Below are 64533 nucleotides of genomic sequence, written 5' to 3'. Positions count from 1 at the left end.
TTGCTGGACCTCCACCTTTCTCTCTATTCTCATTAATTACTTTTTTTCTTTCATTTTATTATAATAAATTATTTTCTTCCTTTACTCAATCTATCAACCTTTAACAATAAACTTCTGTTGATTATTCATGCTCGCACCGGATGGATTTACTAAACGATAAAATACTTTCAACGATTATTTATTCATACGTAAAGATCGAATTTGCGACTTCACTTAAAAGGAAAAATTATCGAACCAATTATCTCAACTCTCAAAATATATTATAAATTGATTGTTTAATCTTATTCTTGAACCTTATTTTAAGCTTCCCTCTCTTCCAAAAAACATTAGGTGCTAACTAGTAGATGACAGCTATTATTAGTTGATGTGTTTCTTATTTAGTAAAATTTTTTAATAATAATTATTGTTAAAATATAAAATGATGATTAGATATAATTATTTTTATAAATCATCGTGAATCATTTTTTTTATTTTCAAAGTAAATGCATTATTTTTTTGTTATATAAACAAAAGTAAATTTTTATAACTATATTTAATGTTATTTATCATTTTTAAATGACTAAATGAAATGTTAGATTGAAATATAATATTTTTATCGGTTATTATAGTCGAAATAAAATTAAATACAAATCAATTAACAACTAATAAGAAAATGTTTCAAAATAGAACCGAGAATCAACAGTTGATTAAATAGTCTGTTGACAGCTAATTGATGCTTGTATAAGTTATGAAGTGTTGAGTTAAAATTCTTCGATACATTTGGATAATTATTGCATATAAATCAACAGCTATAAAATACCAAACGTTGCTTGAGTTAGTCTTCTAAAAAAGAAAAGGAAAAGAAAAAGAAAACCTTGCTTGAATTATTACTATTTTCCAATTGATACCTTTACTTTTCTTAGTCAAAGAAACGTGTTCCAAATTCCAACTAAAGGACACAAGCCATTATTTTCGTGGCTTCTTACCTAATACAATTCCTTTTTTTTTTTTTTTTTAATTCGATATTATTTACCATGAATTACAAAGCCCATTAGAAGCAATACAACCTATTAAAAAAAAGAATACAAATTAAAATTAAATGTTATATTTAAATATAAACGCTTTGTATAGATTAATTTCAAAGAACATTTTGCATAAGATGAGTGGGAAGGAATCATAAATTCATAGCTTTAAAGTTTTACATTGGGATATGGTACCAACCCATGATTATGCTTCTTTACAATTCACAAAGTAAATCTATCAAAAAAGTATATTAACTTTATTCCCAAAAAAAAAAAGTTTAACAACTTGGGGTTTATTTATTTTCAAAAAAATAATTTATTTAGAAATTAGTTTGTAGATGTTTTGATATTTAAGGTGCTCAAAAAATTAAACTAACGAAAAATATTTATCTGGTCAAATGAAAAATAAAACTAATGAAGGAAAACTTTTTTTCCTTTGAAAAGGAAAAGCATTTTACAGACATTGAGAAACTTATTTATAATCTTATAAACACACATTTGTTAATCCACTAACTACCGACTAATAATCATCATTATTTATTATGCTAATCATCACCGGTTACTAACAATTTCTATTGATCACTAGCCACCACCATCGATCATCGTTGACAATCACAATTTATCATTTTTATACATTTTTATCGCATTTAATAATAAATTTTTAAAATATGAAATTTATATAAATTTAAATATTTCTATAGTCCTAAAACAAAAGGTTAATATTTTTGATTAATTTTTAATATTGTAATCTAACAACAGAAAAAGAAAAAATAAATTATTTTTCGGAACAATGGAGCTTTAACAGTAAAATATAATTGGTTGGAATGCAATTTTAGAAAATGTTAGGTTTAAAGTGTGGTAGAAAAACTCGAAATTCCACAACTACCTTGAAAATGTTAATTTATAGCAAATAGAAACTTTCAATCTTGCGGAAGTCAGCATGGCATGGAATTCTTGGTGCTGAAACCTCAATAATTTTCTAGAATAGAACTTTCAATGATCGAAAAGTATAATACATCAATAATTTAATTATGTTGTCTCCATTGGTGCTTCTGAGTTGCTCGAGATTTAGTGTAAAAAATATCTGATTTATTTCTTTTAATAAGCTTAATAAAGTAATAAACAAAGACCTACCAATGGTTTGAAATATCAAATCACTACCAGAAACTCTCTTTACATATCATTTTGATATTTAGACATGCTACCTTACTAGAAGGTCATACCGTAATATTTTTTTTCTCATTTTTTTTTATTTTTAATCCTTTATAAAAAAAAATTTACCCCTATGCAGTGAGCGTTTTTAAGATCATATACTTTTTTTTTTTTTTTTTTTGCATATCACTAAATTAATATGAAGCATTAATTCTTATTGATTGCATGTGAAAGTGGATGATTAAAAAATTATTTTAATACAAAATAGTAGGATGCTTGAAATTATTTTAAGTACAATAAGTAATATTTTAAGACAATTAGTTTCATAAAAGTTTATAAATGATCTGAATACATATTAAAAAAAATCATAGGTTTTCGATATAAAATTTTATAATTAATTTTGATATGAAACTAAGTTTTGAGATTATATTTTTTAAAAAAAATTAATTATGGCTTTTGTCAATTTTATAACAAAATTTTAAAAAAGCGCAAAAACTAAATTTTGAATTAAAAATTAAGGTAAACATTATAAATTCAATTCTTAATCATTATATTTTAAATTCATATTGAAATAAATGTAATTATTATTGATGTGTTCAATTAATTCTAATATTATTTTGAAATCTAATAAATGATAAACTTATTTTTTATAGAGCCAAACTTATAATAGCTAAATTCAAAAATTAAAAATAATAAATAATAAATGTGGAATCCACACCAATTAGCTAACCTAACAAGGATTAGCTTGGCCCAAAACGCACTGTTCAATTAACCTGACACAAACCTTCTATTGTTTTCAAGATGCCCATCCAACCTCCATTTTTTCTCCTTCCGGATCTAAACTTCTCTAAATTTGCATATTTGCAGTATAATACATCTAACGCTTTCGTTTTTTGCAAATCTGTAAATGACTTTTTATTTTTAAATGATTCATTGCCTGCGTTTCTATGATTTAAACATTACTTTCAACACGGAATAGACCGTAAAACTTACAATAAATATAAATTTTGAGAGAAAGGAGAGTAATAGAAAGAGGCTACGAAAACTTCTTGTTGAGAGCCATATAATGGATAGAGAGGTTTAACTTGGTTAGGAAGAATTTTATTTTTTTTATTATTTTTTTAATATAATATTTAATATGTTATATATGATATTGTTGGCCAAGTTAATTAGGAGATGTCATGACTTGTGACATATGATAGTGTTGTAATTGAAATGCTTGAAGGTTGATGTCATTTTCTTTCTAACAGCCCATGGTATTCCCTAAGCTGACTACAAAAGACACAATTAGTATATGTGTGACCATAATACTTATCTTTTAATAATAGTTTTTGCTAAGTTTTAATTTAATTATTGAGTGGTTGGAAATTAATAATATGAGATTTTTTAATTGAAGAAGATTGATTGGATGATGTCATAAAATGAAGTATATCCATAAATTTTATATCACTTTACCTTAAATTTTTCATATGCACCTTGCTTATAATTATTTGCTTAGTTTAGAGTTATTGGATTCATGAATGTAGTTGAAAATTCATTTCAAAGGGAATTCTAATTAGATTTTGATTCTATTAAATAGTGCTTAAAAATTATTGAAAACTTAGTAAGAAGATTTATTATCTATGTTTGTGAAGTGATTCGAAAACGACTCTGTCTAGAAATACTAAAATAAAAAATATGTATTGTTATAACATACGCAATTTTATATGTATGTGAAAGCATTGAATATATAATTTAATTAGGCGGTTTCCCGCGCTTTATGCAACTGTATAATATATTTAATTTTGAGTCGTAAAAATATGTGTATTGAATAAATTGTTAAAATTTAAAGTGTACACAATGCATAGACAGCATGATTCAAATGTATTATGTAAAATTGAAATTTTTTTATTCTAACTAATGAATGAGGTATTCATACAAAGGAAAAAGAATACTAATTTGACATTTATACGTGGCCAATTGAATAGAGAAAACATATTACTATATAAACATGAAATACTGATGGAAAATTAGTGAGAACTTATATCCCCTTAGAGTAATAACTTGAATCATAGACATGCATATATAAGTAAATTTGAAAAAATAGTGAATAATAAATAAGAAATATGAGTGAATAAATTTAGAAAAAAAATTATTGCAATTCACATCTGATATATTTTTTGTGTAATACATTTTTTGTCCATATTTATATTTATTTATTTTGATTTTTTTGTTTTATAAAACATTATTTTAGACTAATTTACAAACAAATCATCATTTAGAAGTGGAACCGGTTAGAATTGGAACCGATTTTAATTTTACGAAGTCATTTTTCTATTTTAAGACCAATATGATTATTTTAAACAAAAAAATAAATGTAATGAATACCAAATATATAGTAAGTAAATTTACAGGATTGATTAATGTTTAAGAAGTGGAAAACAATCAAATAGCTAAAAAAAATGTCAAAAAACTCATTTGCTATATTTGAAATACCTAGATTTCTAAATTGGAGACTCCAATGAACTGGCCAACAATATTTATGTCACGACCCGTTTCCGTGGGCCGGACCGGCACTAGGGCCTAGGTAAGCTTAAGGCCCCCGAGGCCCGTAGTAAGCCTAAATTATTCAATCTGTCTACATGATTCTCCTAATTCAACAAAACAGTAAGCCCATATGACTTGAGATATAAGTTTTATAAAATTTTCAAACATCTGGCCCAATATCAAATAATACATAAAATTTAACCAGGGCCTATTCACAATAACTCATAATCACAATAAGGGCTTACTAGTTTACCTACAGTTAATTACACAATAATTAATTTATAGCGTAGTGCTAACAATAAGGCCTAATTTAAATACACAACCCTATAACTGCGGAGTTCAATAATAATCTGATAAAAGAGTAACTTATACAACCAAAATTAAATAACAAAAATATAAAGTTTACATTTATAACTCTGCGGAGAAGATTGCAGAGCTTCAATCGAATCAGCTGCTTCCTAGTACCTGAGAGGTTTGGAGAGAAGGGGGTGAGTTTTGCAACTCAGTGAATAATAATAAATAATACACACCACATACAGGCAAGCAAAATGCACCCTAGTATACTGAATGAACACACAACAGTCACTCATATGTCATCATATCAGCACCCACAACAATATCACCTTCAAATAATCACATCACGTGGAAATTAGTCAGTGGAGTCACCGAACCCCCGATGAGTCGTCCTCCCACATGACTCATCCTCTCACATGTGCACCAGGGAGCCGATCCCCCATACTGGCCGACCGGTCTAATCCTCACTTGACCAGCCCTCTCATTGTTTTTACATTCTCTTTTCTTTTTTTTTTTTTTTTTTTTTTTTTTTTTTTTTTTTTATACCAACAGGAGGCAACCCGGTGGTCTCCATCCAATCTAGATCATCAAGCGCTCACAACAGGAGGCCACCCTGCGGGCTGCAATCAAATCTAGATTTTCAGGTGCGCAACAACAAGCGGCCATCCTGTGGTTTCAGAACAAACAGAATTATCAGGTGCACACGGGGGCGCCGATCTCCCATTTACCCGGCTAACAGAAACAGAATTCGGATCCATATAACAGAATCAGAATATAACAGAAATCAGAATCAGGATCCGTATAACAGAAACAGTCTCACAAACCCATGGTGACCCACTTCATCCTAATTCTACACAAACAAGGCACAGTATATGCACAGCACAAGTAATCAAACAATTCTTTCAACGTATTACACCAATTTCATCCAAATGCACAATTATATATAAGTATAATTATAATGATCGTAACTTAATATATATGATAAAATACTTGTAATATATTGTAAATATGTAAATAAAAACATAATGTTTATGAATAAATGTTATGCATATGCAGTGTTGATATGCATTATTTATTATTACTCACTGTGGTGGAGAACGAAGCTCTAGCGTTGATTCTATCCGGGAGGAGTACTAGATGGACCCGAGCGATCTAAGCAAAGTAAAAATGACATCGGAAAAAAAAAGAATAATATCAGATAAAATATTTATTCATCACACTACTATTCTTAACCTATTTAATTTCTATCAATAATTTACTCTCTATAATTAATTAAATTTCTATAATAAATTTTATTTGCTACCAAAATTCATTTTATTTTCTACCGAAATTTCGACAGCATCTCCCCTAAAAATTGGACTTTCCACCTGTTTAAAATATCAACAATTTTATCTAATAACTCCAAATCACACAGCCCATCCATCGGGCAATCAATCAATTCAATTTTCTCATCCTCCATCTGAATATCAATATCAACATTACCTTAAATTCTCAATTCCTCATTTCATTCCATTCATAATATTATTATCAAAATTCCTCAATAAATTATTTCATACTGAATTTAATTTTAACTAACTAAATAACGAAAATTGCTAACTAAATATTTTTATTAATCAATAAATTAATACTACTTAAATTAATTTCACTACATAAAATTAATTAACTACGCAAAATAACTAAAAATTAAATGAACTAAATTAATTAACTACAATAATAAAATTAATTCAAGTAACTAAAATTATTAAAATTAATTTTTACCCCAAAATATAATTTTTGTCGAATTTGCGCTAGATCAGGGATTCTTACGCGTGTTGGATCGAAGTATACACGCTGCGACTGTCAAGCGGTGGCCGGAGATGCACTGCAGCAGCAGCAGAGCTGCTGTGACGTCGGCGGATGCGTAATCTGTTGTGGCGGAGCAGCTGGCGACGCAACTTCAAGGGAGACGTGACAGGCTCGCCGGCGCGATGGAGGTAGTGGACTGTCGACCTCGCTGGAATCGAACGGAGAGAGAGACAGCGACGGCGGAGCTACTGCAGCGTGGACCAGCAGCGAGGTGGCGCTACGTGGCTGAGCTCGTGCTGGTGGCTTGCGTTTCTGCTGGAGCTGTTGGGACGCGACACAGACACAATCGCAGAGAAGAAGAAAGGGAAAGAAAGAAAAGAAAGGAAAGAAGAAGAAGAAGAAGAAGAAGAAGAAGAAGAAGAAGAAGAAAGGAGAGGAAGGCAGTGGTGCTGGGTGGGTGGTCGGGAGGCGCAAGACAGAGTGAGGGAGGGATATGAGCGTTGAAGATAAGAGGGGAGGAGATGTTTCTAGATGGTTTGGGCTGGTTTGGTTCGATTCAGGTTCGAATCAGCCCAAATCTTGGTTTTTGATCGATTCTAGATTTTTCCAATTGGTTTTTGGTTCGGTTTGTCACTGTACGAATTATTGATTTGCATTTAAATAATTAAATACATTTCCAGGCTGTCAGTTTATTAAATTTAATTGGAAAATATTTGAAAATAAAAATTCGGGTTGTTTCAATCTTCCCCCCTTATAAAAATTCGTCCTCGAATTTTAAAAGTAGCAAGAAACTAGGATGCAATAGTCGTTTACGATAACGGTGGTTGTACTTCTCACATAATGCTGCAACTACTAAAAGTTATTACATTCACATTCAGGAGAATACTTCTTCTTATGAACAGCTAGATATCTACCTTATCACCATAGTTAATTTAAACTTGAGTTGTACTATATCCACAAGTCAAATCAAGTAAACCATTCATAACCCAAGGCACAGATTCAACACTAATATTCACCTTTACACGTAAGAATTTTAAGCTCTTCATAACCTCTGCTTAAGTAAGGGATATTAATCTCATTAGCTATATATCATGTGTCCTGCATTGATGTATCGCCTCATTTTTCTCTCATTAGCTATTATAGGCAATGATCATCATTCCATAAGAAGCTCATACACAAATCAAGTATTTAATCTTACTGATACAAGAATCCTTATTATTATTATCAATTCTACCATTACCATTCAATCCTTTCCAATTAAAGAGAACAAATTCATGGCATTACTACAAGCTTATTTCAAACAAAATCATGACATTTCTCTAGCTAATTGCTATCAACTGATAGGAGATTTTGGCTTCTATCCCAAGCACATCACCTATTTATCAACTTAACAATTTTCCAACGAAAGATAGATATACAATCTCATTTCAAATCCTCAATTATGTTCTCTCTATATTCTTTACTCCAAACAAGGTTAATAGCTCATTGAATTCCTCAACATCTGAGTTTTAATGTACCAGTCCTCAAATGCACCTAACTAATTAAATATTCCCTTAAACCATTAGATATGTCGCAACTACCATTTATAACACAATTCTATTCATTCAATCATAATTGCTACCAATTGCTAAGGAATTCAGAGTAGGTTTACATTGATTCTACATTATGTATCAATAATTTTCACTCTAATTGGTACCTCAATAGTCTCATGAGCAATTTGAATTGATTAGTGATCTAATCGACACACATGAGTTGGCACTCCAATATAATCAAGATGTAGTCTTAAACCATCCTGTTATCACATCCAATAATCCTCTAGTTTATATCCTTAGTCTTCAAACACTAACATGTATTCTCTTCATTAATTTGTTAAAACTATCCCAAATTCACCTTTTCCTTCTTATACCAAGTTTCACTGTTCCATGCAAATAGTAAATTAAAACTCAGCTTGCTTACTAATGAATGAAAATACTCTAATTACCTTCATGTTCTACTAAGGTCATAAATATAACTTCCCTTCTTTATCTAATAAAACAAGTAACTTGCAAAAGTTGCACTAATTAATAGAAATTCCTTATTTTAATTGCTTTACGTCAAGAAATTTAAATTTATTTACATTCGTTGTCATCTCAAGCTAAGTCCCGTGATCCTTTATCAACTATTATTCCAACTAGATGCTATCAAATTACAGTAGTCAAAATTCTCTTCTCTCTTTCTCTCCAATAGAAAGTCTATCTTTCTTTCTGAATATAAGTACTAAATTCTTTTGTCATCGGGATTACAATCCTCGAATCATTTATCTATTTGTTTAACATAAGACATTCAATAACTTCCTACCTTTGATCTCTTTTTAGATTTAAATTTACTATTTATGAACCACTAAATTCTCGAAACTCACCTCGCAAAGACCCGATTAACTCAACTCAAAAGTTTGGTTATAACATTATCAATTATTTATTTAATATCCTATTAGAATTATCATCAACAGTGATAATTATTTTAAACCTCAAAGCCATTTTTCCTACCTTCAATAGTATACATGTTCCATCATTCTATCGTTAATAATATTTTGCTCCTTTTTGTTTAACTACATAGTCTTAACTACTTATTCTAAAACATCTTTAAACTTTCTAAATTTTCATAAATCTTAAATTTATTTACAGCATAAAATTACTATTCATGATCATTTAAATTCTTAATATCCACCTTATCTCTATTTTCCATCTGATATAACAAGAAACTTTACAATTATACAATATTGTTCTCCTTCAAATTATATTCTAATTATCATTTTTCTAATATAATTATCACCCAATATTATAGCGTTCCAATCCCAAAACCACTAATTTTCTTTATTATCCTTTACTTCCATTTTATTATACTAGTTCCGCAAACTTAGTTTGGTTTATTAAATATCCTACATGTACTAGGGTCACTAAATACTGCCTAATACACTCACTACATACTCAACTTTCACCATATTACTTCCTACATTATACTAACTATCCCTTAATTATATACACCACCTTTGTAATTCTATAGACAATTCAACACAATTACCCAACTTATCACTAAATACTCCATATTACTGCCTAATACTAACTACATACTCAACTTTTTTTTTTTTTTTTTTACACTCAGTGAAATCCCCAAAAATAAAAAAAAATCTTTGTCTTAGATCCTTTGATGTATCATTATTCCTATTTGCATCAAATCTTATAACAATTATTCTTAATTTGTCAAACCTCTAAATACTAATTATTCTCATTTAAATCACACTAATTCATACTCTTCACGTTTCTGTAATTGATTCTTTTCTTAATATCCATACAATAATAGGACTAGATCCATCCTTACTTATCTAATTCATTAGTATAACATCAATTCAATAATTGGACAATTATCTTTCCATGTCCAATGTCATTCATCAATACTTAATCATCATAGCCCACTATTTACATAACATAATTACTTTAATTCCCTCATAGAGTCGTTAACTCCTTAGATCATAGTATCTCCCATTAAACAAAAATCATTGTTTGTAATTCACATATCATCGAGTATGCAACAATTATTTTAAACATCAAAAGACTAAATACCATTAGATTTAATTCTTACTTATACCATATTAAACCATAAGATGTCACGATCCACACAATATCCACCACTAAATACATAAAGATTAGAGTAATTTATCTTTCACTAAGAATCACAATTTACTTTTCTTATAACCACAATAATTTATATTATTCCTTATATTCACACACCTAAAAAAGAATAGTTGATGACTACAACAATACACTACTCTACCAAGCAGTGATTACTCATAAATAAAACTCACTTAATACAATAATTCCACCAATATTATTCTTTATGAAAAATACTCATCACCAATTATTATACCAAATCGCACCAAATCCTTCAACATTCAGACCTTATAAAAATCATGTATATCCATTCCATCCAGAAAATATTTATCTCAATAAATATAAGAAATTCCACTAACCAACATCATGTAAATTTCATCAAATTCATATACTCATTCAATACTCTAAATAAATAGATTCTAATGTCCTCGAATACGAATCATTTAGTTCTCTTATTAAATAATTAGCAACTCATTCTCAATTCCGCAGGCACACATCTAAACACATTCATGCATTCTTATATATGTATTCCACATTCAACACGTATTAAATAAAAAAATAGCACACTTTCATCAACTAACCTCAACTTATTAATCCTATATAACTTATCTTCTTACATACTTAAATTATATATGAATATTATTTATTCCATAAAAGGGTTTTTTGTTTAAACCATCCCCTTAGCATCAGTAACTAAATCACATCTCTAAAGAACAAGGATACAAAATTTACTTATTAAACAACTTGACTCTAATCTGGTTGCGAACAACGCTGAAGAGGAAAGCAAGGAAGACTATGTCAAGACATGACAGGAATTACTCCGCAGTTACATCTAGACTTATGAACTTTTGCTCTGATACCACCTTTGTCACGACCCGTTTCCGTGGGCCGGACCGGCACTAGGGCCTAGGTAAGCTTAAGGCCCCCGAGGCCCGTAGTAAGCCTAAATTATTCAATCTGTCTACATGATTCTCCTAATTCAACAAAACAGTAAGCCCATATGACTTGAGATATAAGTTTTATAAAATTTTCAAACATCTGGCCCAATATCAAATAATACATAAAATTTAACCAGGGCCTATTCACAATAACTCATAATCACAATAAGGGCTTACTAGTTTACCTACAGTTAATTACACAATAATTAATTTATAGCGTAGTGCTAACAATAAGGCCTAATTTAAATACACAACCCTATAACTGCGGAGTTCAATAATAATCTGATAAAAGAGTAACTTATACAACCAAAATTAAATAACAAAAATATAAAGTTTACATTTATAACTCTGCGGAGAAGATTGCAGAGCTTCAATCGAATCAGCTGCTTCCTAGTACCTGAGAGGTTTGGAGAGAAGGGGGTGAGTTTTGCAACTCAGTGAATAATAATAAATAATACACACCACATACAGGCAAGCAAAATGCACCCTAGTATACTGAATGAACACACAACAGTCACTCATATGTCATCATATCAGCACCCACAACAATATCACCTTCAAATAATCACATCACGTGGAAATTAGTCAGTGGAGTCACCGAACCCCCGATGAGTCGTCCTCCCACATGACTCATCCTCTCACATGTGCACCAGGGAGCCGATCCCCCATACTGGCCGACCGGTCTAATCCTCACTTGACCAGCCCTCTCATTGTTTTTACATTCTCTTTTCTTTTTTTTTTTTTTTTTTTTTTTTTTTTTTTTTATACCAACAGGAGGCAACCCGGTGGTCTCCATCCAATCTAGATCATCAAGCGCTCACAACAGGAGGCCACCCTGCGGGCTGCAATCAAATCTAGATTTTCAGGTGCGCAACAACAAGCGGCCATCCTGTGGTTTCAGAACAAACAGAATTATCAGGTGCACACGGGGGCGCCGATCTCCCATTTACCCGGCTAACAGAAACAGAATTCGGATCCATATAACAGAATCAGAATATAACAGAAATCAGAATCAGGATCCGTATAACAGAAACAGTCTCACAAACCCATGGTGACCCACTTCATCCTAATTCCACACAAACAAGGCACAGTATATGCACAGCACAAGTAATCAAACAATTCTTTCAACGTATTACACCAATTTCATCCAAATGCACAATTATATATAAGTATAATTATAATGATCGTAACTTAATATATATGATAAAATACTTGTAATATATTGTAAATATGTAAATAAAAACATAATGTTTATGAATAAATGTTATGCATATGCAGTGTTGATATGCATTATTTATTATTACTCACTGTGGTGGAGAACGAAGCTCTAGCGTTGATTCTATCCGGGAGGAGCACTAGATGGACCCGAGCGATCTAAGCAAAGTAAAAATGACATCGGAAAAAAAAAGAATAATATCAGATAAAATATTTATTCATCACACTACTATTCTTAACCTATTTAATTTCTATCAATAATTTACTCTCTATAATTAATTAAATTTCTATAATAAATTTTATTTGCTACCAAAATTCATTTTATTTTCTACCGAAATTTCGACAGCATCTCCCCTAAAAATTGGACTTTCCACCTGTTTAAAATATCAACAATTTTATCTAATAACTCCAAATCACACAGCCCATCCATCGGGCAATCAATCAATTCAATTTTCTCATCCTCCATCTGAATATCAATATCAACATTACCTTAAATTCTCAATTCCTCATTTCATTCCATTCATAATATTATTATCAAAATTCCTCAATAAATTATTTCATACTGAATTTAATTTTAACTAACTAAATAACGAAAATTGCTAACTAAATATTTTTATTAATCAATAAATTAATACTACTTAAATTAATTTCACTACATAAAATTAATTAACTACGCAAAATAACTAAAAATTAAATGAACTAAATTAATTAACTACAATAATAAAATTAATTCAAGTAACTAAAATTATTAAAATTAATTTTTACCCCAAAATATAATTTTTGTCGAATTTGCGCTAGATCAGGGATTCTTACGCGTGTTGGATCGAAGTATACACGCTGCGACTGTCAAGCGGTGGCCGGAGATGCACTGCAGCAGCAGCAGAGCTGCTGTGACGTCGGCGGATGCGTAATCTGTTGTGGCGGAGCAGCTGGCGACGCAACTTCAAGGGAGACGTGACAGGCTCGCCGGCGCGATGGAGGTAGTGGACTGTCGACCTCGCTGGAATCGAACGGAGAGAGAGACAGCGACGGCGGAGCTACTGCAGCGTGGACCAGCAGCGAGGTGGCGCTACGTGGCTGAGCTCGTGCTGGTGGCTTGCGTTTCTGCTGGAGCTGTTGGGACGCGACACAGACACAATTGCAGAGAAGAAGAAAGGGAAAGAAAGAAAAGAAAGGAAAGAAGAAGAAGAAGAAGAAGAAGAAAGGAGAGGAAGGCAGTGGTGCTGGGTGGGTGGTCGGGAGGCGCAAGACAGAGTGAGGGAGGGATATGAGCGTTGAAGATAAGAGGGGAGGAGATGTTTCTAGATGGTTTGGGCTGGTTTGGTTCGATTCAGGTTCGAATCAGCCCAAATCTTGGTTTTTGATCGATTCTAGATTTTTCCAATTGGTTTTTGGTTCGGTTTGTCACTGTACGAATTATTGATTTGCATTTAAATAATTAAATACATTTCCAGGCTGTCAGTTTATTAAATTTAATTGAAAAATATTTGAAAATAAAAATTCGGGTTGTTTCAATTTAGCACTTTCCCAGCTAATCTATATATATTATTGAAAAATCATCTTGTCAAATTCAAAACATACATCATAAATTAATTGAAAGAAAACATTGTTTAACAAACTCATAAAAAATTAATAACAAAGGATATTAGAAGTCGTTGTATTTAAAATTCTCTCATAAATTAGAGAGAGAATTTTTAATGAAAAATATGTTTTTTCTTCAAAAATTTACAATTTTTTCTCCAATTCGTTAAATACAAATACTAAAATATTAGAGGCTCACTCTTCAAAGAAAGTGTCATGTTAACATCCGATAAAAATCCATGATTCTCATTTATTATATATAATGATATGATATTAAATTAATAAAATTAAGTTAGGGAAAAGGCAGGCTTAGACTAGTCAATCTTCTAACTAAATTATTCAGGAGATGTGATGACTTGTGACATATGATTGTGTTGTAATTGAATTTGATGTCATGCTATTTCTAGCATTCCATGGAATTTCCTAAGCTGACTACAGAAGACAAAAGTATGTGACCACTGACCATAGTGTGCTTATCCTGAACAATTAATAATAGTTTTTTTGCCAAGCTTTATTTTATTCATTACTTGGATATAAAGACTACATGCCGTTTCAATTGGAAATGGAATATGATTTTAATTAAATACCTCTTTAATTACCCATTTATTGGATTATGCCGCAAAAATAATCTATATATGAAAGTTAAAAATACTAAAAACTATTATTGATAGTATGGAGAAATGTTTATTTTACTAAAATTCATAATTTTAGTGGGCACAATTGATCCTTGTAAAATTTAGATGGCTTAATACATAAATTCATTTATGTACTTTTTACAAAATTTTGTAGCATCTCAACTTTTGTTTTGGCTCATTGAACACTTTAAATTATGAGATTGTGCTTTTTAAATACTTTATTTGATCCATTGAACACCTCAACTTATAAAATTAAATCAATTGAACACTTATTTGAAAATTAAAAAGAACAAAAAAAAGTCTAATGACAAAAAAGGCCTAAACTTTGACTTTTTTTTTATCAATTCTAACCGATTCTTTTAATTTTTATCGATCAATACCATGTACTTAGTTTTCTATATCAATTCTAGCCTTCGTTTGTCTTTCATCAATTTCATGTTAATATGGCAATTATCTCTCACGAGTGAGCCCTATAACATTCAATGCCAGTGCCAAGTTATATATCCACATATATTAAAAAAAAAAACCTGTACTTTAAGATTTTTATCAAACTTGGCCAGTTCTTTTAATTTTATCAATCAATACCATATACTAATTAATCTCAATCAAATGATTTTGTTATATTGATATTTATTCAATTAAATAGTTTATTAATTAACTATGTATATTAAGTGTATAATGGGATTAATTAATTAGAATTCAATTTTACTGAAGAGTTTTAAAAATGTTATTTTTAAATATACTAATTGATAATATTTTTAAATAGTTTAAAAATAACATTTTTAAAAAAGACTCTATAGTAAAATTGAATTATAATTGATTAATCCCATTATACACTTAATATACACAGTTAATTAATAAACTATTTAATTGAATAAATATCAATATAACCAAATCAGTTAATGGAGATTAATTAATATGCGATATTGATTGATAAAATTAAAAGAACTGGCCAAATTTGATAAAAACCTTAAAGTTTCGGCTTTTTTTTATATATATATGGATATATGACTTGACGCTGACATTAGATGTTGTAGAGCCTACTTGTGGAAGATAATTGCCATATTAGCATGAAATTGGTACAAACGGAGGTTAAAATTGATAAAAAAAACTAAATACGCGGTATTAATTGATAAAAAATAAAAAAAAAACTGGCTAGAATTGAAAAAAAAGTCAAAGTTCAGGTTGTTTTTGTCATTAAGCCTTAAAAAAAAATGTAAAATTATTATTCCAAAAGTTGTATTAACCACATATCACAACAATATTTTGCATAGAAAAGCTAAAAAGCCTTAAAATTTACTGTTTTTTAGTGTAAGGAGGTGTGAAATTATTAAAAAAAAGTGAAGTTCAGGTGCTACAAAATTTTTTTATCATTCCTTTTTGTCAAAATCCAGGGATTAAATGAGGTATTTGGCCAAATCTAAGCATTAGGCCTTTATATTTTAATGTATCTCGGGGGCTTCACCGTATCCGTTGTCCAATTTTATTAAAAGATTCTTTCATGTGTTTTTATCTATTTTTTTTTTTTTTTTGTCATTCAATATTATATATATAATAAAACTTCTATGCTCTGCATTATCGGCGGTAGTTACAATAGTTACAAGCCCATAAGGGGTGGTACAACCTTAAGGGGAAGAATACTAATTGAAATTACATTTTACATTATTAAGGATTTAACTGGAGATCCCAGGGCATCACCCTCCCCACTAAGACAGGGATCACTTGCTATCTATTAGTAATTGATAGAGTATAAAAATTGACAATTGATTTTTCTTTTTTATTTTTTTTTAAAAGAAAAGAAAAGAAAAGAAAAAGGATGTGGTGTCTTGATAATTTCATAGAACAGAGGACCCCTGATGCACAATCAAATATTTTCCATGACTAATCTATCCTTTCAATATCATTTTCTTCAATAATAAAATATTTGTATATTCCTAATTATCTTTTTTAATCAGTAGCAGCATAATCTGTCACATCAAGGATAATCTTTGTGTAAACAAGCATTACCCCATGATGATGAAGATTTTCTTTCAGTAGCAATTCAGTAATATGGATAATTTTTTTGCTGAGTTTTTGGTTCAGACAACTGAAAGCAGATCTATAACTCTAGGGATTATAATTCTATCTATTTTGCACGTGATAGCTTGTCGCTTTTCTTCGTTCCTAGTTCATTGTGGCATTTTGTCGAACAGTTTTGTACTGCTTGGAAAGAGATTATAATCTGTAATGAAACGATAAATAGCCTTTTTATCTAAGTTAATAATTATGTTTGAAGTGATTATCGATTGCTTGTCTACCTTCTTTTCCTTCTCTTTGCTTGTATAGGCTAACCAAGACAACATTTGCTCTTTTTTAATTCAGATTTTGACACAGCATTAACTGAAAAAAGAACTAGGTTACATTAATAACAATTGAAATGGAGCCACAAGATTGGAGAAAAAATAATTTTCTCCCTCCTCTATTCTTTGCCTGATACTGAATCCTTATTTTCTTCCAATTTAGCTTCTCCATTTGCTGTTGCTGTTGCTGTTGCTGCTTCCTCCGCCTTCTCTCTTGCTTCTTCCTCTTTTTTCAACTTCGCTTCCTCTTTCGCCATTTGAAGGCCTTCAACAAGACTCTCCAAGCAAACATCGGCATTGGAAGGAACAGTCTTAGGCATCAAATGCTCGGCGACATCAGCAGGTGTCATTTTAGTTTCCTCCAATAAGTCACTTATTTTATCAAACAGTTGGTGTGTATCAATCTGAAGGTAATTATTAGCCAACACCTTAAAAGCTTCAAAACTACAGTAAGACAGTTCTATGTGCTTATCCATTCTTCCCTTCCTAATAAGAGCTGGGTCAAGTTTCTCTATAAAATTTGTTGTAAAAACAATTATCCTTTCTCCTCCACAAGCTGACCATAACCCATCAACAGAATTCAATAAACCAGAAAGAGTAACTTGACTACTTCTGTCATCTCTTTCTTCTTTTACTGTTTTGGGTTTTTCTTCATTTCCATTATTATTACCCATTTCTTCTTTCTCCTTCTTTTTCTTTCTTTGACCAGTAAGATCAAGAGAACAATCAATATCCTCAATAACTACAATAGACTTATAAGGCACCTCTATCAATAACTTTCTTAATTCAGTATTATTTTTAACAGAAGTTAATTCAAGATCATAAACATCATAATTCAAAAGATTTGCCATAGCTGCAATCAAAGTAGACTTACCAGTTCCAGGCGGACCATAAAGAAGATAACCCCTTTTCCATGCCCTACCAATTCTTGCATAGAACTCTTCTGATTGACTAAAAGTAATCAAATCATCTATAATTTCCTTCTTCTTTGTCGCCTCTATGGCTAACGATTTAAAAGTTGCAGGATGCTCAAACACTACATGACTCCAATAGGACCCATTATTAGTATAAAGTTTGCGCTGTCGATTCTTAATCTTAATCGCCTTACCTTCTTTCAACACATGATTAAGGTAAGGTCCAATAATCAGTTCCCTATGCTTTTTATGAAATCTTAGCTTATAATACCTTTTTTCGTCTGTAATCTGATAAAAAGACAATGTTTGCGTCTTCAAAACATTTTTTCCAGACGCCCACCATAGCTTTACCCCATTGAAATGATCAGCTACTTCTTCATGATCATCCATGCTAAGAACAAGGGACTGGTTGTTTTTTACTACTTCTGCTTTGAGACGTTTCGCCTGCATCGAAGAACTGGAGCTCAGGTAAGTTTCAATGGAGGAATATGCTTCACTACGCATTAGGCGTTCACCTGTGAATTCATGGAAGGTAATTTGAATGTAAGGGTAAACAAAAGTGAAGGCTCTTTGAGTGTATTTTTCAAGACGGTCTCTGAGTTCATAAGGAAAGTATTGTTTGAACATAGCCCAAACAAACATAAAACTAGCAATTACTGATCCTACTTTAGTAAACATATCTCCTTCCTGCAAATGAATCATTCTTGGAATCTATCAGAACTGTCTTTTGATGGAGGTTTTATGGAGATGGGTTATAAGGAAAGAAGAGTGAAATTTGCTGGAAAATATCTCTTATAAAAAGTAGTAAAAAAGAATGTATATATTGTCACTAAACAGAAATTCCCTGTATGTGGAAGCAGTAAACATGTAAAATGATAAAAAAATGAACAAGTAGCTTTCAAGGACGAGAAAGTCGGCAAAGGCAGGCTGACAAAGCTAAGCAAATTAATCTTCTTGGCCAAGTTAATAGGTGATGTCACTTGTGACATATGATAGTGTTGCGACACAATTGCTCACCATTGATGGCATGACAAACAAGGATGAGCATTTAGTTAATAAGATCGAATTAGCTTAGGTTTCGATTTATTCAAATATATTTTTATGATACCTAAATTTAAAATTAAATAGTATAATAATCGATTCAAATTGAAATAAATTGATTTGGTTTATTTATTTCAAATGAAATTAACTATTTTAAATTTAAAAATAAATTTAATTAGTTATATTTAGTAACCAAATTAAAAATTAAAAACTAAATAATTTTATATACCTAAATCGATCGGTAACTAAATTTTTAAAATAATTATCTAAATCCGACTAACGAGTCAGTTTGATTCAATTTTTAAGTTTGAAATTGAGAATTGCTAACCCGAGGTGACAAAGACCCATCCATGGTCTTTCTAACATTTGCATGATATTTTCTAAGCTGACTGCAGGAAGACACATGCATGGGACCATATCACTTATCTCCAAGACTTGATAATAGTTTTGGCAAGTTTTATAATATATTAGTGAGTGGTTGGAAAAAAAAAGCATATACTACATATCAGACAAACCAAACCTGACATGTATCAGTTGCAAATGGCACAGCTAATTCGCATTTTAAATTCCTGCTTTACCTATTTCTTGAAGGTGATTGGATTATGGCATAAAAGTGAATTGGATCCATAGAATTTCTTGCTCTTCTTTATTTTTATTTTCTTAGCTTAATTTTAGTGTCATTTTCTGCTTCCCCTTTTGGTTGGCGACTATGAGCTGTCCTTTGCTTGGCTTCTTCCTTCCTTGACGGCTCCAGCAAATTGTATCAAGTTTTCCAAGTAATTATTTTACTTCAAATGTTAGCTCAGGTACAGTTAATTTAAGGAGACATGAAATGAACCAGGCTCGAGTTACCCACAGAGTACTTCTGTATCGATAGTGAATTTATCTATTCTCCATGATATTAAAAAATCAGAGATTTTTATCATAGGAAAAATGGTTTAGAAAAGAATATGTTACGTGTATTTGAGGGTGTTTTATAGTTAGAAATATAGTCGTTAGGCTTTAATTATCGACAATGAGGAACTATGTTAAAGGAAGCAATTTCCCCCTCCTATAAAAATTAAAAAAAAAAAAAAAAAAAAAAAAAAAAAAAAAAAAAAACTCTTTACTAACGTCCTACTTTGAACCTTGGCAAGCAGAATTTTAAATACAATTTTAACCATTTTGCCCACTTCATTTCTACACATATGCTATTAATAAAATCCTATAGTAGTTTACCTATTTCTTTTTAAATTTTAACTCTGCCACTGATTACTGAACGTAAAATGTTTATATAGCTAGAAATAGAGTCGTTAGACTTTAATTACCGAGCGAGAGATGAAAACTTATTGATAAATTTTTAGTCATATATAATTAGGTAATAGACTAATTACTGTTAATTTAATTGTTTTATTATATATTTTATGAAGACTATTTTTATATTATAGGATACGATCAAAATTTACAAATTTATTTTATGCAAGCAAGTGGTATAAATAACTTTTGGTTGAAAAAGTGTAGTTTCCAAACAAGATCCAGGTAGCTTCCTAACATTATCTCGTCATCCATGATCACGTTAGTTCGTTGAATAAACATCATAAAAAAAGTTTTAAGTCATTCAACATTATTTGATTTATTAAAGGAAAAAATTACATTTTGTCAAATCTGTTGTTATATTTTTTTTAAAATACATTATTTGTTTAATGTTTTGTGTAAATCAAATATTTCATTATTTTTTAATTATGTAAAATTTTCATTTTGGTAAAAATTAAGCTTTTCTTAAAGAATTAATTTTTTTTTCTTGTGCAAGTTTATGAGATAAATTGTATAAAAAATTAATTTTTTGATAAATTGTATATTGCTTCCAAATTCACGAAACAAATTACGCCTTATTCCAAAAACAAATTAGAATGTTATGAAATAGTAATTTTTTTTCCTTATTAAGTATCTCCCTTTATAAGTTAAATGTCAATTTAAATATTCAGTTCATCGAGAAAATTAGAATCCCTATACATATATACACATTTCTATGTTCAAGTAACAGTGATATTCAGACAAAATTTTACCAACAATAGCGAGTTCAAGTTTCAAATTGTTACCCAGTCTATATATTTTTTTATTTGATATCATTTTCACAATATTCATATATATTCTTATTTTATTTATGAGTCTATCGTGTTAAATTACTCAATTTAAAAACATAATTTTTAAATTTTATTTAGCTAAAGTGAAAGTTATACCATACCTGAATTTAATCAATTATATTTTTCGTTCATTTATATCTTGGCATTGATATAAAATTATATCATAGCATGGAATAGTCACGATTAATTGTTGTTATAGCTAGCAAAAGGGTATTGAATTGTTTCTCACTGATTTTATTTATATTTTTTTTATTAGCAAGAGACAAAGTTGTATATTTTTATAGCATGGTATAAAATTATTTATTAATTAATAATAAATTAAATACTTAAAAACGTACTGTAGCCTTTTTAAAAGAAGCCTGAGTCACAAAATTTGGAGACTGCTATACCTACCCATTCTCCATATTTTATTATCAAAATTGCATGCGTGTGGAAGTTGTCTCCTCGAGTCGTTAAAAGAAATATTTTTAGCTTTGGCCAACCAAAAACGACAAATGAAAGAAAAAACTGCAAGCTAGTTTTAGCTGGGCTACAACGACTTACTGTGACGTCCATAATTTTCATATCAAAATTTTAAAATTTTAGATGTCTATAATTTGATATATATTTTATAGTCAAATAAATTAAAATTTTTAACTAATTTTTAATATTTATACTAAATAGCAGAAAATAAATTATTTAGAAAAATAAGGTAAGTTATTTTCTTAAATAAGTTGAGGAGCAACGAAAAAGTGGCATTTCAGAAAATACACTTTATTAAGAGGGTAAAAAATATTTACTGCTTTACGTCTGGAAAGGGATCACACCTTTTGATTATAAAAAAAAAGGTATCTAGCTTTATTTTTTTTAAAAAAAAAATTATTTATACTCTGTGTGTGTATGCATATATATACACACACTAGCATTAAGAATGTGCTTTACACGTTAAAACTTGTCATACTTACCCTTTTTTTATGTTTTTCTAAATATAGTTTATTGATTTTTCCATAATATAATAAAAATAATAATAGATTATTGAATAAAAAAATAAGTATATTAATTAGGTGTTTTTTAATCAATGTTTTACTGTAAATATTATAATATGTACGTAGACATAATGAATGAATATTGTTAAAAAAAAATATCAAAATTGAATGAAAAATAAAATTTTATGATTGAAACGATATGGAAAGTAAAATTATTATATTCTAGTTATGAAACTTTAATTTTATTGGTTGAAAAATAAAAGTAGTTTAATTTTGATTGGTTATATTAATTTTTTATTTGAATCTAAATTCTATTAGGAGATTTAATCTAATCCTAAATAATTGATTAGATTAAATTTAATCAAATCCTATCAAGAATTTGTTGTTTTTAACTATCAAGAATTATTATATAAAACTTTTGTCAATTTTATATTATTAAGTTTGCAATCATGTCTGATTCTTGTGATAAGTACTTTTACAGATTTTTAATTTTAATAATTAATTAAAAATATTTTTAACGATAATTTAGTCATATTTTATTTAAGAAACTGTTAATTTTATTGATATTTTATTGGTTCATTAAAAATAGTTTAATCCTATTTTAATTAGAAAAATTTTAATTTTATGGATTGATTAAAATTATATAATAATTTTTAATTAGATTAGTTATATTAGTTTTCTTAATCAGATTATTCTAATTAATTAACAAATCGATTATTTTAATTAATTAACAAATCTCGTTGGTTCTACAAACAGGTTAGAAACGGAATACTTTTCCGTTTCTAGAGTTATAACCTTAATTGATTTGTATTAATTAATAGGATTTCGTTCTTCTTCCATTCTTCCGTTGCTAAGAGTTAGGAAATTGTTCCACAAATACTTTAGCAACGAAAGTTTTATCCGTTTCTAAAGTTATAACCGTAAATTGATAATCTATTTTGTATTTTTTTCGCTTTTCTTCCTCTTTTTTTATTTTATATTTTATTAGGACTGTAAAATTAATATTTGTCAAGATAATATCTTTTACATTTTATTTTTTATTTTTAAGTATTTCGTTGGAAGTAAGGTAAACACGAGAATTTCAATATTCAAATTATAATACAATAATAAATCATAATTTTTTTATATGTACGGAAATTCTAAATTTTGTTTGTATTTTATTTGTTGATTAACAATATCATTGACGATAATTTAGTCTCATCCTAATTAGAAAACTTTTAATTTTATTGGTTGATTAAAATTATATAATAATTTGTAATTAGATTTGTTAATACTATTTAATTAAATAAATAAAATTATGAAGTATAAAAAAAGAAAATCAAAAATTTTTTTATAACCTGACCCTATAATAAAAATCAACTATCTAATAAAGTTGAAGATTCAGTTAAGAAACACGAAATATATGTCAAAATATTTTAATTCAATTGATAGAAAATTATATAAATTTATTTTATATTAATTTAAATTACTAAAAAAATTTAAAAAAGGTCGAATAAAACTATTAATAAAATAATTAAATGATTAAATAATAAATGCTAAATTGATATCTATGATTAGCTAATTCTTATAATATACAATTCTAAAAATAATAATAAAAATAATTCGATTCAAAGAATTAAAAAATCGATATTTATTATTTAATTTATTATTGCATTTCCAATAATTGAATATAAAACGTATGAGTAATATCTTAATTATAAAAAATTTATGAATTATAATATAACTCAATTAGGAATCCTATTAAAATACCAATTTATTATCGATTACTAATATAAATATTTAATACTTATAGAAAAAATCACCATAACAATTTTGTTATATGTCGAAAACTTTTCTTCTCATCATTTTACTTCTTAATTTTAAAGATATTATTTTATTTGAATTATGATTATTTTTACTTTCCATATCGTTTCAATCATAAAATTTTATTTTTTCATTTAATTTTGATTTTTTTTTTACAATATTCATTCATTTCATCTACGAACATATTATAATATTTACAGCAAAACATTGATTAAAAAACACCTAATTAATATACTTATTTTTTTTATTCAATAATCCATTATTATTTTTATTATATTATCGAAAAATCAATAAACTATATTTAGAAAAAAATAAAAAAAGGGTAAGTACGGCCAGTTTTAATGTGTAAAGCATGTTCTTAATGCTAGTGTATATATATATACACACACGGAGTATAAATATTTTTTTTCAAAAGAAAAATTAAAGCTAGATACCTTTTTTTTGTATAATCAGGAGGTGTGATCCCTTTCCAGAAGTAAAGTAGTAAATATTTTTTACCCTCTTAATAAATTGTGTTTTCAGAGATGCCACTTTTTCGTTGCTCCTCAACTTATTTAAGAAAATAACTTACCTTATTTTTCTAAATAATTTATTTTCCGTTATTTAGTATAAATATTAAAAATTAGTTAAAAAATTTTAATTTATTTGACTATAAAATATATATCAAATTATAGACATCTAAATTTTAAAATTTTGATATTAAAATTATAGAGGTCACAATAAGTCGTTGTACCCCAGCTAAAACTAGTTTGCTGTTTTTTCTTTCATTTGTCGTTTTTGGTTTGCCAAAGCTAAAAATATTTCTTTTAACGATTTGAGGAGACAACTTCCACACGCATGCAATTTTGATAATAAAACATGGAGAATGGGTAGGTCCAGTAGTCTCCAAATTTTGTGACTCAGGGTTTCTTTTAAAAAGGCTACAGTAAGTTTTTAATTATTTAATTTATTATTAAGAATGCAAAGGATCCGAACCCATCCATCTCCTACATAAAAGGATCTGAGTCTATCCAAATAGCCCAGAAAATGACAGCCATCAAAAGGCCTAAGCCCATATAATATAGCCTCGGCACATCCAAATGATGTTCAGCGGCCCAAGTAGCTGTGGCCCATGATCCAAGGAACCCGTAAGCAGTCAATCATGCTATCCTTACCTTTCAACCCGATTTCGCTTCTGCAGCAGTATAAAATATCGGTCCCTTACCTTGATGCCTACAGCTCAATTTGTTTTCCAGTGATGGTCCGCGAAATACTGCTTTTTCTTCTTCTTTCTCTTTAGGATAGATATCGTCTTTGATCCCTGGGTCTCTTAGCCCTAAGTCCCTGAACACTTGCCTTTCATAGAAGTAGAAAGATAGAGCCGCACAATATCCTTTCCTCTGTTCTGTCTTCCTCGACTTAGCAGCCAAGTCTTCTCTTATAGTAAATAATTTTATACCATGCTATAAAAATATACAAATTTGTCTCTTGCTAATAAAAAAATATAAATAAAATGAGTGAGAAACAATTCAATATTCTTTTGCTAGCTATAACAATAATTAATCTGAGACTTTTCCATTTTATGATATAATTTGGTATTGATGTCAAGATATAAATAAATGGAAAGTATAATTGATTCAATTCGGCTATGGTGTAACTTTCACTTTAGCTAAATAATATCTAAAATGTCTTTAATGGGTTCAATGCCCCGGATTTTTCTTGCTATAATAAAAGTTATAGAAGATTTAAATTTAGTAATTTAACACGACAGACTCATAAATAAAACTAGAATATATATGAATATTGTGAAAATGAGATCAAATAAAAAAAATATATCGACTAGTTAACAATTTGAAACTTGAACTCGTTATTGTTGGTAAAGTTTTGTCTGAATATTACTATTTCTTGAACATGGAAATGTGTGTACATGTATAGGGATTCTAATTTTCTCGATGATCTGAGTATTTAAATTGACATTTGACTTATAAAGGAAGATATATAATAAGGAAAAAAATTACTAGTTCGTGTATGTATTTTTCAAAATACATTATTCTATTATTGTAATTTTGATAATATTCTAATTTATTTTTGGAATATGGCGCAATTTGTCTCATGAACTTAGAAGCAATATACAAATTATCAAAAACAAACTTTTTATACAATTTACCTTGTAAACTTGCACAAAAAAAAAAAAAAAAAAAATCTTATCTCTCGCTCGGTAATTAAAGTTTCTATTTCTAGCTATAAACGTATTATGCTCAGTAATCAGGGTGGAGCTAAAATTTAAAAAAAAAAAAAAAAGAAAAGGTAAACTACTATATGATTTTATTAAAAGAATATGTGTGGAGATGAAGTGGGGAAAAATGGTTCAAATTGTATTTAAAAATTCTGCTTGCCAAGGTTGAAACTAGGATGTTATTAAAGATTTTTTTTTTTTTTTTTTTTTTTTTTTTTTTTTTAAATAGGAGAGGGAAATTGCCTCCTTAAACATAGCTCCGCCTTGTCGATAATTAAAGCCTAATGACTATATTTCTAATTATAAAACACCCTCAAACACACTTAACATATTCTTTTCTAAACCATTTTTCCTTTGATAAAAATCTCTGGTTTTTAATATCATGGAGAATAGACAAATTCACTATCAATACACAAGTCCTTTATGGGTAACTCCAGCCTGGTTCATTTCATGTCTACTTAAAATGCGAATTAACTGTGCCATTTCCAATTGATCCATGTCAGGTTTGATTTGTCTGATATATAGTATATGCTTTTTTTTTTTTTTTTTTTTTTTTTTTTCAACCACTCAATTATATATTATAAAACTTGGCAAAACTATTATCAATTCTTGGAGATAAGTGATATGGTCCCATGCATGTGTCTTCCTGCAGTCAGCTTAGAAAATATCATGTAAATGTTAGAAAAGACCATGGGTCTTTATCATCACGGGTTAGCAATTGTCAGTTGAATCAAATCGATTCATTGATCGGATTTAGATAATTATTTTAAAAATTCAGTTACCGATCGGTTTAAGTATATTAAATTATTTGATTTTTAATTTTTAATTGGGTTACTGTATATAACTAATTAAATTTATTTTTAAATTTAAAATAGCTAATTTCACTTGAGATCCTCCACTATGTTATCTCTTTTCAAGGGTAAGAGACAAACCAACAATACAAGAAAATAGATCAACACTTAGATCTAACCTTTGTCCCACTAGATTTTCCAAAGGTTCTAGTCAATTTCAACCCTTTCTGTTTTTACAGAGAATAGAAACTCACATCAAGAAATTAGAATCTCACAAAAGGAGAAGGTCACTTGATAACCTATTCCACCGTAACGTTTCACCTAAGCTATTACACAAAAGTTTTTCAATTAAAGAGCCTGTCTACAACAGATTACAGTATCTATATAGACAGAGAGAAATGCAAATATAAGCACAGGAAGAATATAACACAGATTTAGAAAACGGATTTAAAGATCAGAACTGCTCTTCAGAAAATATTATTATTAAATTTTCTTTTCTCTTAAAAATTTTTCTTGAAGCAAAAAGTCAAAAAGAAATAAGGGGATTAAAGAGAGAGGTTTAAGAAATTTAAATTTTGAACAATGGACTCATACTCTTTGCAAAACCCATTCTTTTTACAAGAAGAAAGGGTTTTTATACGAAAAGATTATAATTTCTTAGAAATTAACGTTAAGATTATTGCTTTAATGAGCAATGAAGTTTCTAACATTTTTAAACTAAAGAGACAATGCATGGATTGTAATTAAAAGGCCTGTCATACAACTTTTAATATTCACACACGCAAGGTTTGGAGGTGAAAGGTTTAGTTTAGAAATCAATATAACTTTTATAGCAGAAACAGGCAGCTGTGTTAAATCAGAAACTGCTTTTTGTAGAATTTCAATTAATAATCACCAAGGATATTTAATCCAAAAATATTTTAGATGGAAAAACGTGAAGAGTAAAGATTTTGGCTATATCTATTATGAATTAATCTCAAATAATTCCACAATAACCTAGATCGTGCAAACCACTAGATTCAACAAAATAGATTGAATAAGAAAAGGTTGCGTACCTGACATCGTTGTTCGTCGATCTTGATGTGTAGAATTAGGTTTGCAGCCTTCCAGAGAATTGAAGAATCGATTTTAGCGGAAGCAGTACGAAAGGAACATAAAACTGAATCGTATTCAACTCCTCTGGGGACCACGACCTTTATATACCTGTAGCGTTAGTACAATTCCTATTTCGGTCCTTTAACGAAATAGGAATTATATAATGGTCTCTACACTTAATATCTATAATTAGTTGATACCTCAATAGTCAATTATTCACAATCAAGACCACATTTGAAATTGACTTTACAATTAGACTGCTGTACATATTTAATTTTACATATTAAGCCCACAATAGAAAATTAAATCCAACAATCTCCCACTTGGGTGAACATATGTTAAATAAAATACATACACCAAAATGAGCTCAACAAACATAGTCATACAAGGTATCCAAAAACAATCTCTTCCATTAGTTATATTGATAAAGAGCTGAAGAAACATTCGCCATAGATCTCATGACTAAGTTCATCATCAACTACATTACCAATACCCCTAAATGACATAGATTCATTATAGAAGTGTAGCATGAAAACTACATGCAATGTGATCATCATGTCTGTTTCCAACTGGTCACCAACAAAAGTAAGATCAAGCAAAACAATAATAATAATACAGAGTGTAACCATCAACCAAAATGAGTACTCAACAACATTTCATAATAAAACATATCCAAAACAAAATAGAGCATTCAAAAACATAATGTATACATAAAGAGCAAACTCCCACTAAAACTAGACAGTCTCAAACAAAACGATACCCATATGAGCGGTGTGCTCATGGAAAACTTTCGGTATCACTGCCTTTGTAAGCGGATCCGCAATCATAGAGTTTGTTCCAATATGCTCTAAGGATATCTGTCCACTCTGTACCCTCTCCTTCACAGCCAAGAACTTAATCTCAATGTGTTTTGATCGAGAAGAGCTCCTGTTGTTGTTGGAGAATAAAACGGCTGACCTGCTGTCACAATACAACTTCAGTGGTCTTTCTATTCCACCTACTACACGCAGCCCAGTGACAAGGTTTCTCAGCCAAATAGCTTGATTGGATGCCTTATAAGATGCTACAAATTCAACTTCCATGGTGGAGGTTGCTACTAGAGTTTGTTTCACACTCTTCCAAGAAATAGCACCACCAGCCAATAGAAAAACGTAGCCAGATGTGGATTTTCTACTGTCTTGGCATCCAGCGAAATCAGAATCAGTATACCCAATGATCTCAAGCTGATCTGATCTCCTATATGTGAGCATATGTCTCTTAGTCCTCTGAAGATATCTCATGACTCTTTTGGCTGCTTTCCAATGATCCATTCCTGGATTGCTGAGATATCTACCTAACATGCCAACTATAAAAGAAATGTCTGGACGAGTACAAACTTGAACATTCATAAGACTTCCCACAGCTGACGCATAAGGAACCTTTTGCATTTCCTGAATTTCAAGTTCACTCTTTGGACATTGTTGATTACTAAATTTATCACCTTTTGCAATAGGGGTATCCAATGGTCTAGAATTCTGCATACTAAATCTCTTGAGCACTTTATCAATATAGCTCTTTTGTGATAATCCAAGAATACCTCGAGAACGGTCTCGATGTATCTGAATCCCTAAAACAAAAGAAGCTTCACCTAAATCTTTCATCTCAAAATGCTTTGAAAGAAAAACTTTGGTTTCATGCAGCAAGACTTTACAATTAGTAGCAAGAAGTATGTCATCCACATATAAGACCAAAAAGATAAATCTACTCCCACTGAACTTATGGTACACACAATTTTCAACAGCATTTGCCTCAAAGCCAAACGAGACAATTACTTGGTTGAACTTAAAGTACCATTGACGAGAAGCTTGATTGAGTCCATAAATGGATTTCTTTAATTTGCATACCAGATGTTTTGGATCTCCAATTACAAAATTTTCTGGTTGCACCATATATATTGTTTCATCAATGTCGCCATTGAGAAACGCAGTCTTAACATCCATTTGATGAAGCTCAAGATCAAGATTTGCAACTAAGGCCATGATTGTCCTAAAAGAATCCTTCGAAGAAACTAGAGAGAAGGTTTCTTTATAGTCAATCCCTTCCTTTTGAGTAAAACCTTTTGCTACAAGACGTGCTTTATATCTTTCCACATTACCTTGAGAATCCCTTTTGGTTTTAAATATCCATTTGCAACCAATGGGTTTCTTTCCTTCAGGTAATTGAACAAGATCCCAAACTTGATTGTCTTGCATAGACTTATACTCTTCGTTCATTGCCTCAATCCACTTATGAGAGTCAGAACTCTGCATGGCATGATAGAAACTAACTGGATCATCATCTATCATGTCTACAGTATCCTCATGTTCCTGAAGAAACACTATATAATCATCTGGAATAGCACTTCTTCTTTCCTTAGTAGATCTCCTCAAAGGCATTTGAACAGGCTCTAATTCTTGAGGTTGTTGAATTTGTTCTTGAGGAAGAATAGCATTGTCTTGAATTGGATCTTGAATAGCGACAGGAGCAACTGGAGTCTGTACGCTATCAGAAACAACAAAAGGAATGAGAACCGAATCATCCTTACTTGGTTCCTCTTCAAAGACAATGTTTCTTTCTTTATTTCTCCCTCCAAAATCAACATCCTCAAAAAATGTTGCAATTCTCGTTTCAAAAAAGGTTTTGGAAGTAGGATTATAAAACTTGTAACCCCTAGACCGCTCAGAATATCCAACAAAGTAGCTGCTGATAGTTTTGGAGTCCAGTTTTGTTTCATTCGGCTTGTAAGGCCTTGCTTCAGCTGGACATCCCCAAACATGAAGATGCTTTAGACTAGGCTTACGTCCAGTCCAAAGTTCATAAGGTGTTTTAGCAACTGCTTTAGATGGAATCCTATTGAGAAGATAAGCTGCTGTCTTTAACGCTTCACCCCACAGAGACTCTGGTAAAGTAGAATGACTAATCATACTCCTTACCATATCCATAAGAGTCCTATTACGTCTCTCAGATACACCATTCATGCTGGGAGTACCAGACATTGTATATTGAGGGACAATTCCACATTCCTGTAGGAAAAGCGCAAAAGGTCCTGGACGTTGTTCGCCTGAACCGTCATATTTACCATAATATTCACCACTGCGGTCAGATCGAACAGATTTAATCTTCTTTCCTAGTTGATTTTCAACTTCGGCTTTATAAGATTTAAACACGTCCAAAGACTCAGATTTTTCATGAATGAGATATAAGTAACCATAACGAGAATAGTCATCAATGAATGATATAAAATATCTTTGGCCATTTCTAGCTGCAATATGGAATGGACTGCAAATATCTGTATGAATCAGTTCTAAAACATTGGATGACCGAATGGCACCTAGTCTCTTTTGTTTAGTCTGTTTTCCTTTAATACACTTAATACAAGAATCTAAACCTGTGTAATCAAGTGTATCTAAGATATCATCAGAAACAAGACGCTCAATTCTTGATTTGGATACATGACCCAAACGTCTATGCCAAAGTACAGCTGAGTTATCAATATTCAACTTTCTTTTGGTACCTCTTGTAGTAACATGCAGGGATTCATGATAACTAGTATCAATGTCTAACATATATAGATTATCACATTCATTCAAGCAACCAGTACCCAAAACTTTTGAATTCATAGATAAAGTAAATACACTGTCTCCAAAAGAACAATGAAAACCAGATTTGTCCAAAAAGGAAACAGAAATCAAATTCCTTCTAAAAGAGGGAATAACAAAAGTATTTATAAGATCCAAAAAATAACTAGTACTTAAACATAATCTAAAATGTCCAATTGCCTCTACTTCAACCGGATCGCCATTTCCTACATAGACGTATTTTTCACCGTCAGTTGGCTTTCTGTAGTTGAGGCAGCCCTGCAATGAAACACTTATATGAGCGGTAGCACCAGAATCCATCCAATAAGTGTTTTTAGGAGCTGAAGTTAAATTAACTTCACAACAGACTAAAACAAGGCACTTACCCTTCTTTGCAAGCCAAATAGCAAATTTAGGACAGTCCTTTCTCAAGTGATCCGTCTTTCCACAAAAGAAGCATTTTGGCACATAAGGCTTCTTTTGTACTGGATCTACAGCAGTAGCAGCAGCAGGTTTCTCAATAGCCTTTTCAACAGTCTTTGCAGAAGGCCTCTTTCTTTTCTTGTTCTTGCCCTTCCCAGCTGAAGAAACAAAATGAGCACTCTCTCTTTTGTTAGAATTCATCTTTTCCTCCTCATCAACACAATGAGAAATGAGCTCGTTAAGAGTCCATTTATTCAGCTGACAATTATAGAAAGTCCTAATTTGTCCATACTGAGAAGGAAGAGAATTCATAACCAAATGGACTAAAAGGTCATCTGGTAAAGCCATACCCAGGGCCTTCAGTCTCTTTGCAATTTGAGACATGCTAAGAATATGCTCCCGAACACCACCATTGCCAGCAAACTTCATGGAGGTTAATTTTCCTAAAAGTGTTCCCACTTCGGCTTTGTCATTCTTGACATAAGCCCTCTCCAGCTCGGCAAGATAGTTTTGAGCATTGTCCTTTTCAGCTGAGACAGAGTCTCGAACATGTTCTGGGACTCCTTTCTGCATGATCATCAGACCTAAGCGATTAGAACGCTCCCACTTCTCATACTGAACCCTTTGAACATCAGTGCTCGTATCAGTAAGAGGAGCAGGTTCGTCCATCCTGAATGCAAGATCCAAATCCATATAGCCCAGAAAGATCATAATGTCTAATTTCCAAGACTCAAAATTTGATCCCTCAAGTTTAGGGACACAATCAAGATTAAATGACATGTTAGCTGACATCAGAGAAAATAAACAAATAGATAAGTATAAGCTCACAATCCACAAATGAAACAATTCACATAAGTAGAGATCAAAAATGGAAATAAGATACAAACACAACATTAATATTCTCATCTTTGGATGTAAAACATTAACTTGTAATTAGTATCTCAACGCAGCAATTAAATATTGATAACATAGTCCTGACAAATAATAAATCTTCCTTTGGGCCGATATATCATTGTCATGGAAAATAATCAAACAATTATCAGATATTTATTGCCAAACATGTATTCAAAACTCGGCCAGATAGTAACCTTCCTTTGGGCCGATTAACTATCCGCAACGAATTCTAATACACCTGTCTAATATTCTAAAATAAATCAATTCAAGCAATAGAGGTCACTTTGGTGACTTATTGATCAAATCAATTTATTTTAACAAATATCAAACACAATAGGGACTTAATCACTCCAAAATTTAATCTCAAGTCGACAAATTAATTCATTTAATTGTAATTAAAACAAAACAATTGCAATTAAATGAATTGATTGTCTAAATATTTAATAATCTAAAATTATTTAGCCCAAAATATATATATATATATATATATATATATATATATATATATATATATATATATATATAATCTAGTCTTTAAGTCACTAAATTAGAGATTAAGTTATAAAATTGGACTAAATAAATTTGAATAAATAAAGTTCGGGGGTCTAATTTAATTAAATATATGTCCATGGGTCTATACAGAAAAAAAACAGAAGATTAGGGGCCTAATCTGAAGTTACAGAAACTTAGGGGCCTAATCTGAAGTTACAGAAACTTAGGGGCCTAATCTGAAGTTAAAGAAAATTATGGGCCTAATCTGAAGTTATAGAAACTTAGGGGCCTAATACGAAATTTTCCAGGGACCTAACCGTAATTTACCATCCCTAACCTTAAAACCAAAAAAAAGACCAGAGACGAAAATTACAGGTTTTTTTTTTTCTGCCGACTCTCTCCACCTGCAGTTCCAGCCTCTTTCCGCCGCCAACACCACCAGTTCCAACCAAAGACAAGCTCCGGTCGCCATTGGACGGTGAACGACAGCCAAGGGAGTCAAAAACCGTTGTTGAAATCACAAATCCCTAAACTGCAATTTCAAAACAAATCTGCCAGCAACAATGGAGGTTTTCAGGTTTTTTTTTTTTAAAACAAGATCCGGCTAGAAAAAAAAAAAAAAAAAAAAAACAAAATACCAAACGAACAACTAATCGTCAATGGCGTTAGTTCAAAACCTCTTACCTGTTCTTGGGGAATCCGAAGAACAGTGAGAACAAAAAAGATTTTTTTTTTTTTTTTATTAAACAAAACCCTCAATCCGTAAACAGTAGGATAAACAAATAAAAAAAAATACAAAAATCAATCTAAAATCTAGCAATTACGCACAAGGCTCTGATACCACTTGTTATGAATTAATCTCAAATAATTCCACAATAACCTAGATCGTGCAAACCACTAGATTCAACAAAATAGATTGAATAAGAAAAGGTTGCGTACCTGACATCGTTGTTCGTCGATCTTGATGTGTAGAATTAGGTTTGCAGCCTTCCAGAGAATTGAAGAATCGATTTTAGCGGAAGCAGTACGAAAGGAACGTAAAACTAAATCGTATTCAACTCCTCTAGGGACCACGACCTTTATATACCTGTAGCGTTAGTACAATTCCTATTTCGGTCCTTTAACGAAATAGGAATTATATAATGGTCTCTACACTTAATATCTATAATTAGTTGATACCTCAATAGTCAATTATTCACAATCAAGACCACATTTGAAATTGACTTTACAATTAGACTGCTGTACATATTTAATTTTACATATTAAGCCCACAATAGAAAATTAAATCCAACAATATCCTCTTAATAAATTTATTCAAAAGCATTTAAAAATAATTTTGAGAGAGATAAAATAGATTTGTGCTTATAATATTATTTACTCTTTATCCTACAATAATTTTCTAAGACTTATTATAATACTAACTAATAGAAAATATCTTCATTAATCTTTATGGTCATCAAATAAAAGTCTTGGGTTGTAGGAGCTTCATTTCTTCAATAATTTTCAACAATAATTTCTGCATAAAAATCTTTAGCACAACATAAATACTAAATTTATTTGGTTTACATAATCATCAAAATTCTAAGATAAAATTGACCTTGAGGCAACAATCTCCTCCTTTTTTATGATGACAAAACCAATAAATTTATCAAGCATAAGAACATGCGCTCCCTCTAAATTTATGCATGTCACAAAATACAAGTTCTAAACATAACAAATTTATCATGAAGCATGATCAGAACTTATATAAAATTCCTCCTGAATAAGTGCAATATAATACTTATGGGGATTAGAACAGAATACAGATTTAGAAACTGGAATTAGAATTAAAACTGAGTTCTAAGTCTAATAATCAGAGCATACATTAGAATTGAAACTAAGTTTTAAGATCTCACAATCAGAGCATACAAAGCATATTCTGTTCACATAGAAATGAAACATTAGAACAAAAATATCACAGATTAGAACATGATAAGCAAAGAGATTAAGTACTTAAATAAATATACTATGTCCTCCTCCAAGTACTTAAGCATCAAAAGTACTGTTTTCTCCCCCTTTTTGCCATCATAAAAGAGAGTTAGTAAATAAAAATAGAAGCAAAAAAAATATATAACTAGAAAATTCTAAACAAAGTACAATAAAATAGACTACAAACATAAATAGAAAATGGAGCAAAATAACAGAAAATAGTTCACGAAACATAGTCAGAATGGATTAGAAAGAAGTCAGAGGGGTTTTGATCCAATTCGAAGTCTTTTAGAACTCCCTAGGTTTTGTGCAGGTGAAGTCTCAGTTGGATTCTCAGATTTTTTAGAAGAGGGATGCATCCATGAACTCTATTTCTTCCAGGAGTATGCTTAACTCTTTTAGGCTTCTCAGAATTAGGAATGTAGGGCATAGCCTTAACTTTTAGAGAAGCTAGACTTCTCTCATTGACATTCTTGCCTTCAGTTTCAGACTTCTTTTCCTCTTTATCACTTATTTCTAATTTTTCAGTTTCAGCATCACTAGCATCCTCAACTTCTACTTCTTCTCCCTTTCCAATTGACTCATGTTCTTTTCTAATTTTAATCTTATCTTCTTCTTCATACACTTAACTTCTTCGTTTTCTAAAGTATCTTCTTTTTCTTTTTCTGAACTTGATTCCATTACCGATTTCATCAGTTCCGTCTCTTTCTTTTCGTAATTCTTAGTTAACTTCTTAAGGAGTTGTAATCTTTTTCAATCAAAGAATCAGAAGAGGAAGAGGTAGAACTGGATTTGGCCATGCTTAGGGTTTTGGAACTAACAGATGTTTAGGGTTTTGTTGAGAGAAAGAGTTAGCGAAAAAGGAAGTAATTAATTTAGAGCAGTGAAGATAGAGAAGGAAACTAAAAGAATAAAAACGGTTTTTAAAGGAAAACTAAACCGACTAAAAACAATTTAAATAAAAGAAATAACACACAAAAAAATGCGCCAAAAATAAATGAAATAAAACAAAATAAAAACGGTTTTTGAAGGCAAGTTCTGACGGCAGTCGACTGCTTTTCTGGTCTCACCTGCCGTCGCCGCCGTTGGGCAGCACTGCACTGCAGGTAAGTTCTTCTTTTTCTATTTTTTTATTTTTGCTAATATTTTTTTATATTTACAGTTGTAACATGATTCTTACAATTTTTTTAATTTTTTTGCATTTATATTTTATGTCGATTATGATTGTTAAATGTTATTTTTTTTATTGAAGATGGGTTTTTTTGGTTATTTGTTTATTTTTTTTTATTGTTGACAGTTAGTGTTGGTTTGTAGTTTGATATATGTTATTTTTGTTGATTCTAGCTAGTTTTTAATTAATCTCAGTTTATAATTTTTCATTTTTTTGATTAGTTTATTATTTTTTAGTTAATTTCTTTGAATGTTAATTAGTTTTTCATTTGTTAGTTAATTATTTTGTCATTTGTTTTTTTATTATTTGTCATTTGTTTGACTGTTTTAGATTAAAACACTTAATGGTTATTATGAACAAATTTATTTAATTTGGTTAATTTGTTAATTAGGTTAGCTTATTAATTAATTTATTAATTAGGTTAGTTTTTTAATTAAATGATTTGTTATATAATTGGTGTATGAATCTATGCATATGTTACTTTTTCGTATTATCTTAGTTTTTTTAATTACATTAATTAGTTTGTTAAGTAGGTTATTTGTTAATTAGGTTAGTTTATTAATTAATTTGTTAATTTTGTCCATTTTTTAATTAGGTTGGTTTGTTATTTATATCCGTTTGTTAATTAGGTTAGTTTTTTAATTAATTAGTTTATCAATTTTGTTAATTAGTTTTTCAATTACCGATACAAATAGTTAAAGATTTAACGGAACGACTTGATGATGAGGATGAGACATATGTTGAGATTGGTATGTCAGATGAAGATGATGAAGCAGAGCTCCATATCTTAGGTACTTCAAAAGAAGGAGGTGGAGGAGGAGGAGATGAAGAAGACGAAGACGAATGAGACAGAGAACATTAAAATAGTTAATATTATCTTAATTCTCAAAATTCAAAACCTTAGCAATAGTTACCGTATTGTATAAACTCAAAACTTAAACATTTATGATTAGTCTTAAAACTTTTGTAATATTTGTGTCAATTATTATGTTGTATTGCATATCACCTTGTTCTGGTTCAGATGGATACAAGCATGTGGTCGAGGACTCTGCATGAGGGGGGTGAGATTAAGGTATTCGAGGACGAGGTGGTCGTGCCAAAGCACGTCACGCTCGTACAGTCACACAACCTCCCTTGCCTCCACTACCTCCTATCCCTCCTTCTACTTAGGCACTTACGTCTAATGCTGCAACACCATCTGCACCAGTCGTTATAGCATCATCAGCATCAGCCCCTCCACCCGGTAATATTCAACTCACTATTGTTCTTCTTTTGTATTTATATATATTAGTATATTAACATTGACATTTTCTACTTCTACTCATTTTCTGCAGTTGACGGAGATGCTCGACCAAAGTTGAAGACTATGAAAGGATGGTAACTAACAATAAATAATTACTCTTATATTTTACGTATGTAATTATAACATACACTTATGCTGCTAACTGAAAAATAATTTTATATTTTTTTATTATGTTTGACAGCTTGCATCCATCATCTGATGCCTCCAAAGCCATTACGATGATCTTCAAACTTCATTTGGAGAAAGATGGTTAGTGTTGGGGAGGTATACTAGCAGAGGCTAGACAATTGTACTTGGAAGAGTTTATGGTAAATGTTCTTACTTCAATTTTAATTAAACTTAATGATTGTGAAATCTCATATAAAAGTGTTTCTATTTTTATTTATTGCAGAAGGAGTTCACATGGGAGTCAGATGCTATAGAGGCTCTGTTTAAGAAAGCTTGGGAGACACAATTAGCGGAGGGTTACTCGATCTTCCAGTACAAGATGCAAAGTATAGGAAAGAAGCAGAGGTGTATTTTTGATGAGGTTCGGGCTAGTTGGCAGTAGGCTTGGTCCTATCCTAAATATGTGAGGAAACGAGAGATTATGTCCCGTAATAGATTCAATGAAATGGGTAGTGAGTGAGCTGGTCTGTCTCGACTCACTGGCGGTGCCATTTTAGCAGCTGAGATTACTGAGAAATTGGTAAGAAAAATCCACTTAGAAAATTTTATGTAGCTTCATTATTAAATGTATTTGAAAATGTTTCGTATTTTATGAAATGTATTACAGGCATTGAAGTTGAAGCGTTAGCCTAACCCCATAAAGGTCTTCACATATACACATACGAAGGACGATGAAGGGGTCACATTCATTGATAGGCGTGTCGAGCTTATTAGAGTAAGCTTCAAAATACTTCTTTATTTTTCCATCTAAATTTGAATATTTTTGCATTGGCATACAATATTTATCAGGATAACTATACTAATGGGAAAGACTGAGCTACTGCATCTCAGGCTCATACTAATGAGAAGCCTACAATCGATGAATTGTAGCTTTATCTCGATGCTACAAGAGGCGAGAAGAAGAGAAAAGTGTATGGTATTAGTTCACAATCTGATATTTTTTACAGCCGTATGCATGGAAATCAGTGAGTTGAGTCACGCCAGCTAAACCAGAGGCACGTACCAAAGAGATCTAGGATTTACGGGCTCAGCTTCAGGAACAGCAGCAGTAAATATCACAGCTTGTATTGCAGCAATAATAACAACTGATGGATATGTATGCTCGAGAGTGACCTACCAAACCACCGGCTTTCTCTACATCGACAGATCACTTTGATCCCCTGGCTTCTTCCACTCTGCCTGCTTCTTAGAGTCCCATTACAGATTTTGCAGATCTGACCCCTTATGCTTCTTTTTTATTACATGTTTATTTCGTATATATTATAGTATAATTTGTAAGATTTTCTTTGCACATTAATATTATCTTAATGATAATTTAGTATTTTTTTTTTTCATTGATGTCATTGTTTGTGTGAATTACTTGAATCAATATATATTGCTTTTTTTACAAGTGAAAAATTTTGTTGTCCAACGTCTAAATTTTATTTTTTATTTAAAAAATAAATAGCGACCGATGAGCGATGGAACAATGAAAGATAGTAATACTTTGAAAAAGTGATTGGAGACAAATATAGCAAACGATTGGCGACCGCTTTGAGACAGTTAGGCGATGGACTATCAAACATTTAAAACAAACTACATCGATCGATTTGCGATAAAGTTAGGGACCAACATTAGCGATCGCATCATTTAGCCACCAAATAGTAACTACATTTTCGTTAATGGAAGTGATTCAGTAACCGCTTTATCAAAATTTGCGACCGATTACTTGGTCGCTAACTAGCGATGAATTCCACATGCAATTGCTAACACCTTAGCCACAAGATTTTGTGTGACCGATTCACTTGGTTGCAGTTTGGTCGCTATTTTTGTTTTATAGAAAAAAAGAAAAGGATTAGCGACCGATTTGTCTATTGCTAATCCGCATTTTTTTTTTGTAGGTGCATGTTATTGCTGAACATGCTTAGAGAATATTTACAAATAACTTAGTTTTCTATTATTCGGTTATAAAATTAAAAATTAGTCAAAAAATATTTAAGTTTTTAATTTATAAGACTATAAAATATTTAGAATTATATAAATTTTAAATTTTGAAATTTTATTGTCAAATATAAAAATTATAAAGATAATAAACTTTGGTAATCACTCAATATTAGTGGTAGTGATGGTGGCTTATGATTGGTGGTGATTAATTAAATAATCGATGCAATAACTATTAACGAAAAATAGATTAATAATACCAATAAGGTGTTGGTTGCGGTAGTTAGCGCCCTTAATTCCCGTAATATTTGATCCCCGGTTACACCAAATACAGAAAATCTTGTATGATAAATTTGTCAAAATCCCAAAAATATTTTTCTCCTTTATTTTTATTTGTTGGTAGGCTTAATGAACTAAATGTTGGCTCAAGGGTCAATTTCTAATCTCGGATTTTGATGATTAATACAAAACAAATAAATTTAAAATTATATTATTTGTGCTAATATTTTTTTTATGCAGAATGTGTATGGAAAGAAATCGTACAAGGCAAGTCCTACATTGAGTGTGAAGATATTCGAAGAACCTATTAGCTAGGTATTTAGGATACTTTATAGGATAGAGAGAAAATCCATATATGAGCACAAAAATTATTTTTCTCTCTCAAAAATATTTTTCGAAAAATTAGATTTCTTCAAAATATTTTCTTTCGTAAAAATATTTTATTTTTCGAAAATATTCTTTAAATCGAAATGATTTATTTTCCTAAACTAAAGAGATTTTCTTCTCTAATGTTTTTGGTAATAAAATCATACACTTTTCAGTAATATATTTTGTAATATCTAAAGTACTTAAATTTATTTTCTTACCTTAAAAACGAAGGAGAATCTTTTTCGTTTAGTAAGAGCATCCTTCCGCAAAAATATTTTTCAAATATTGCTGCCGAAAATCTTTTGATCAAAGGAAAGTAAAATCGCGTTTTATTCTCCTATCAAAAAGGATAAAATAAACTTTTGGTAACAAAGATTTTCATATCTTCTAAATAAGGAAAGAAGATATTCTGATTTCAAAATAAAATCTCTTTCCAAAGGCGACAACTTCTTAGCTCGCTATATAAAGGAGCTTTCACGTCTTAAACATTGGTGAAGTAAGAGTTTTTTTTTTAAGAGCATTCCCTCATTGATCAAATCTTTATCTCTCAAAACTTACTCTCTACCCTCATTTTCTTTTCATCTCTACACTTAACGTTTTCAATATTTAAAGTGAAAAGAATTTTTACAATTACTTTTGAAAAATAATTATGTGTTCTAATCGATCTTCTAATCTGATAAAATTGTTTTTCCTGTGCTTATATGAGCGTTTCTTTCTGTCTATTTAGATTTTGTAATCTATAGTAGACAGGCTCTTTATTTGTTAAACTTTTGTGTGTAATAGCTTAGGATAGAAGCTATTGAGATAGAGGTTATCAAGCAACATTCTCCATGTGTGGGATATTAATGTCTTGAATAGAGTTTTCTGTACTCTGCCAAAAACAGAAAGGGTTGAGGTTAACTAGAACCTTTGGAAAATCTAGTGGGACAAAAGGGTAGATCTAGGCGTTGATCTATTGCCTTGTACTGTTGGTTTGTCTCTTACCCTTTAAAAGAGATAATATAGTCGAGGATCTCAAGATGCGTCTTGGGGAGTGGATGTAGACGAGTTAGTGCCGAACCACTATAATTCTCTGTGTTGATCTTTTATTTCTGAAGTTTGCTTGATACTGTCTTTATAACACATTTGTTTAATTTTTAGAAACGCTAAAATTGTTAATGATTCAGATGTTCTAAAACAGTAATAAGTCTTATCTGTTCTGAACATTAGAACTCTGGTATTCTAATAAAGTGAATATACCATGTTCTAACTGTTGTTCTATTCACAGTATATTTCACTGATTGGGTTTCTAATTAATTTTCTATACTTTATGAGGATGTTCTAATCCTGATAGCTTTCCATCATAAAGTCATTCTGATATTTGATTAAGGCTCTGTGAAGAAGTTCCGAATTTAATAACTGTTTTTCACATAGCTTTATATAATTTCTCAAACTTTATGAGGAAGTTCCAATTTCAATGGCTTTCCTTCATAAAGAAGCTTTGATAGTGTATAAGTCAGTGTGAAGTTGTTCTAATCAATAGCTGCACTTCGCACAGACTTTCTATCTTTTATAATTAGAACATTGTGAGGTGATTCTAATCCATATTCTATTCTCACAAAGTTTTGTGTATTTTCCGCTGCAATTAGAATTCTATATTTTGTTTAGAATTTCTAAAATTTATTTTAGTTTTTAGAAAACCCAATTCACCCCCCTCTTGGGTTGTGCTATATATATTCGGGACCCACACTAAATACAAAATGAGTAATTTGATCTTAGATCGAATTTGGATTGAATTCTATAGCATGAAATCCTATTTGACAAGAGAATTAATATCCATGTACATATCCACTTCACAATTAATTGTATCGATTGAATCGGGTTAAAAGTGAATATAATGACTAAAAAGAAGAGCTTATTTAATAAGAAAGAAAAAATTAATTGGACGGTATTGACATATAATGCAATTCATTTATAGTCAGATCCATAAAATTATTCCTAAATAGTGTTTCCTTTAATTTATCAAATTAGTAAAAACTCTTGTGATTGAGAGAACTAAAATTCGAGATCTCACTCTTTTCTCTGTATTTTTCTCTCTTTTTTTTTTTTTTTTTGAAGATACTCTCTTCTTATTTAATTTATTATTAATTAATAAATAAAATTTTTATATTATATTATAAAAAATACTACTTCCTCAAATTCATTTAATATACTAATTAAGAAATGAAAGTTTTTCTATTTAACTGAATTTTTTTTCATTTTTTTCCTTGATTTGCCCTCAACATTGCATTAAGTACATCATTCTTTTTTTAAAGTCAGATATCTAATGTTGGCTTCATCTATAATGTTATTTAATGACTTTAACCCAAAATTAATATATCCAATACAAAAAATGACCATATGAGCAATGATTTAAAATCCCCTCCTACTTTTTGCTTTTGGAGGAAAATTTACACTGAATTGTTAATCTTAAAAATATGCATATTTAGTAATTAAAATATAGAGAAACATTTTATTTCAGAGCCAAAGTTTTTAGAACCTCAGCTGTCTCCTCAATTTCTCCACAAACATATAAATAACAACACTTCACATCTATTTTTATATATATATATATATCAACATGTGAGAGAGAGAAAAAAAAAAAGTTTTACTTCTATAACTTCATCACGTACGTTGGATCTTAAAGCCCTACATCTTAATTCCCCCTTTAGTCTTGAAAATATTCACTCCTCGTCACAAAGATTTATGGACTTGACTTCATATGAAAATAAAGCCCATAACATGAAAATTTCGTATACTTTTTTTTTTCTAAATGGAAAGAAAAAGGGATGATAGTTTTGCATTAGTAGCCTAAGTACATTTAATGTATTAAATGTATTTTGTCTGCCATTTTTTTTTTTTTTTGTTATTTTCACATATTAATGAAATAAAGCAAGCTAAATAAAGGGCAAAATGAACTTTACTTTTACTTTATTTCAAATATAATAAATTTGTCTATTTAAATGAATTAGATTGTAATTTTATAAACTAATTTTTTATAAAAAATAAATTAAATGAGTAACTTTAAAATTATAAAATAATAATGAATGTTCTAATCAATGACATAACAATAACGATGTCGTCAATCGTCATGACAACATATATAGTGTTAGGATCTTCATTTTTCTAAACCAAAAATTTCCATGCCACTTACATTAAAATACATTTGACCGTAGAAAATTTGTCTAGCTCTATGTTAAAAAAGGATTTTGCCTAATTTGTCTTTTACTGAAAAAAGTAAAATATTAAGAAAGAGATATAATAATAATTAATTATTAATTAATGTATATCTATAATATAATATATATAAAAATACAAATGGTAGACATTGAGTTCCTAAAACCTCTCTACTAAGTTATGAATTGAAAAAAATATCATTACTAATTCTATTTTAATTATGATGTCAAAACATTATTTTATTATATTAATATTATAAATTTAATCATATTCTAATTAGGTATTTGTCCTATTATATCACTATATATGTTTAGTTTTAATTGCTTTTGACTATTAAGAATTTGTTACTTTTGACTATCAAGAATTATTACATCAAACTTTACTAATTTGAAAATATTGAATTTGCAATTATGTCTTCTTCTTGCTGCAAATATAACCTTAACTCTCAATCTATTTAAAAAAAAAAAAATTTATTTTTTACTTATACTTCTTGCTAAAGTTGTAACCAAAATTCAACGTCCTGTTATTTTTCCCGCTGCTGGGAGTTGGTTCTACAAACAGGTTAGCAACGGAATATTTATCCGTTGCTAAAATTGTAACCAAAATTTTTCCCTGCATATCTCTTCTTCGCCACATTTTTTGATATGCTTGCACTTCCATTTCTCTTTTTTTCCTCTCTTTATTTTATATTTTATTAATAAAAATTTAAATTTTTATTTGGATTGTAAAATTAATATTTGTTAAGATAAAATTCTTTTATTTTTTATATTTTTAGTTTCAAATATTTTGATGGAACTAAAATAACCATGACAATTTCAATATTCAACATTCAAATTATAATATAATAAATCATAATTTATTTGCATGAATAGAAATTTCAAATTATATATATGTGTGTGTGTGCGAATAGGGGGGAATATTGGTTTTCAAACGCCCTTGTAGACTTTTAATTTTATTGGTTGATTGAAAAATAATTTAGTCTTATTCTGATTAGAAAACTCTTAATTTTATTAGTCGATTAATTAAAACTATCATTAAAAATAATTTACTCATATTCTAATTAGAAAATTTTTGGAATTCCTATACATATAAAAATACTATGTATCTTATAATTTAAATATATTATAATATAATATATTAAATTTATTAATCCTTTATTGGTAGCTCTTTTTTATTAATATTATAAATTTAATCTCATTCTAATTAGAAATTTGATTTTAATCCTATTCTAATTATAATATCAATATATTATTTTTATTATATTAATGTTATAAATTTAATCCCACTCTAATTAGAAAATTTTCCTTTAATACTATTTTATTTAGAATTTTGTCTTATCCTATATATACGTTTGGTTTTAAATGCTATTGAGTTTTTACTATCAAAAATTTATTACTCGTGACTATTACAAATTTGTTGCTTTTAACTATCAAGAATTATTACATTAAGCTTTGCTAATTTGAAATTACTGAGTTTACAATTATGTCTTCTTCTTGCGATAAGTATAATCTTAAATTTCACTATTTACAAATTAATAGAATAATTTTTATTTATATTTATTAAGTATGTTCTAACAACTATAGGAAGTTTAATCTAATTTTAAATATAAAATTATCAAAAATTTTAATTTTATTGGTTGAAAAATAAAGCTAATTCAATTATTAAAGATTTTAATTTTCTATTTAAATATAAATTCTATTGATTAAAATAATAAATTATATTATATATTATATACGATATATATGGCAAGAATATAAAATTTTAAGGATTTTAATTTTATTGGTTGAAAAATAAAGCTAATTTAATTATTAAGGACATAAATTTTCTATTTAAATATAAATTCTATTGGATAAAATTATATATTATATAAGATATATATGGTAAGAACATAAAACTTTAACAATTTTAATTTTATTGGTTGAAAAAATAAAAATAACTTACTTTTGAATAAATAAATTCATTGGTTTGAAAAAAAAAAGAATAAACATCATACACTTTTGTGAATATAGTTTGTATTAGTTAATTTACTTTAGCAAGTTATAAAAATTCCATTGCTAATCTATATAAAAGTATGAATAGGGAGGAACACTGAGTTTCTAAAATGCCCTCACAGACTTTTGATTTTATTGGTTAAATTAAAAATATCATCAAGGATAATTTAGTTATATTCTAGTTATAAAACTTTAATTTTATTGGTTGAAAAATAAAGTAGTTTAATTTTGATTGGTTATGCTAATTTCCTATTTGAATCAAAATTCTATTAGGAAATTTAATCTAAGTCTAAATAGAAAATTATCCAATTTAAGACTTTAATTTTATTGGTTGATTAGGAATTTAATATCATTAATATTAAATTATCCAATTTATAAATTCAAACTTATTCTAATTAGGATTTTGCCTTTTAATATCATTCTAATTAGGATTTTGTCATATCATAACACTATATATATATATATATAGTTTTTGTTACTTTTGACTATAAAAAATTTGTTACTTTTGATAATCAAGAATTATTAAATAAAGCTTTTATCAATTTGAAATTATTGAGTTTGTAATCATGTCTTCTTCTCATAGTAAGTACCCTTACATATTTTTAACTTTAATAATTGATTAAAAATATTATTATGAACAATATTTTAGTCATATTCTAATTAGAAAATTGTTAATTTTATTGATATTTTATTAGTTGATTAAAAATATCATTAAAAATAATTTAAATGTATTCTAATTAGAAAATTTTTAATTTTATTGCTTGATTAAAATTATATAATAATTTTTAATTAAATTAGTTATATTACTTTTCTTAATCAGATTATTCTAATCAATTAACAAATCTTGTTTATTTCATTGGGTTCTACAAACTGGTTTGAAACAGAATACTTTTCCGTTCTAAAGTTATAACTTGAATTGATTTTTATTAATTAATAGGACTTCATTCTTCTTCCTTTCTTCCGTTGCTAAAAGTTTCGAAAGGGTTCTACAAAAAGTTTAGCAATAAAATGTTTATCCGTTGCTAAAGTTATAACCATAAATTAATAATCTGTTTTGCATCTTTTTCTCTTTTCTTCCTCCCTTTAGTTTATATTTTATTAGGACTATAAGATTAATATTTTTCACCATAATATCTTTTATATTTTACTTTTTAATTTCAAGTGTTTTGATGGAAGTAAGATAACCGTGAGAATTTTAATATTCAAATTATAATATAATAGTAAATCATAATTTTTTATATGTACAGAAATTCTAAATCTTATTTGTATTCTATTTGTTGATTAACAATATCATTAATGATAATTTAGTTTCATCCTAATTAGAAAATTTTTAATTTTATTGGTTGATTAAAATTATATAATAATTTTTAATTAGATTCGTTAATGCTATTCAAAAATTTTCAATTAAACATATAAAATTAGGAAATATAAAAATAGAAAATCAAAAATTTTTTTATAACCTGACCCTAAAATAAAAATCAAATATCAAATAAAGTTGAAAATTCAGCTAAGAAACACGAAATATATGTCAAAGTATTTTAACTCAATTGATAGAAAATTATATAAATTTATTTTATATTAATTTCAATTACTAAAAAAATTTAAAATAGTTCAAATAGAACTATTAATAAAATAATTAGATTATTAAATAATAAATGATGAATTTATATCTATGATTAACTTAGCTATTAGTCAATTCTTATAATATACAATTCTAAAAAAATAAGAAAAATAATTCGATTAAAAGAATTAAAAAATTGATACTTATTATTTAAGTTTGTTGTTGCACTTCCAATAATTAAACCTGAGACGTATAATTGAGATACGTATAAGTAATATCTTAATTCTGAATAATTTATAAATTATAATATAAATCAATTAGAAATCTTATTAAGATACCAATTTATTATAGATTACCAATATAAATGTTTAATACTTATCGGAAAAAATCACCATAAGAATTTTATTTTTCTTTGGCTATAGGGTTTATTATTATATGTCAAAAATTTCTCTTCTCGTCATTTTACCTCTTAATTTTAAAGATATTATTTTACTTAAGTTATGATTACTAAATTATCCTTGATGATATTTTTAATTAACCAATAAAATCAAAAGTCTGTAGGGACGTTTTAGGAACTCAGTGGTTTCCCCCTACAGATTAGCAACGGAATTTTTATTCGTTGCTAAAGTAAATTAACTAACATTTTGCATGTATCAATTGTCTAAGAGAATACAAATTTCAATTAACTAATATAAATTATATTCACAAATATCTATGATGTTTATTCTTATTTTTTTTCAAACTAATAAATTTGTTTATTCAAAAGTAAGTTATTTTTATTTTTTCAACCAATAAAATTAAAATTCTCAACGTTTTATATTCTTACCATATACATCTTATATAATATATAATTTATCAAAAAGAGTTTGTATTTAAATAGAAAATTTATATCCTTAATCATTAAATTAACTTTATTTTTCAACCAATAAAATTAAAATCCTTAAAATTTTATATTGTTACTATATATATCTTATATAATATATAATATAAGTTATTATTTTATTCAATAGAATTTATATTTAAATAGAAAATTAAAATGTTTAATAATTGAATTAGCTTTATTTTTAAACCAATAAAATTAAATTCTTTGATAATTTTCTATTTAGAATTAGATTAAACTGCCTATAGTTGTTAGAATATACCTAATTAATATAAAATTATTCTATTAATTTATAAATAGTGAAAACTAAAATTATATTTATCGCAAGAAAAAGACATGATTGCAAACTCAATAATTTCAAATTAGCAAAATTTGATGTAATAATTCTTGATAGTTAAAAGCAACAAATTCTTGACAGTCAAAACTCAAAAGCAATTAAAACCAAACGTATATATAGTTGTATGATAGCACAAAATCCTAATTAGAATAATATTAAAAGAAAAATTTCTAATTAGAGTGAGATTAAATTTATAATTTAATATAATAAAAATAATAAATTGATATCATAATTAGAATAAGATTAAACTCAAATTCCTAATTAGAATGAGATTAATTTATAATATTAATAAAAAAAGAGCCATCAATAAAGGATTAATAAATTTAATATATTATATTATAATATATTTAAATTATAAGATATTAAACTGAAACGACCCGAAAATTTAATTTCGAAGAATTTTCATTTAAAAACTAAATTTTTTATTTCAACCAATGAGATTATACCAGCTAGTATTTTATTATTGCTAAACTGGACCCGTAACCCAATTCGATTTTTCAAAAACCAAGCGAAAAACTCGAAAACCAAGCAAATTGAGCCAAATCATAGAATTAGACCAAACCGGTTCGAATCGAACCGGAATGGTCTAGAAGCCCAAGATTTTTTCTTTCTTTTCCTTTTTTTTTCTTTTTCTTTTTCTTTTTCCTTTTTCTTTTTTTCTTTTTCCTTCTCCTTCCTTGCGCTAGTGCCAGCGCGCAACCTCCTCCTCCTCTTTCCCTTCCCGTTTCCAGCCACCAGAGCCGATCGATCTCATCTCCTCGCCGTCGACTCCTTGCCGCAGCAACCCGGCCTTCCTTTCCCTTCTCCCCGTTTCTGCTTCTGGTGAGCGCAAAAATCACGGCGAGGCTGGGACTTCAGCCCGATCGAGATAGCGTCTTCGTCCTTCTCTCCGAGCAACTCCGGCGACTATCGCCGATAAGGTAAGCCGATTATCCTCCCTCCTCACTCTTTTGCAAATTAAATTGCATAAATTTCAAGATCTTTGTAGTTAGAATTTTCAGGTACTGTTTATATATAAAAAAAAATAATAAAAAAAAAACAAATGATATTTGCTTCTAATATATAAAGTTAATTACGTTATTGACAATATAGTGCTAAGATAAAATCGTTGCTTTTCATTATTGCTTTTCATTGCTTTTAAAAATAAATTCTTTTTTTTCAGTATATACCAACAATAAAAAGAACTTGATACTACAGAAAAAAATAAAAATAAAAAATAAAAAAAAGAATACTCGGGTAAGGCGTTCTTGAAATAGCAGTGCAAGAGACCCAAGATTTGAAGCCCGAAGTCCCTTTCCCGCTTTAATGTTTAAACTATTCTTATTACAAAATAGCAGTGCACACATATTCCAATTACACAATTTGTTAGAGGAATTGATAAGCCTTTAAAGATGGCAGCAGTTTAATGGTTATTTGCTTGAGTTTTCACTATGATAGGAAGGAAATCTTAAACTTTTATCATTCCAAATGAGCTGCAGACTGAAATTTTTAAAAGTATGTGTAGGCTAATGTGTTTGCTGCATATTCTATATAATAAATTAGAGCAATTTTAAAATGGCAGCAGCTATTTCTCATTATTTCTATAAACCATTGCTTGATATGGATTATAGGATGTTAAGAATCTAAGTTTTGATGGGAAATGAGTGAAATTTGTGCATATATGTATAAGTCTAAGTTAAGGAGACCTATTGCATTTGGTGGGGAGTAGCTATTGAGGGTAATCGTTGCCATTTTTATATGAACTAACATAGGAATGGATATATTCTCAATATTTTTGTGATGGATACCATTGGTTAATGCTCAATAGCTTCAATCTTGTTAGGTAACGATTCGATGGTAAACATAATCTACTATAATCTAGAAATCGTATTTTCATGGCAAGATGAAGGAATTTTAGGAAGCCTTAGTTATACGTTCAAGTTGTGAGTCGGGTTGCCTAGTAGAAGTATTTATGAAATTGTAATTTAATTGAAGCATTGGTTCTTAGTGGCTAGTTTAGAATTTTAGTAAATGTTTAAAGACGTTGTTTATACCTTAAGCAAGGATGATGAAATAAAGGTTTAATAAGGAGTTTTATAATAGTTAGAAGCTAACTAACTTAATGGTATAACTTCTGTTTATATGTATATGTATGAAAGATTTCATTTATTTGTCAATTAGCTAAAGAAGCTGATTATAATTATGTGAAGCAAAGAATGTTCAATAATATTATTGGGATATGTTTGAAGGTTATTATAAGTTGTGAATTAATAGTTGAATGTTGACATTATTATTTGGATGGAGGAAGGGAAATTTAACTGTTTGATCGCCCGACGGATGGGCTGTGTGCATTGATTGATTAATATATAATATCATTGTGATATTTAAACAGGTAGATAGTCCTATTTTTAGGGGAGATGCTGCCGAAATTTTGATAGAAATTAGACTAAATTTTAATTAACAACATAATTAATAAGTTTATTTAGATTAGTTCTATAATTTGGTACATAATAAATATAGTGCTCTGGTTGTTTATAATCTTTATTATTCATTTAACTATTTACATATTCATTTATTTATTTTATTATTGTTGTTAATTGCTAATACTATTTATTTATTTGCATTGATTTTGGATGTTTAATTGTGCATTGCATTACGATGTCTAATTGAATAATATGTCTGAATTTGAATGCAATGTTTGATTTATTGTGTTGTGATATTGCTGTGCTTTGTTTGTGTGGAATTGGGATGAAGTGGGTCACCATGGGTTTGTGAGACTGTTTCTGTTATACGGATCCTGATTCTGATTTCTGTTATATGGATCCTGATTCTGTTTCTGTTAGCCGGGTAAATGGGAGATCGGCGCCCCCGTGTGCACTTACTGTTACCGTTACTGTTAACCACAGGTTGGCTTCTTTATTGGGCGCACCGGATAATCTAGATTTGATCGCAGCCCGCAGGGTGGCCTCCTGTTGTGAGCGCCTGATGATCTAGATTTGATGGAGACGACCGGGTTGCCTCCTGTTGGTATGGAAAAGAAAAGAGAGAATGGAAAGAAAAATGAGAGGGCTGGTCAAGTGAGGATTAGACCGGTCGGCCAGTATGGGGGATCGGCTCCCTGGTGCACATGTGAGAGGATGAGCCATGCGGGAGGACGGCTCATCGGGGGTTCGGTGACTCCACTGACTAATTTCCACGTGATGTGATTATATGAAGATGTTAATAATTGTGAGTGCTGGTGATATGCCATTTGTGTGACTGGCTGTGTGAGCATATATCTAGTCGGATGACTAGGTTGATATATTTATACAATGGTGTGAATGCTTGTGTTGTGCAATAATTATTATTTATTAATAAACTCACATCTCTTTTGTTTAAATCTTTCAGGAAGTAGCATTTTCTAAATCCCAGCTATAACTCTGCTCTTCACTATAAAAAAAGAAATTCGCTAATTTTCGTATTGATCAATTAAATAGATAAATGTCCGAAGACTTATATGTATACATCCGTCAATGAACTCCGCAGTTATAGAATTTGTATACTTTTAAGTTGTGTATTATTATAGATGGAATAATTCTGTGAGCCTGTTTTATTAAATATAGTGAAATTTGTAAATGTTTAAAATTATATTGAGATAGCAAATTTGTAGTGTTTCAGGCTTACTACGGGCCTCGGGGGCCTTAAGCTTACCTGGGCCCTAGTGCCGGTCCGGCCCATGGAAATGGGTCGTGACATAAACGTATAAGAATTTTAAAATTTTCTAATTAGAATAGGACTAAATTATTTTTAAGGATATTTTTAATTAATCAACTAATAAAATTAAGGGTTTTCTAATTAGAATAAGACTAAATTATTCTAATTAAAATTAAAAGTTTGCAGGGGCGTTTAGAACTCAATATTCTCTCTCACGTTCGCGGAAGCGCGCGCGCCCACACACATACACACACATAATTTGAAATTTCTATACACAAAAAAATTATGATTTATTATATTATAATTTCAATATTAAAATTCTCATGGTTATCTTACTTCCATTAAAATACTTAAGACTAAAAAAATAAAAAATAAAAGATATTATATTAATCTTACAATCGAGATAAACATTTAAATTTTTATTAATAAAATATAAAATAAAGGGAGGAACAAAAGAGAAAAGGAAGCGCAAACATACTAAAGATGTGGCGGAGAAGCGACATGCAGTGAAAATGGAACTGAATTTTGGTTACATTTTTAGCAACGGATAAATATTCCGTTTCTAATCTGTCTGCAGAACCAACTCTCAGCAGTGGAAAAAATAATTTTTGTTATAACTTTAGAAACGGAAATCCGTTGCTAACAAGTTTGTAGAACGTTTGTCAACTCTTAGAAAAATAATGGAACAAGATTTGTTAATTAATAAAAATAATATGATTAAGGAAACTAATATAATCAATCTAATTAAAAATTATTATATAATTTTAATCGATAAATAATTAAAATTTTTCTAATTAGAGAGTCTATTTCTTTCTGATATTTTATGATAAGCTTATTTAAGAGGCAAAGCTTGTAAGCTTATAATTATTCATGATTATTAAAAGATTATAATTAATCTATAAAATCTATAGATCTAAATTATAAGAACTATAAGTAAAAATAATCTATTTTTTTAAATAGATTGAGAGTTAAAATTATACTTACAGCAAAAATAATCTATAAGAAGACATGATTGCAAACTCAATATTTTCAAATTAGCAAAGCTTGATGTGATAATTCTTGATAGTCAAAAGTAACAAATTCTTAATAGTTAAAAGCAATTAAAACTAAACATATATAGTGATATAATAGGACAAATACCTAATTAGAATATGATTAAATTTATAATATTAATATAATAAAATAATGTTTTGACATCATAATTAAAATAGAATTAGTAATGATATTTTTTTCAATTCATAAACTTAGTAGAGAGGTTTTAGGAACTCAATGTCCACCATTTGTATTTTTATATATATTATATTATAGATATACATTAATTAATAATTAATTATTATTATATCTCTTTCTTAATATTTTACTTTTTTCAGTAAAAGACAAATTAGGCAAAATCCTTTTTTAACATAGAGCTAGACAAATTTTCTACGGTCAAATGTATTTTAATGTAAGTGGCATGGAAATTTTTGGTTTAGAAAAATGAAGATCCTAACACTATATATGTTGTCATGACGATTGACGACATCGTTATTGTTATGTCATTGATTAGAACATTCATTATTATTTTATAATTTTAAAGTTACTCATTTAATTTATTTTTTATAAAAAATTAGTTTATAAAATTACAATCTAATTCATTTAAATAGACAAATTTATTATATTTGAAATAAAGTAAAAGTAAAGTTCATTTTGCCCTTTATTTAGCTTGCTTTATTTCATTAATATGTGAAAATAACAAAAAAAAAAAAAAAATGGCAGACAAAATACATTTAATACATTAAATGTACTTAGGCTACTAATGCAAAACTATCATCCCTTTTTCTTTCCATTTAGAAAAAAAAAAAGTATACGAAATTTTCATGTTATGGGCTTTATTTTCATATGAAGTCAAGTCCATAAATCTTTGTGACGAGGAGTGAATATTTTCAAGACTAAAGGGGGAATTAAGATGTAGGGCTTTAAGATCCAACGTACGTGATGAAGTTATAGAAGTAAAACTTTTTTTTTTTCTCTCTCTCACATGTTGATATATATATATATATAAAAATAGATGTGAAGTGTTGTTATTTATATGTTTGTGGAGAAATTGAGGAGACAGCTGAGGTTCTAAAAACTTTGGCTCTGAAATAAAATGTTTCTCTATATTTTAATTACTAAATATGCATATTTTTAAGATTAACAATTCAGTGTAAATTTTCCTCCAAAAGCAAAAAGTAGGAGGGGATTTTAAATCATTGCTCATATGGTCATTTTTTGTATTGGATATATTAATTTTGGGTTAAAGTCATTAAATAACATAATAGATGAAGCCAACATGAGATATTTGACTTTAAAAAAAGAATGACGTACTTAATGCAATGTTGAGGGCAAATCAAGGAAAAAAATGAAAAAAAATTCAGTTAAATAGAAAAACTTTCATTTCTTAATTGCTCAGTGATTTCAGTTGTGTATATTAAATGAATTTGAGGAAGTAGTTTTTTTTTTTATATTATAATATAAAAACTTTATTTATTAATTAATAATAAATTAAATAAGAAGAGAGTAAATTTAAAATAAAGAGAGAGAAGAGAGCGAGATATCAAATTTTAGTTCTCTCGATCACAAGAATTTTTAATAATTTGATGAGTTAAAGGGAACACTATTTAAGAATAATTTTATGCGCTCTCAATATTAATGAACTGCATTATATGTCAATACTGTCCGATTAATTTTTTCTTTCTTGTTAAATAAGCTTTTCTTTTTGGTCATTATATTCACTTTTAACCCGATCCAATTCAATCCAATTAATTGTGAAGTGAATATGTATATGGATATTAATTCTCTTGTCAAATAGGATTCATGTTATAGAATTCAATCCAAATTCGATCTACGATCAAATTACTCATGTTGTATTTAGTTCATTAAGCCTACCAATAAATAAAAATATTTAACTAGATAATTTTATTCTTTTTGGCCTTTCTAAAATAAGCTTCAGTAAAAAAAAAATTGGAGACTACTGCTGACCTACCCCATTCTCCATATTTTATTATTAAAAAAAAAAAAAGCATGCGTGTGGAAGTAAGTTGTCTTCTCACATTGTAAAAAATATATATTTTTAGGGTTTGCAGATACAAAGCGGCAAATGAAAAAAAAAAAAAAAAAAAACTACAAACTAATCCCGGCATTGTATCCTTTTATTATCAAAAAATAATTTCTGATAAAAGGTTTTAAAATTTTGATATTTATGATACTCACAAAAATAAATCAAAAAAAATATTTTTATGATTAAAGAGAAAACTAAATTATTTTCAAAAAAAAATTATTACAAAAGAAAAAGAATACTTTTTAAAGGAGAAAAATATTTTTGGAATTTTGACAAATTTATTATACAAGGTTTTCTGTATTTAGTGTAACCGGGGATCAAACCTTATGGGAATTAAAGGCGCTAACCACCTCAACTAACACCTTGTTGGTATTATTAATCTATTTTTCTTTAATAGTTATTGCATCAATTATTTAATTAATTAAAGAAGGGATAGAAGGTAGTGGAGGCAAGGGAGGTTGTGTGACTTTATGAGCGTCACGTGTTTTGGCACAACCACCTCGCCCTCGAATACCTCGAGCTCATCCCCTTCATGCAGAGTCCTCGACCCCATGCCTGTATCCATTTGAACCCGAACAAGGTGATCTACAATACAACATAATAATTGACACAAATATTACAAAAGTTTCAAGACTAAACATAAATGTTTAAGTTTTGAGTTTATACAATATAGTAACTATGCTTAAGGTTTTGAATTTTAAGAATTAAGATAATACTAACTATTTTAATATTCTTTGTCTCATTCTTCTTCGTCTTATTCATCTTTTCCTCCTCCTCCTTGTTTTGAAGTACCTAAGACATGGGGCTTCGCTTCATCATCTTTATTTGACATACCAATCTCAACATATGTCTCATATTCATCAGCCAATCGTTCCGTTAAATCTTCAACTCTTTGTATCGGTAATTCAAAAACTAATTAACAAAATTGATAAACTAATTCATTAAAAAACTAACCTAATTAACAAACGGATATAATTAACAAACTAACCTAATTAACAAATAACCTACTTAACAAACTAATTAACGTAATTAACAAACTAAGATAATGCGAAAAAGTAACATATGCATAGATTCATACACCAATTATATAATTAACAAAATTGACAAATCAATTAATTAAAAAAACTAACCTAATTAACAAACTAATTAAGCTAACCTAATTAATAAACTAACCTAATTAAATAAATTTGTTCATAATAACCATTAAGTGTTTTAATCTAAAACAGTCAAACAAATGACAAATAACAAAAAAAAAAATGACAAAATAATTAACTAACAAATGACAAACTAATTAACATTCAAAGAAATTAACTAAAAAATAATAAACTAATCAAAAAACTAAAAACTATCAAACTGAGATTAATTAGAAACTAGCTAGAATCAACAAAAATAACATATATCAAACTACAAACCAATACTAACTGTCAACAATCAACAAAATAGAAAAATAACCAAAAAAATCCATCTTCAATAAAAAAAAAACATTTAACAATCATAATCGACATAAAATATAAATGCAAAAAAATTAAAAAAATAATAAAAATCATGTTATAGCTGTAAATACAAAAAAATATTAACAAAAATAAAAAAAATAAAAAAAGAAGAACTTACCTGCAGTGCGGTGTTGCCCAACAGCGGCGGCGGGTGAGACCAGAAAAGTAGTCGACTGGCGTCAGAACTTGCTTGACGGAGTGAGACAGAGGGAGAGAGGCTACACACACACACAGAGAGAGAGAGAGAGAGAGAGAGAGAGAGAGAGAGAGAGAGAGAGAGAGAGAGAGAGAGAGAGAGAGAGAGAGAGAGGCGTAAGACTGAAATTAGTCTCACGCGAGAGAGGAGGCGACTAAATCGCCCTAAAACTTTAGCGGCTGACCAGATCAGTCGCTAAAATAAAACAATTGGTCGCTATTTTAATTGACGCGGCAAAAAAGCACCGTCACTAATAAAAAAAAATAATCATTAATCGGTCTCTAATTACAATGGAATTTTGGGCATCGCAGCAATCGCACACTCGTTGCTAATCTGTCCCTAATAATTCCTGCCAATAGTTGGCAGCAAATATAGCGACAAAATATACGTCGGTTGCTATTTTGTAACATTGGTTGGTGCCAATTCTAGGCGCGAAATAGAGCGACGAATTTCACTTCAGTCGCTAGTGATAGTTTACCAAAGGTTTCACGAGAAATTTCTATGGCTGGCGGTCGCATTTCTATGGCTAATTAGCGACTGCATAACGTCGGTCGTAAAGTCGGTCACTAAAAATGTTTTTTTTTTTTATTGATGTAGCTTTTAATAATTACCTCTATTATTTACAGTGTTCAGCGGTGTAACATTTATACTAGTATTTAGAGTTTGAAACAATGAATTGTGGTACATTACTCATTTTAATGTGTAGTATTTATACTAGTGTTTAGAGTTTGAAATAATGATTTGTGATATATTACTCGTTTTAATGTTTAATAAGACGCTAACAGCCACTAAGACAATTAATTTTACTCAACAATCACTAAGAATATAAATTATTTTCTGAAACAAGTGGAAGAGCAACAAATTATTTATTTAATCATTCTTGGAAAATTCCAAGAAATGAACAAGTGTTTACCTACCTTCTTTACCAAGCAAACACACTTCATTCCCGAGTTTTTTCCCTATATAAAAAGCTCCACACAAGTGTTTCAGAATCCCTATCTATCTAAACATCATTAAACACACTACCAACTTCTACTCCAAAAAAAGAAACTACTGTCCTTAAGACCCAAAAAAATGATCATAACAGAGCTATTTGCTCAGTTAGGCTCAGCAATTGCTGGCCTAATGTTTGCTTGGGCTGTGTTTCAGCAATACTTCCCTTATGAACTTCGCAGCTATATTGATACATATAGCCAAAAGATTATTGGCATCTTCTACCCATATATCCATATCATCTTTGATGAATATACCGGCGAAGACCTTCGACGCAGCGAGGTCTACGCCGCCATTCAAAACTACCTTAGCACCAACTCATCAATGCGCGCCAAGCGGCTTAAAGCTGATGTAGTCAAAGATGGGAAGTCTGTGTTACTTACAATGGATCACAATGAACAAATCTCTGATGATTTTAATGGAATTAAAGTTTGGTGGACTTCAATAAAAAATGATACCAAAACGAAGCAGTTTACTTTCTATCCGGAATTGGATGAAAGCAGGTATTTCAAACTCACTGTCCATAGACGATATAGAGATATCATTATTAAGTCTTACATAGATCATATTATTAAGGAAGGGAAGGCCACTGCAGTTAGAAATCGGCAAAGAAAGCTTTATACTAATAATCCAAGCAAGAATTGGTACGGATGGAGAGGTGCTAAATGGAGCCATGTCGTGTTTGAGCATCCTGCGTCGTTTGACAGTTTGGCCATGGGTATAAAGATGAAAGAACAGATAAAGAATGATCTGATCAAGTTTAGTAAAGGGAAAGATTATTATGCCAAGATTGGGAAAGCTTGGAAAAGAGGTTATCTTCTTTATGGTCCACCAGGAACTGGAAAGTCCACTATGATTGCTGCTATGGCTAATTTATTGAATTATGATATTTATGATATTGAATTAACTACCATTAAAGATAACAGTGAGCTTCGGAAGTTATTGATTGAAACTACCAGTAAGTCTATTATTGTAATAGAGGATATTGATTGTTCTCTTGACCTTACTGGTCAAAGAAAGCCAAAGAAAGTGAAAGATGATGATGAAGACGATCCGATTTCTAAAAAGCGAAAGGAATTAGAGGAAGAAACAAGTAGTAAGGTGACTCTATCTGGGCTTTTGAATGTCATTGATGGGATTTGGTCTGCTTGTGGTGGAGAGAGAATTATTATTTTTACTACTAATTATGTGGAGAAACTTGATCCGGCTTTAGTTAGAAGGGGAAGAATGGATAAGCATATAGAAATGTCTTATTGCTGCTTTGAAGCTTTTAAGGTTTTAGCTAAGAATTATCTGGATGTAGATTCCCATGAATTGTTTGCGAAAATTGAGAATTTGATGAAGGAAATTAAAATGACACCAGCGGATGTGGCAGAGAATTTGATGCCAAAATCAGTAGATGAAGATGAAGAGACTTGTCTGAAGAATTTGATTGCAAGTCTTGAGGAGGCAAAATTGAAAGCAGAGCAAGAAGCAAAGTTGAAGGCAGAGCAAGAAGAGAAAGAGAAAGAGAAAGATTCTGATGTAGCATTAGTTAAAGAACCCAAAGAAAATGGCTTCACTGAAAATGGAAAGGAATAAGGTGATGAGTTTCTCCATGTTGATGATGGCTAGGGTTGTGGTTTTTATATTGTGTGATTGTTTATATAGTGTTATGATTGCAATCTGATTGTAAATCTGGATTGAATAATTAGGAGTCTTTCTAAATATTTGCATAGTCACTGTAAATAGGGATTTGATGTAATTAAGCATTAGTATGATTGTGAATTCAGTATCAATAATATCTTCTAAAGTGTCTTTGTAATTACATGTTTGCTTGTACCAAACACAACCCAAATCCTCTCCATTCACATGTTTCAAAGGTTTTAAGAGTAAAAAAGTGCTATGAATTTGTTTAATAAAAGTTGAAAATTATTTTTCTGGAAAGTGTTACTTGACATGTTTTTTTGAAGTATTGTTTAATTGTTTATATATATATTTATAATTTTCTTGTAATTTAAATTTAAAATCTTCTAATAGAAGCCTTGATTTCCAAGTTCTTTCAGAAATTCTTAAGTTGGCTTCCTTCTTGCATAAATTTACTCCGCCCTTAAAATTCTCTTTTATCATATAACTTATTTATATTGAGTATGTATATTTAATATTTTTTTTTATTGATCTGGATTCAAGCTTTTTCAGAAGTCTATTATGAGGGTACGTTGCTTAAGAGATCCAGCGTCTCATCCCAATGGACCAATTGGTAGTTGGTTATATTTAATAATTTTAATGCTAATAATTTATGCAAATAAAATATTAATTGGTATCTTTCTACTAGGGAAAAAAAAATAATAATATAGTAATAAGAAGTGAAAATATTTTAAATAGCAACTAACTATTGACCGGGTGTATAGAATTAGATTAATGAATGCATGCAATTAGCCGCTTTTGTAAAAAATGGTTGAATATCTGAACTTTCACTCTCATCATGCTAGAACAAATTTTGAAGGTTTAATATTGATTTGATACGTGGTTAATATAACTTTTGAAACAATAATTTTAACATTTTTCAACTATCCAATAAGTGTTTAATTTATCTAATTTTATAAATTTAATTGTTCAATAGGTCAATTAAAGTGTTTAATAGGGGTAATTTTATAAGTTGAAGTGTTCAATAAGTCCAAGTAAAAGTTAAGGAGTCACAAGATTTTTCGTAAAAAATATATGAGTGAATTTATGTATTGAGCCTATAAAAAATGGAAAATAATTACGAAACAAGGAAAAAATAAAAAGAAAATTAATGCGACAAGGAGATATATTTTCTAGGATAAAAATAAATATTTTCAGTTATTTATTTCCTAAAGAACATTAAATTTATTTTCTAAATAATCTTAAATAGAATTGATTTTGATTGGATTGAAATCAATTTACAAGTTTTGATTTTGAATCAAAAGGATTCATTCAGTTTCAATTTTTGGTTTTAAAATTGAAATCAGTCCAAAGTGGCTTGAACCAGTGAGAACCTGCTGGAATGGATCAAAGAAAATGAAGTTTCCAAAGAAGATGGTGACGCCTTGTTCATGTTAGGCAATTAAAAATGACCTAACACGTAAATTGAAATCTAAATATTATAGAAAAGTTTTGGAAACGTGTTGAACTTACTTTCGTCTTTGAAATAATTATTATAATTTGCAGCAGTATTTCCGTTTTCCCTCCTTTTTCTTAATTTGTTTCTATTATTTTTCAATCCTCTTCTTCACCTTAAATCCCTGTCTCTTCTTCAGGATTTCCTGCGTTGTCTATACGTCCTAAACCTGAATTAAGGACTCTTTGAAGCTTAGATATTTATATGGGCCCATTTTGAACTTTGAGAAATCTGAACATCTCTTACATCTTTTGGTATTTTAATATTGTTTATTTCATGGCATCATTAAAAAATTAAGCATTGAAAAGTCTTAGTTAATTGTTCTTATAGCTAGGTAGTAGGTATAAAGATTGTTGAACTGTTTCTTTCTCATTTTATTTATTATTTTTTTGAAAAAAAATTATTTTTTTATTAACAAGGGAAAGAGTTTTTTAATATTATAAATAAAATAATTAAAATTTCATCATAACAAAATATATATACTTGTTGAAAGGTCGTTCTCTCTTCTTCCAGGCCAATCACCATTGCTCTCTTTTCTCCTTCGAGGGGCGGCCAGTGCTGAGGTCAATTCTTTCCTTTTTTTATTTTTTTTAGATAATCCTTAAATTTATATTTTTTGATACAGATTTGAGTTACTGTCGTCAATTATTGAAATATATTATTTTTTATAACTTAAAATTTTATTTTCAGATATAGTTTAACCTAAACATTCATTGAGTACCCTTTATCCTTTAATGGATCAACCCACGTGAACAGAATTTAGTTTTAATCTAATGGGTTGTGCCTCTAGTTAATTAAAAAAAAAAAAAAAGAGAACATCATTTTCTAAAACGGTAAGTAATTTTTCCAATCAAGAAGAGTGTTGAATTTATTTCTCTATTGGAAATTAGAGAAATTAATTATTTTAAAAATATTTTCTAAAAGTTAAGTAAATTTTCCAAACAAGGAGAGTGGGAATTTATTTCTTTAGTGGAAAAATACTCTCGTTTCTTTTTGGAAATTAAAGAAAATTAATTATTTAAAAAATATTTTGTAACACCCGCCGCCCAGTCCCGAGAGATTCGACGGCGGATGTCACATTCGGTGCCGGAGGCACCGTCTTAACCTATAAATCATGAATTATAAGTGATTTAGTATTCACAAAACTACAATGAAAACTGAATTTAAACTGAATTCATTCATGAAACTTCTCATACTTAAACAATATTACTTAACATAGGAAATTTCCAGCATAAAAGCAATCTTGACCTTTGCTGAGTTTTTAATATATAACTGGAGTTATATATCTCCAAATTGAATGAAATTAGTTTCATTAGAAAGTTAAGACACAGTTATACAATTGTTATGAAGGAACCATAACCCAGATCAATCTGTCAGATAGGCAAAATAAGATAGGAACACAGACTAATAGTCCAGACCGGATTCAGCAGAACCAAAGTCTAATGTTTATCAAATTCCTCCCTAACCAGACACTCAAATTAACCCAATCAAAAACCTGGGAAATCTCAAGACACAGGGCAACAACTCTCATGAATAACTCAGCACCTAATATTGCCATTATGGTCAAACTGGGCACTCAATCTATTGCTGCATGTGGTCTGTTACAACAGAGTCAGTTTAGGTATTTTAGCCATAAGTAGAGCTATATTTATCTAAATTGGAAACAAGAGGATGGGTTGGAAAGCTAAGAAGTAGACCTACAACTTTCATGAAGGACTCAAATACAGAGGGAAAATAAAACGAATAGAAAAACAGTCCTTAAACACACCCATTAACACATTTTCCCTTGGTACATTCTGCCACTCTTGGAAGAAGAAGAGAAAAATATTTTCTTCATAAATTCAACATATAGGTAAGCTTAGAAAACACTCAAGAACACATTTATACAATCAAATTTCAACAATCAAATCATTTCATACCAAATCCCCAACTTTTCACAAAGTAGCACAAACTTCACAAAATCAAAAATTGAAGTAAGGTAAGTGTGCTTATGAACACAAACCTTCAAAACAACTTGGATCAAAGCTCCTTAAACTTTGGTCTTGCCTTTATCTTTGTTAAAAGGCTCTCCACCCTCTACATGTAATAAGCTCAAAATCAAAACAAAGAAAGCAAAGAAAAGAAGAAGTTGGAGCATGATTAAGTATGTATATGCTAAAAGAAAACTCTAAATCCAAAAATAATGAAGTTTACTTCACCTAAGTAGGAAGTCTCCAAATTCCTTGAAATTAATCCCCAAAACCACTTCTCAAGCTTTAATCTCTAGATTTTCTTACTTTATTCAAGGTAAATGGAGTGAATTTGGTGAATTATTCAAGTAGAAAATGGAGAAAACAAAGAGAAGAGAAAGAGAGGCTAAAGGTGAAATGGAGGAGAAGAAGATGAAGTTCACGTTAGATGGAGAGGAAGAGGAAGAAAAATATTGCTCAAATAATGGAGTTGACTAAAAGGGTAGTTTGGTCTTTTTACCAATATTGGATGGCTAGGATTGAATGTAAATCTAATCTAATGGCTACAAATATTCTCCAAATTAAATTCCTTCAAAATACTATATAACACAACAAAATTCTCAAATTTACTCCATAAAAATAATTTCTCTAATTTTCTTAATTAATATAACACCATTTCAAATTTAATCCATACAACTATTGCCTCATTTCCTTAATTAATATCACACCTTAAGTCACTACTCACTAATTCTCTAAAATTCTCCAAAAATATTCATTACCCACTTTCTACCCATAAAAACCATGCATGCATGCTCCAAAAATGTGATATAAAATATTAACCCTATCTAATAATTTTTTTCGGACCAAAATAATATTTATTCCCGGACCGATGATACTATTCACAGACCGGTAACTTACTATTTTAGACACAGAAAAATGGGGCGTTACAGTTCTTCCCCCCTTAAAGAATTTCATCCTCGAAATTCACCTGAATTAAACAACTGAGGATGTTGTTGTCTCGTAATGTCTTCACTTTCCCATGTAGCTTCTTCGGTCTTATGGTTTCTCCAAAGAACCTTTACCAAAGGAATTCTTTTATTCCTTAGTTCCTTGATTTCCCTAGCAACTATCTTCACTGGTTCTTCCTCATAAGTTAAATCTGGATCAATAGTAATAGATTCAACTGTTATCACATGTGATGGGTCGGACCGATACCTCCTCAACATAGATACGTGGAAAACATTATGTATCCTATCCAGGTCTGGTGGTAAAGCTAGTCTTTAGGCCAATGGACCCACACGCTCAATGATCTCATATGGACCAATGAACCGAGGACTAAGCTTACCCTTTCTTCCAAATCTCAATATCTTTTTCCACGGAGATACCTTAAGGAAAACCTTATCTCCCACTGCATACTCTATAT

The 64533-nt window shown here is 29.4% G+C and overlaps 2 protein-coding genes and 3 long non-coding RNA genes across 6 annotated transcripts; 1 reads left to right on the top strand and 4 right to left on the bottom strand.

Annotated features, from left to right (window-relative positions):
* Positions 1-4863: 4863 nt before the first annotated feature.
* Positions 4864-7234, bottom strand: LOC149492522 (uncharacterized). The gene is made up of 3 exons (XR_016318719.1): positions 6780-7234; positions 6060-6125; positions 4864-5144 (listed from the first exon to the last, which is right to left on the bottom strand). It is a non-coding gene; the product is annotated as an uncharacterized LOC149492522 (long non-coding RNA).
* A 4225-nt stretch (positions 7235-11459) lies between these two features.
* On the bottom strand, positions 11460-13720 carry LOC149492521 (uncharacterized). The gene is made up of 3 exons (XR_016318903.1): positions 13372-13720; positions 12652-12717; positions 11460-11740 (listed from the first exon to the last, which is right to left on the bottom strand). It is a non-coding gene; the product is annotated as an uncharacterized LOC149492521 (long non-coding RNA).
* Positions 13721-17018: 3298 nt separating this feature from the next.
* LOC105642469 (AAA-ATPase At3g28580) lies at positions 17019-18863 on the bottom strand. Its single transcript, XM_012227306.4, has one exon. It carries the CDS (start codon positions 18727-18729, stop codon positions 17233-17235), a length of 1497 nt encoding a protein of 498 aa, XP_012082696.1. The 5' UTR covers positions 18730-18863; the 3' UTR covers positions 17019-17232.
* Positions 18864-55674: 36811 nt separating this feature from the next.
* On the bottom strand, positions 55675-57885 carry LOC119370639 (uncharacterized). 2 transcript variants are annotated; one of them, XR_005178199.2, is made up of 3 exons: positions 56970-57885; positions 56079-56270; positions 55675-55943 (listed from the first exon to the last, which is right to left on the bottom strand). It is a non-coding gene; the product is annotated as an uncharacterized LOC119370639 (long non-coding RNA). The 2 variants fall into 2 exon arrangements; XR_005178198.2 differs by having other exon boundaries at positions 56079-56248; positions 56970-57882.
* Positions 57886-58041: 156 nt separating this feature from the next.
* Positions 58042-59908, top strand: LOC105643199 (AAA-ATPase ASD, mitochondrial). The gene has a single exon (XM_037639220.2). It carries the CDS (start codon positions 58122-58124, stop codon positions 59619-59621), a length of 1500 nt encoding a protein of 499 aa, XP_037495148.2. The 5' UTR covers positions 58042-58121; the 3' UTR covers positions 59622-59908.
* Positions 59909-64533: the final 4625 nt, after the last annotated feature.

Source organism: Jatropha curcas, chromosome 11, assembly GCF_041381405.1.
Source record: "Jatropha curcas cultivar XTBG-Jc1 chromosome 11, XTBG_Jcur_1.0, whole genome shotgun sequence".
In the NCBI taxonomy this organism is placed as follows: Eukaryota; Viridiplantae; Streptophyta; class Magnoliopsida; order Malpighiales; family Euphorbiaceae; genus Jatropha; species Jatropha curcas.
Note: the sequence above shows the minus strand (reverse complement) of the source record. Positions and strands in the feature narration are given on the sequence as shown.

Bases quoted from the DNA above. Each gene is read 5' to 3' on its own strand.
- LOC105643199 (XM_037639220.2), top strand. From the start codon at position 58,122: ATGATCATAACAGAGCTATTTGCTCAGTTAGGCTCAGCAATTGCTGGC.
- LOC105642469 (XM_012227306.4), bottom strand. From the start codon at position 18,729: ATGATTCATTTGCAGGAAGGAGATATGTTTACTAAAGTAGGATCAGTA.